The 70,501-nt window shown below is 43.1% G+C and overlaps 1 protein-coding gene across 1 annotated transcript; it reads right to left on the reverse strand.

Annotated features, from left to right (window-relative positions):
* Window positions 1–32,772: 32,772 nt before the first annotated feature.
* LOC143988834 (olfactomedin-4-like) lies at window positions 32,773–42,608 on the reverse strand. The gene is made up of 5 exons (XM_077488728.1): window positions 42,550–42,608; window positions 40,830–40,979; window positions 39,667–39,879; window positions 37,827–37,989; window positions 32,773–34,140 (listed from the first exon to the last, which is right to left on the reverse strand). The coding sequence occupies exons 1-5, from the start codon at window positions 42,604–42,606 to the stop codon at window positions 33,338–33,340; spliced, it is 1,386 nt and encodes a 461-aa protein (XP_077344854.1). The 5' UTR covers window positions 42,607–42,608; the 3' UTR covers window positions 32,773–33,337.
* Between the last annotated feature and the right edge of the window lie 27,893 nt (window positions 42,609–70,501).

Below are 70,501 nucleotides of genomic sequence, written 5' to 3' on the forward strand. Positions count from 1 at the left end.
CTGACAAAAGACACTCAGGCTGCTGCAACAATCAATAGCACAGCAGTGCCTCAAACCTATATCCTGAACTACACCTAACACCTATACCAGTCCTGAAAAGAACTTTTGTGTACCAAATAGCTAGCGATTTGGGTCACTGAAATCTCCCTGCTCCACACAGCAACCTCTCCCTATAGTGACAGAAGAAAGAATGTAAAATGGCTGCCAGTTCGGGTCTATTTATAAGTTAGGGGGAAGTGTCCATGTGCTGTAATGTCTCAATTGGCTGTCCTGTACCCCATGATGGATGTGTCATCATAGGTCAAAGTTCTTTTCACAGTAAACACGGAAGTCCGCTGGGCGAACGGCGGCAATAGTCCGCCGATCGAGCGGACCGCAAACAGCCGAAATTCGCCGCGAAATGACCACCGGGCGAACCGTTCGGCCATCACTAGTCTCCTGTAACTGTTTCCTATCCATCGATGTACTGGTATGTCACTGGATAGGAAGGGTGACATCTCAGTCGTCGCTGCAGCACTGACCGAGATTTTTTTTTCAGCTGGGGAGCCGGTGGCATACGGTTCCTTGGAAAGGAACAGATGTTGCTCCTCCCACTGTGGGACTTCAGAAACTCCTTTGTTCACCTGGCCCTTATTGGCTAGTAGGGATGGGCCGAACACCCCCCAGTTCGGTTCCCACCAGAACATGCGAACAGGCAAAACATTTGTGCGAGTATGCGAACCCTATTAAAGGCTATGGGACATGAAAAATCAAAAATGGCTTATATGCAAGTTATTGCCATAAAAAGTGTATGGGGAACCAGGTACTGTCCTAGGGGACATGTATCAATGCAAAAAAAGTTTTTAAAACGGACGTTTTTTCAGGAGCAGTGATTTTAAGAATGATTAAAGTGAAACAATAAAAATTAAATATTCTTTTAAATATCATGCCTGAGGAGTCTGGTATGGATATTATGGGGAACGCCATGGCAAAATGTAAAAAATACATATAGATACATTTCGTTACTAGAGGGAGGATAGGTTTCAGGTGTATATCATTTAGCAGAATATGCCAGCGTTTCTTGATGATACTCTGTACTTTTTTATATTGGGCATTGTAGTCCAATATAATGGCTGCATTATTGAACTTCAGGTCTGTTTTATTTTTGTCCTTAATTAACTCTTTTCGGTCCATTTCGCTCACTTCATGGATTTCGTCTTCGATATGGTTAGTCTTGTAGCCTTTTTCTGTTGCCTATTATCTTGGCTTGGTCCAGAAAGGTCTCTTTTGTGCTACAGTTTCTTCGTAATCGCATAAGTTGCCCTTTTGGTATATTCCATAGCCAGTTGAGGTGTTGGCAACTCGTCATGGGTAGATAGCTGTTTCTATCAACATTTTTAAAGTGTGTTTTCGTGCTCAAGATATTTCCATCTTGTATGATATCTAAGTCCAGGAAAGTCACTTGTTTTTGGCTTATATCCCATGTTAAGGTAATATTGCGGTCATTTACGTTTAGTTTTTCCAAAAAATTAACTAGGCCGTCTTCTTCTCCTTTCCATATGATAAAGATATCATCAATATATCTTTTGAACACTACTAGCTCAGTAGGTGTATTTGTAAAGACTAATTCTTCTTCCCATTTTGCCATAAACAGGCCAGCTACACTAGGTGCAAATTGCCCATTGCTACGCCTGTTTTTTGGTGATAATGATTCCGGTTATACCAAAAATAACTGTTCTTAAGGCCCCTTTCACACGGGCGGATAGAATGGTGCTTTTAGCTGTGGATTTTCTAGTTTTCTACCGCAGCTAAAAGCACACAATGCTTTCCTATGGCCCCATTCACACACAGCGTTTAGCCGCGATTTCGTTACATGCGGTTCGGTGCGAATAGAAAAAATAGAATTGTATGCGTTCAGGTGCGATGTAGCGCAGCTATAAGCACATAACCGCAGGTAATCGCAGTCTTTTGTGTCAATTGCGGCCAGCAGCGTGAAAGAAGAAAAAAAACACCCGGAAGCACATCCTATACAGCAGGTGTACCTGGGAAATGACACAGGAAGTTGAGAGGGATGAAAGGGGAGAAGACAGCATGGCGGCAAGAGACATCTCACACGAGGCCATCATCGCACTGGTGCATGCCCGACCAGAGTTATGGGACTCAGAATGCCCAGGATATGCAGACCGAGTGCTGAAGAGAGCAAAGTGGGAGGAAGTCTACAAATATGTCACACCGAACTGGGACGAGGTGTCTGCAACTGAACAGGATAACCGAGGTGAGTGCAAGGTTTGTTGTGTCTATGCAGCAGGGTACACATGCATCCTAGTAAAGATTTTACCCCCTAATGACCAGGCCATTTTATAGCAATACAGCACTGACAATGCTGCAAATTCCACAAAATTAGACATGCTATCTGCCAATAGAACTTAACCAAAAAGTGCATTCTATGTTTTTTATATATTGCAGGAAAGGAGGTTTACACACGTTGGAGGTCCCTGTGCGACCGTTACAAAAAAGAAGTCAACGAAGAGAAGGCTGCGGAGAGAAGCGGAGCACCCTCAACTCGTCGCAGGCCTAACCCCCATGCAGAGGCTTTGTCTTTTTTGAGGCGCACCACTGAGATGCGCACGTAAGTATATCCATTTATTTTACTTAGCGATTTGTGACCAGTAAAGGCATATTCATGTTCACTTTTTTTTTAAACGTGTAATCTTTATTGTTACCTAGAACTGTGTCAAGTGTCCCTGTGAGAGCAAGCGCAAGGCGCGAAAGTTCGTCGCCATCACCATCAGGAGACGCTGACACCAGTCAAGAAACCACAGAGACAGTGTCATCCCAAGAATATCATCCATCCACTCAAGAACCTGCGGTATGTATTTTAAAAATGTCACAATTTCTGTCCACAAAAAACGTATTACTTACATTTTGAAAAGGCAGCTGGTGTTGGCACAAATGTTGGAGAAACAACAACAGCTTATTTTTTGGGCAAGGTGTGACTTGTTCTTCTGGCTTTGGAGGTCTTCAGTGAGATCAGGTTTTTGCAGCAAAACAAGTACCTGTGTGTGATCTATTCTAAACAGGTGCTGCAATATTTGTACAAGCCATCATATGCTGTTCACTAAAGTGTGACCTCAGTATCAGATGCATAATCTATATATTATAACTATTGCAGGCAAATCCAGATAGGAGAGTCCGGTCTACTTCTACCACTCGTCGAACACGTACTCAACAAGAGACACCTTTTGAAGAATATTTCAACCGTATCATTGAAGAAATGAGAAAACAATCACAAAACCAGGCAAAAGATGATGAATTCCTCAACATCTCAGACCCAGATGTTATGTTCTTGAGAATGTTGCTTTGTGTAATCAGGGAGATTCCTGCAGATAAGCGCACTGAGGTCAGGGGTGATATACATGCCTATTTAACGTATATTGTGTCCGCTTGCAAAGAGCAACGCCCATATCCTAAATTTCAGCCATGGGCTATGGGTTTTAATTCACCTAGTGGCTCTTTCAGTAGACCAATGCCCAGTCAGCAGTGCCATGACACAACATCTGCCATTAACCCTTATGCAGGACCCCCACCACTGTATACATCTTACCCGTCTAATCCTGGTTACCAAAGGATGCATGTGCAGCCACACCCAGTGTCTTCAACCTCATCTTCCCATTCTGGATCACCCGTAGATGTTGGCAGTGAACCAAGCCATTCTTCCCTGCGTAACCCTAATTATCCAATATATGAAAACTTATAGTATTCCTATAGCAGTGATATGACGGTTGTATTTTTCTTGTTGTGTAATGTTACTTAATGTTTTACCTACACTACTTAATGTTTTACCTACACTACTTAATGTTTTACCTACACGAACTAATGTTTACAACCAACCCCAGATTCCTCCATGTACACTGAACTGTACGCACAGAAGAATCTCCCACTGTCCCAAGCTTATACATGTTGCTACTTGGCCCCACTTGCTCTCACAATACCTGAACTTTCTGATTGGGTGCTAGCATTGTTTAGGTTGAGAGACTTGGCCCAGAGGGAGATTACCCCATCTACACAGTGGAGTGTACATGGAGACATCTTTTGCACTTTCTCCATCTAGCCAAATATTTCAGAACTGTTTACCGCACTCAGTGCCCATCTTTGGCCCCTTTCACACGGGGCGGATCAGTAATGATCTGCCCCGTGATGATCCGCTCACTCAGCGGGATTGCTCCGTTGTCCCCGCTGAGCCGGCTGCGGACAGGGCGGTCTCCGCACACTGTGCAGGGACCGCCCTGTCAGCTCTCCACTCTCCTCTATGGTGATCGGACGAGCACGGACCGTCTGTCAGTGTCCATCCGATCCACTCTGCAGACGGATAGAATAGGATTTTACTCCGTCTGCAGAATCGGACTGTTGCGGAGGCGGACGATATCGGGTGCCACCGCAATTGTCCGATTCTGTAGACGGAGGGAAATCCAATTTTTCTAGCCGTCTGCAGAGCGGATTGGATGAACACGGACAGATGGTCCGTGCTCTTCCGATCCCCATAGAAGAGAACAGAGAGCTCACAGGGCACAGTGTGCCGGGACAGCCCTGTCTGCCACCGGCTCAGTGGGGACAATGGACAATGGAACAATCCCTGCCGACCGAGCGGATCATCACGGGACAGATCATTACTGATCTGCCCTGTGTGAAAGGGGCCTTACAGCACTTCAGGAATACTGTAACCTTTTTTTTTTTTTTTTTTAGGGGGGTAGTGGGGGATATTTTGTGGACTCGTTATCTGTTGCACTTGAAATTCAATACTTGAAACTAAAAGGAGATTTTATATGTATATATATATTCCAAAGGAATTAAAAAACATTTTTCTATACTTGCAAGCATTCAATGTTTTTGTAAGGTTTTTCTATTTTTTATACACCCTGTGCATTGCAGGAATACTGTAACCTTTTTTTTTTTTTAGGGGGGTAGTGGGGGATATTTTGTGGACTCGTTATCTGTTGCACTTGAAATTCAATACTTGAAAATAAAAGGAGATTTTATATATATATATATATATATATATATATATATATATATATTCCAAAGGCATTAAAAAACATTTTTCTATACTTGCAAGCATTCAATGTTTTTGTAAGGTTTTTCTATTTTTTATACACCCTGTGCATTGCAGGAATACTGTAACCTTTTTTTTTTAGGGGGGTAGTGGGGGATATTTTGTGGACTCGTTATCTGTTGCACTTGAAATTCAATACTTGAAAATAAAAGGAGATTTTATATATATATATATATATATATATATATATTCCAAAGGCATTAAAAAAACATTTTTCTATACTTGCAAGCATTCAATGTTTTTGTAAGGTTTTTCTATTTTTTATACACCCTGTGCATTGCAAAAGATAGAAATAAAAACAATTTAAATTGTTGAAAATTGTTGACTACTTTATTTAAGGCAAACGTGAAAACTGACACAAAAACTTGAAAACTGTGATGAAAAAACTTTGACATGTAAGGTCCATGCAACACCGGTTAAAAATTTACACATAGTCCAATTGCCATGGCAGCTGTCCATCTTCACTCAAAAAGTAATCAGTGAAATGTTCACGGACTTGTAGGGCCTGATTACTTGGACGAGTGCCAGTAACATGACCTATGGGTTCCTCAGAAACAGGGGTTTCGGTGGCCACGATCTCCTTACCCCTCAAAAAATTGTGGAGAACACAACATGCTAGAACCACATTGACGGCATGATCAACTTCTAGATGCATGGCTGTCATCAAAACACGCCATTTGGCAGTGCAAATGCCAAATGCGCACTCAACCATTCTTCTAGCTCTGCTGAGTCGATAGTTAAAAATTCGCCTCCTGGCAGTGAGACCATGCCTGGTATAGGGCCTTAGCAGGTGAGTAGATAAGGCAAATGCCTCATCTCCCAGCACTACAAATGGAAGATCTGGTCCAGTAGTACCAGGGAGAGGCCTTGACTGTGGCACCTGAAATTCGCCATATTGAAAACGCCGCCCCATTACGGAATTTCTGAAAATTCTAGAATCTCCAGAACTCCCATCACTCCAACATCCACAGCGATGAACTTCATATTTGCATCGCTGAGTCCCAGAAGCACAATAGAAAAGTATTTCTTATAATTGAAAAAGCGGGAACCGGATTTTGGAGGCTTGATGAGCCGGATGTGTTTCCCATCTAATGCCCCAATGCAGTTTGGGAAGTTGGTCTTCTCCCAAAATTCCTCCGCTATTTCCTCCCACAGACTGGATGTTGGCTCCGGCATGACTGATGTTCTCAGTTCTTCCCAGATAACATGACAGGTATCGTACACAATGGTGGATACGGTGGAAATTCCCATCAGAAATTGATGATGGAGGGAGGTGAAACTGGCACCAGTGGCAAGGTATCTGCAATACAAAATTGATAACAATTCAGAAAATATAAAATATAGTAAAATAAATAAAATTAATAAAAAAAAATCAATATACATATGGAGTTCTACATGGTAACAAATAAACATCAGCATCTATATAAGCTGATAACTTTTAACACATTGCAGCCCAAAGATAAAACATCCCTCGGCTCTGGTAGTAGGTGCTGGCATCCAAACAGGGAGCCTGGTGGTGGGTTGGTCTAGTACAAAATATTATTTGGTGGTACCTTGCTTGTTAATGCAAAATTCTGCCTTTGTGTTCAGAGCTCACCTACATAATGAGAAACTACTGAAATTTGATGACATTTCCTATTTGCAAAAAATAAAACTGACTGTGCAAGGCACGATAGATAGTTTTCAAGGATAAAAAATAATGGTAATGGTAGTAATGTGCGAAAAATCGCTGTTGTGATATAGATTAGGTCATAGATTCATCTATATATATATATATATATATACATACATACACACATACACACTATTGCCAATATTGCCTAAGCCTGCATGTACATGAATTTAAGCATTTGTTCAACATATGGAAAACCTACCTTAAAGTAAGTAACAGCCGTTCTTCTGGACTAATGCTTCTTCGCATATTGGTCGTGGTTCTGGTCAGGCGTCCTCTAACAAGTCCCAACAGCTCATCGAAGCACGCCACCGACATCCTTGTGTAATTCTGGAACTTGTCCCCATGAGTCCTCAGCTCACCGAACATGAGGGCAAAGTAGCCGATCGATAGGCGCTGGGACGTTAAGGGATGGACCCAGTAACGACGAGGACGTCGCCTACTCTGGATCGCTCTTCTTGTCTTCATCCTCATCATCAGCAAAATGAGCATTGCAAGCAAACTACCCATATTTGCATTCATTTTCAAAAAACTCTGGCACAAAACTGAGCACTCCTCTCCACTCCTGCAAAACTCCAACACACACTCAGCCAGAGAACAAAGAAACAGGTTTAAATATAGAGGACCGCAATGCATCATGGGTACATTCCAGGGAACAAAAACATAAAAACTGCAGTTAAACGCAACCGCATAAAAACGCATGTAAACGCATGTAAACGCTGGTAAGCGCACTGTGCAAACGCAGCTGATCGCTGTGCCTGGAGCCTTGAATTTTGTAGAAAAAAATAAACATGATAAACTGCGGCAGAACAGCCGCCCGTGTGAAAGGGGCCTAAGACAGAAATCCAGACATTTGATTAAGTATTTTCTTTGTGAGCATGAAAGTTCTGAGTGTTTCCTTAGGCCCCATTTGGTGGCTTCACATGCTTGATGGTGAAGAATGATCGTATATAATGAGGACACGTCTGCCGTTGCTAAAGTCCATGGTCCTTCATGGTTAGGTAGTTCCTCTACGATTTGTAGTATCTGTTTAGTGTCCCGTAGATATGCCTTTGTATTTTTCACTGTGGGTTGCAAAAAATTATCTATATATGCACCCGTTCTTGCAGTGAGAGAGTCTATTCTGTTAACGATAGGTCTTTGTGGGGGATTCTCTTTATTTTTATGGATTTTTGGAAGGGAATAAATCACAGGGGTATGACATGCCTCTGGGATAAGATATTGGGCTTCTTTTTTGTTTAAAATATTTTTCTTCAGGCCAAGATGTACAACTAGTTCAAGTTCTTTTCTACATTTAAAAACAAGATTGCTTAAAAGTTTAAGATAAGTAACTGTGTCATTAAGTAGACTTTCCATCCCCTCGTATTGTTTTTTAGATAAGATAATGATCCCTCCTCCCTTATCAGCGGGGCAGATTACAATATCCTTTCTTTTGCTTAGTTTCTTGATGCCGCATCTCATGAATTTGGGTTCTTCTTGCTTCTTAATTTTTAATGATTTTAGATCTTCAACTATAGTTTTCTTAAAAACATCTATATACCTATTGTTACTAATCTGGGGGTTAAAAACTGATTTATTCCTCAATGTGCTATGTATTATCCCTTGTTCGGTTGTAATAGTTCGGGCCTTGATTGGGTTACTTGCAATATATTTTCTAATGTTAAGGTTTCTGACGTATTTCTGGATACCTATATAGGTCTGGAATTTATCCAGATTCCTAACAGGAGCATATTTCAGGCCTTTGTCAAGTACCCCAATCTCTTCTGCTGTTAGTGGTATCCCGCTGAGCTTAAAGATGCCTTCTCCTTTCATTCTCTTTTTCTCTTGTTCTCTCTTTCCTGCTCTTCTGCCTCTTTTCTTCCTGGACTTCTTCTCATTTCTCTGGGTTCTTCCGTCTGTCTTGGACTCCTTCTTATTTATTTTGTATCTTCCATCCATCTTCCATTACAACCACCGGTGTCAGTGACACTGAAGATTCATTTCTTAGCACTTAAAGGCACAGTATCACTGAATGTCAGTATAGCAGCACACAGTGTTCTTGTGAAACACTTGCACATCTGCACTACTGTTGCACACTGGACCAAGAAATAAACGTCCAATATTGCACTAGAGACTTGATACACTCAGTTTGTTAAAATAATTGTATTTATTTATTTATTTATATACTTTTAATTTGTTTTGTATGTACATATTTTGTGTTTCTCCTTGATGAAATAAGTCACTTTATGAATTATTCACTTTTTGCATATGTTGCACAATTTTGAAATCACATATAGTTACACTACTTACCTCTTTATGTAATATTGCACATGCTGGATATATGCTTTATATCTATTTTTTAAATTTGCTTATTGCAAATTTTCTTATGATGAATACCCATGTCCCTTTTAACATATATATTAATGAATTCATGGTATTATTTTAGTATACTTTATCTGCACACTTGCACTTTATTTGGTTAGTGATACTGATGAATGTCTGCTAGCTATAATCACAACCTGATAATTCTAATAATTTATTATATATAGAAGAAAAAATACATAATCTTCTGTAAGGAGCGCAACACTTTAACTGCTTGCCCACCATCCGCCGTCATTATACTGCCACAGGTCGGCTCCCCTGCACAAACTGCCGTAGGAGTACATCAGTCTTTGCATAGGAGACAGTGGGCGCGTTCCTGCCCCATGCCACGGGTCCAGTGGACCCCATGTCTGCTGGCGACCCGCTATCTTGGTGTACAGAGACAGAACGAGGAAACCTATGTGTTTTGCCTGATGACATGTCAGAGATCTTCTGTTCCCGGTGATCGGGAACAATTATCTCTGTTATATCCCTGGTAGCCCACCCCCCTTACAGTTAGAACACACCCAGGGAACACACTTAACCCCTTGATCGCGCCCTATTGTTAACCCCTTCCCTGCCAGTGTTTGTGAAGGGGCTGCAGTGCTCTGCCCAACTCAAACTTTTTCAGGAAATGGGGGGGTCCTCATCCCGCAGCCAAAACACTTCACTTTATTCTATGATCTAGCTGAGGCAGATCATAGAATAAAGTGAAGTGTTATGCTGTAACACTTGCTGGGCACGCTGTATTAATTGCAAGACATGCAATTAATACAGCGTGCCCAGCAAGCACAAACTAACTATTTACACTTGCATTGAATGTGGAATGTGGAGTTCGGCTATAACAATGCCAACTTTAGTAAGTACTTCATAACACCTTGGGAACACTCCTAAATTTGTTTGAAAGTCCATATTAGAATACATTGTTGGATATTTTAATGTACATTATTAACTTCCCTTATAAAAATTTGTTGGAAATTGCTGGTAAGAGTTGGACAGATTATGGTTCCCCTTTCAATGACAGTTAAGAGCATAGACAAGTTACTTAAATTACAATGTTTCCTGTTAAGATTTTAGTGAGAAAAGCAAACACAACTGATAAATGTCGTCATCCATGTATACACTCTAGCGTATTTTGTTCGATTTTGTGTTAATTATGGGGAAGTGACTCAACAGTCAATCTTCAGGAGTGTATGACAGCTGCTTTATTTATAGTCTTTTGTCATAGGATACAGTGTGAGATTCATCTAGATATGTATCTACCTGCCTATGTAAAATACCAACCTAGGATATTTTTACTAGTTGAGTATGATAACCTAGGCCCATAAGGAAATAGATTGTATTAAAATCTGTAAGCGTCCTTACACTTTATCATGCTTCATGTGATGGCTTTATATCCCAAGTCTTCAGTAACCTGTTTTCATAACTAGCTGGTATTTATCAGTAAGTATGGGTGAATCTGTCAGGGTTTGATGTGTGGGGGGTTCAGCATGATATTTGCAAACCCAAACTTAGCAGTCACCAGCTCTCTGCTCAGGGAGCACTAAGAACTGAGCGATCAGGATTGGGCCAATGCTGCATCCTCCTAGGTAAGTATGATTCAAGAAAAAAATATATATTCCCATACTTCTCTTTTAATCTGAGTGCTTTAGGGGCTTACTCTCTAATTCTTGGTTGGGGGTGGCCGAGACCATACAGTCACCACTTTTTGCTCAACTCTCAAGTCTTTACTGGGAAATATTCTCACACATACAGTATATGCTGAGCCCCTTCTAGCAGTACCAGGCCTAATTTGTAGGGATCCTGCAAAATGTGAGGATTCTAAGTTACCTGCTTTAATCAGAAGACCTATTTTATTGCAGCCAAATTGCAACAACATACTCCTTGAAATGCATTAACATCTAGAGGATGTAGATAATGGGGGCTGCAGGACTTTAAATATACCTCCAATGGTCTCTTATTTTTGAAGAGGACTTTTGCACTCAAATATTTCTTCATCCACTGATTCAAGTGTAGAATGAAATTTGCAATGGTCCCTCCTGGTTCTCTATATGGATCTGTCATGGGACTTTGTATGTGTCTCCTATAGCCAAAATGTAATTACCTGGATTGTTCAAATTTGTATGTGTAGCCCCCTGTTCCTATAATTGGGGCTATAGTGTAAATTTAGTTTTTGTAAACAGCTCAGATTGATTGTACATAGTTTATTTGGTTCTGTTCTAAACTTGACTGAGTTGTGCATTTCTCACTGTTGCCAGTAGGTGTCACTGGTACCACAGGTCAGTATGAGAATTACAACTAGGTTTAGCTGTAATTAATATTCTTTTTCCAGAAACAGCCCAGTAGGAGGTTCCTGGCCGCTGTGCATTCAGGGAAGGGGCATTTATGGGACTTTTTGTCTTACTGTTTGTGGCTTGTTGCTAGGGTGTCCCTTGTAATCTACCTCTTCCAGGCTGTGTCCTTGTACATCATTTTCCTGTGTAGAATGTGCACGCGCGAGACCGGGAGGTGCATGCTGGGTATGCAGCAGCACCTTATACTGGAACAGAGCCCTAGTGGGCTTCGCATGCCCACAGTGAATATGGAAGCACTCAGGAATGCACAAAACAATCATAAGTCAATTAAAAAAACATGTAATTGAATGGCGATTTTATTAATCACATGCTTTACAGTATTTAATTCCTAGCAGCAGAACGGGTGACAAAAAATAATAATACTCCTCTTTAATAATGAACGAGTATCTAACTGAATGTACAGCATAAGAAATACCAGTCACTTAGATACCAAACACCCCTATTTACCCCTATTAGGGACAGAGAGCTACAGAGAGGAGGAAAATCACCAATGACAACCGCTGTTACACCTGTGATCCAAGCCTCTGAGTGACCAGCACCTGAAGCTCCTGGTAATAAGCTGGCATCAGCCATTTCCCTCAGATGCTTTACTTGTAGCAGGCCTGGACCCCTCAGAAACAATTGTTGTGAGCAGTAAAAGCTATTGTCACATGGCCAGCCAACCAGTGCCCATTCCACTGAGCTGTTCAACCCACAGTCTGATACAGTGGTCAACTGAACCTTGACTGGCTTCTGAGACTTTAGAGCAGAATTCACACTTCTTTGCCCTGAGCTGGTGGTAGGACATAATTCCTGAGAAATTCATAACTCTCACTGGCGTTGGGTCACTTGGGAATCACTATGACCAGGGCCCAAGTGATACTGACTCTTACTGGCCCAACATGCTCACAGACACAGCCAACTATTGTAATTCACTGTGATTTATTCACTTTGAACTCTGGCACCACGGACACTTCACTGTATACACACTTTTTCACACCTGCCTCTAAGGCCGGGCCTTTTGGCTAGGACCAGAGGAATTTTTGATTCCTGGCCGGAGGGCCTGGTCATTGTGTTTACACAATGGCCATCTTTTTCACTCTCTTTCTCCACTATCCCTTCCCCACTTTTTATTTATTTTATTTGTGTGGTTTGTCACGTTTTGTGTTGTCACTGGCGAGTAGGGTGTCGGTCCTCGGACCAATCCTGAAAGTCTTGTGGGAGGGTGGACATAGGCCTTCTGGCTTGGTTTGCCCTCTCTTTGGGGGTCTCCCTTCGGGGGAGCCCCTATACCCTAGTACCTGGGTGGGTCTGTTTCGGCAGACCTTCCGGAGAAAGGCGGTCGTCCCGGTTTGGCTGGATGGGCCATGATTATGGTACCTTAGTCCCCATCTGGAGCCTAACGCCCCGGGGGATCAGGGTTAGGTCCTTCCTTGGGAGGACAGCAGACACCAGTGGCACGGTTTTGTGTTTCACTCTTTATGTGTGTGCACTTTTTTTGGCACCGGGTGGAAGTTTTTTGGGGTGTGTTTTGCACGCCATAGGCTTTTTTCCATAGATAAAAAAGTCCTGTGTTACCTGCCCATAAATTGCAAAATTAGGAGATGTTGATTGTGCTACAAGCTGTTGCCTGTAATAGATAAAACTTTTAAGAGGTTGGCAGTGGATATTACTGGGTCACTAGCTATCCCTAACTGTTCAGGAAAATGTTATATTCTGACAGTAGTGAACTTTGCCATCTGCTTCCAGAGGCTATGACTCTATCTGCCCTCAGGGCGGACAAGGTCACAGTTGCTCTGCTGGGAATTTTTGTCAGAGTGGGATTCCTTGCACAGATTCTTGGTGATCAACAGTTTTTGTCTGACCGGATGCAGGTTCTCTGTCAGAAAATACACATGATGCATATTATGGCTAGTCCACCCACAAGCCAACAGTCATTTCCATTAAACTTTGAAACCAACACTTTGAATATTTGTGGAATCTCAAAGAAGGGACTGGGACAGATATTAAATGTACCTGCTATTTGATTACAGAGAGGTGTACTAGAAGTAAATAGTCTTCTCACTATTCTAACTTCTGTATTAAAAGCAAGTGGGAGGACCTTTGGACCTAATCTAAGAGACCTGGAAGTCCATGGTTTATGACTTTGGGGTCTCTTTGGGGAATTATGTCCTAGGGTTCCAGGACTTAATGGAGCCCAAGGCTGGTGTGCTGGGGAAAAACTTGTCAGGCTCAGGTCTAGCAAAAATACTGGTGCAGTGTCAGTGCTATCTACAAATTCAATGTGGGTCAGAAGAATAGATCATTTTTTAACAATTGCATAGTTTCCAGAACAGACAGAGTCTCACATCCCTGGTAATAATTTACAAAGTGAAAGAAGAGACGAATCTCATGCAAACACGATGGGATTTTAAATTGAAACAAAATGTCTGTCAATAAGACGAGCACCAAAAACACTGTGTATAGTAAAAAAATATATAATTTATTTCACAATATCAAAAAATAGAATACTTGATAAAAATACATACCGTATTTATCGACATATAACACACACCCTTTTCCCCTTAAAATCAGGGGGAAATCGTATGTGCGTGTTATACGCGATCCCCCACCATTTCTAACCTTCTCTGCCTTCTCTGTTATTTTTGGCCATTCTTGGCTATTTTCGGCCATACTCAGCCATTCTTGGTGGCTTTCGGCTTTCCAAGAGCGGCTGAAAATACCAGAGAATGGTATTTGCGGCCGAAAATAGCTGAGAACGGCTGAGTGCGGCCGAAAATAGCCAAAGGCCGACAAGAACGGCCGAGAGCTACTGACCACCGCTGAGATACACAGGACATCCACTCTGTATCTCGGCTGCTCCATTTTTAAACTGCAAAGACACTGACAAGGCTGCAAATAACATACAAGGCTGCAAATGACTGACAAGGCTGCAATGCAAGGCTGAAAATGACTGACAAGGCTGCAATGCAAGGCTGCAAATGACTGACAAGGCTGCAATGGAAGGCTGCAAATGACTGACAAGGCTGCAATGCAAGGCTGCAAATGACACTGACAAGGCTGCATTAATGGGTATTTAAATGTAAGATTTTTCCTTAAACTTCCCTCCTAAAAGTTTTTTCTTTTAAATTCCCTCCTAAACTTGGGGTGCATGTTATACGCCGGCGCATGTTATACGCCAATAAAAATGGTAATCATATTACATAATGAGTGGACCATGAAATGATACTTGACATATGAAATCAAACTGTGGAAACCAACATGTTTTGCATCCACATGCCCCCCTAACCAGTAGTACACATCTCCTGTAACTCACAGACAGTGGCTAATTCCCGATGGGGGCCAGACCCACACGGGATGAGCAGTGAGAAAATTGGATCATGCTTACTCGCCAGTTAATATTTTTACGCCAGGAATCTGAAAGCATAGCAGTAAGAACATAGAAGTCCTTGGACTGGTAAAACAGCAGCTGCAGTGTAAATAAATCCACTGCGCCACGGACATCAAGATGCATGAATGTGGGTCAGAAGGTATATGTTCTACTCCCTATGAGGCAGAACAAAGTGCAGCATGTGAGGGACAATACCAAATCACAATGCATCTGAATGACGTTACATACATGAAAGTTTAGAACTGAGGGATGGAAGACTTGGAAGGCTTTCCATGTGAACATTCTCAAAATACACCATCAAAGGATGGCATATGTAATACCAGTTTGCTGCCAATCTAAATCTACAGTTAATTTGTTATCTGACACTTGATTAGTGAGCATAGACCTCAAGATTAGATCACACCTCCCTAAAGCCCTTGTACACACGGTCGGAGAATCCGTCGGAATGTGTCCTATCGGACCGTGTTGTTGGATAATCCGACTGTGTGTGGTATGCATCGGACTGATTCTGTCTGAATATCCGTCAGACCCAATTTTCCAACTTGTTATTTCCCGACCAACTGGTTCGATCAGACATACTCCGATCATGTGTAGAGAATTTTGATTGGACCAAGTGCCACGCATGCTCAGATCAAATTCCTACATCAAAGCTATTGGCTACTAGCCTGAACGTAGTCCCATCGTAACGAAATTATGTCATCACGTTCTGAATGATCGGATTTTTCGACAACTTAGTCCGACCGTGTGTATGCAACAAGATCCGACGGACAAAATCCGACGGATTTGGTTGTCGAAATCTCCGACCGTGTGTACAGGGGCTAACACAGAGACCTTGGACCTGCCTTAGACCATACCCAGTTCAAGGGAAACCTGGGAGGCTGCATTTTGCAGTTCTCCAATCAGTCTGCCTACCACATTCCAGAGGAGGTTCAGGCAGACCTGAAAAGGGACACTGGGAAAGTGCTGCAGTAAGGGGTCATTCAGAAGTTCTCTAGGCTATAGGTAACTGAATGCCACGCCTACTGTTGATGCCTATGCCACGCCGAGGGTCAATGAGTTGTTGGATAAGCTGGCAACGGTCTGCAACTTAACAATCATGGGCATGATCAGAGGGTATTTGGAAATTTCCCTAGTACCCGAAGCTTGGAAAAATGAGCCTTCATCACCCCACCTTTCAGAGAGTCATGAATGGCCCTTTGGAAGCATTCACAGTTGCCAGTCTGGATGGCATTGCTGTGTTCAGTCCTACCAGAGAAAAACACCTTGTGAACCTGTCACAAATCTGGAAAAGTTGTCAGTTGCCCAGTAAGTGTCTAATAGGCATGATAGAAGTCCAGTACTTGGGACACCAGCTAGAAGGAGGGACCCTGAGACAGGGAAGGTAAAGGTCATCATGGCCTGGTCAACCCCTCAAACCAAGAAGCAAGTTACAGCTTCGATAGCTGGCTATTATAGGAAACTTGTGTGCAACTACAGTACCCTGGCTAAACTTTAAAAGCTGGTGACCTGGAAGTCAGAGTATAAGAAGAACTTGCAAGCCTTGAAGGGGGCACTGGCCTGTGCTACTATGTTCCAGACTTCACCTTTTGGTTTCTGGTGGAAACCATTGCCTCTATTTATGGCTTAGATGTAGTCCTGAGCCAGGTGGATCAGGCAGGAGAGGAATATGCCATCCTCTACCTGAGCAGGAAACTACTACCCCTCTACTTTGACAGACCTGCCAAGGTTTAGAAGTAATCCTACTTAATGACCAATATCTGGGGACCCCCTTATTATTAAAAGGGACTTACAGATTCCAACACATACATACCCGCACAAACACCAGGCCAGGATTGAAGGTAAGAGGTCCTTGTCCTCATCAACATGGGAAAAGGGATCATTGCCAGGGGGTCCCTCCTGGCAAGGTACCCCCATATTAAGGGCATGTGACCTGGCATGGTTCAGAAGGAGGTGTGCACCCTCTTCCCTCCACCTTTCCTGCATGCTCATACCAGATATGGGTCTGGTATGGATTTTTGGAGCAGGGTCCACACTTTTTTGTGGCTTGGGGCTGCCTTTAAATTCATGCCAGACTTGAAGGGCCTGGTATGAATTATGGGAAACCTCCTTTGCCATTTTATTATGGCTTCCATTAACATCTATAGCAGACCCTCATCTAATGTCCATTTGTATAATAACAGAACCAAGCAGACAGGAACTGTCATTTTGCTGCCAACTTAACCGCTTGCCACCTGACATCTGTCAAATGACGGAGGGATGGTGCGGCTCTCATTCTGAGTGGACGTCATATGACTACACGCGTGAACGGCCGCTCCTGCGCACCCGTGGCCCCGATTGCAGCCGCGTCTTGTTGCTAGAACACAGAGCGATCCCGGTCTCTGTAAAGAGCCGCGGTCGTGGCTCTTTAACCATGTGATCAAGGGAACTGATCATCAGTGCCTTGATTACAATAAAGTGCCAGCAGTGCCAGCAATTAGTGTCCACTGTCCACCAGTGGCAGCAATCAGTGCCCACCTGTGCCACCAATCGGTGTGCATTAGCGATTCCTGTCAGTGCTGGCTATCAGTGCTGCCTATAAGTGCTGCCCATCAATGCCCATTAGTGCCACCTATCAGTGCCCACCAGTGCCACCCATCAGTGCTCATCAGTGCCACATATCAGTGCCACCTATCAGTATCCAAATGTACGGCATATTAGTGCCTCCTCATAAGTGCCATCAGTGCCCATAGGTGCCACCTCATCAGTGCCCATCAGTGCCGCCTCTTCAGCGCACATCAGTGAAGGAGAAAAAATACTTGTTTACAAAATTTACTGACAGAAACTAACTTTTTTGGTCTTTTTTTTGTAAACTAATTAAAAAAAACATCAGTGATTACTACCAAAAAAACATTCAATTTTTTTGAAGAAAATTATAAAAAATTCACATGGTTACAATGGTTTGAATGACCACACAATTGTCATTCAAAGTGTGACAGCTCTGAAAGCTGAAATTTGGCCGGGGCAGGAAGGGGGTAAAAGTGCCCTGTAGGTAAGTGGTTGAGCACACTTTTTGTTTGTAAATGTCATTGTTCTGTCTCTCCAATCTTAGCATTGAAAGTGTGATCTCCGTAACTTACAGTTAGTTGTGTTGAAATGTCGATAACCCCAATCTTATTTGGATAAACAGACAGTGACTTGATCCAGACAACACCTTGTTGATCTTGTGAAGTTTATTCCATAAACTGTGAGGATCTTACAACAATGAACATCGGATAGGTCAAAAGATCATAATGTGATCCAGTCCACATGTGTGCAGAAATGCATTACTGGGAGAATTTTTTTTTTTGTTAGGATGGTATGGTTTATTATAGTATTTATTTTTTATTTGTTTTAATAATTAATATTAAAGTGGTTCTAAAGCCTTAATTTTTTTCACATTAATGCATTCTATGAAAAACCTTCTGTGCTGCAGCTGCCCCCCCAGACCCCCCTTTTTCCTTACCTGAGTCCGATCTGATCCAGCGATGTGCATGAGCGAAACGCCTCCCACCGCTGTCTCTCTCCTCGTTGGACAGATAGCAGCAGGAAGAATTGGCTCCAGCTGCTGTCATGCCATTCGTGCCATCTATCAGTGGTACCTATCTGTGCCCATCAGTGCCACCCATCAGTACCACCCATCAGGATCCATCTGTGCCATCTTATCAGTGCCCATCAGTACAGCCTATCATTGTCCACTGATACAGCCTATCAGTGCCCACCAGTGCCGCTTCATCAGCGCATATCAATGAAGGAGAAAAATTACCTGTTTGCAAAATTTTATAACAAATTATGAAACATTATTTTTTTAAAAAAATTTTCCATCTTTTTTTGTTTGTTTAGCAAAAAATAAAACCCCCAACTGTGATTAAATACCACCAAAAGAAAGCTCTATTTGTGTGAATAAAATGCTAAAAAATGTAATTTGGGTACAGTGTGGTATGACCACGCAATTGTCATTTAAAATGCCTCAGCAGTGAAAGCAGAAAATTGGTGTGGGCAGGAGGGGTGTTTAAGTGCTCAGCAAGTGGTTAAGATCTTAACAACTTGAACTTCTATTTAGGTGTCTAAATCTTTAAAAGTCTTGGTCCTACATGCATGATACTTTCTTTACCATAAATGCTATTCTCAGAAAAATTCAAACCAGGACTTTAAATATAACATACCATGTATATAGCAAACATTTCCTTTTATAGCAAATGTTTTAAAACCATAATTTCATTTATTTTACAACTTCATAACATTGCACATAATCAACCTCATGCCTCCTATAATACAGTACTGGCCAGGAACTAACATAAAATTGTAACGTATAGTATATGTCTTTCCTTGTATGGGTTCTCAATGAAGGAAATGTCTATGATGTGGCTGTATAATGAATGCTATATTTTTACACCTGAAATGATGTTAGGTACTATCTGATACAAAAAGTAAACTAATCAGCTAATTATCTCAGCTATTCTATTTATCTTGAAAGACATTCTAATGTTGCCAAAATATCTTGAGGTTGGTTGCAAGAATATTAGGGAAGAGAAGCATAGCACATATGCCTGTGTACCCTACTGCTGAGGAACAGCCTATAGAAGCAACACAGTTCAATGATCTACTTGCATACCAATTGTTCTATGTACTTTCTATAAAAAAACAGAAACCGTTATCATTATCATTTCTGACAAGACAAGACTTAGCCCTTGTACACACGGTCGGAAATTCAGACGGAAAATGTCTGATCGGACCGTGTTGTCGGATAATCCAACCGTGTGTGGGCTCCATCTGACTTTTTCCGTTGGAATATCCGACCAACAAAGTTTAAGAACTGGATCCGATGCGCATCAATTCCGATCGTGTGTAGCCTAGTCCGACGGACAAAGTGCCACGCATGCTCAGAATAAATTATGAGATGGAAGTGCTCGGTCAGGTAAAACTACCGTTCGTAATCGATATAGCACATTCCTCACGCTGCAATGTTAAAAAATTTCAATGCAGCGCATTCTCTTTTTCTTTATAATGCTACAAGAATTAAGTTGTTTTGCTGCTCATATTCACACACACTTCTCCAAAACGTATTTCTTTATTCTTTTTCCTGATTTCATGAATACAATATTTTAATTCGTCAGATCTCCCCAATAATTTTTGATGTTTTTTTTCTGTAAATTTTGTGGTTGGTTTTTTAATCAAGATCTCTTTTTATGACATTTTGCTCATCTTCGTAATTATTTTGCTGTGTTTTGTGTATCGATCAGTTCAATATCAGTTTTTTTTTTTTTTTAATCTCTAGGAGGTTGTTTGGTGTTGGTGCCCCTTGTTATTAATTTGACTTTGTATTTTTGAAATGTGCCTGCCTACTCACAAATAAACTGTCCCTTTTGAAGTAAAATACATAGGCAAGTATTTCTTGAACCCAAAAAAATCTTTATTTAGGTGTCATAAACAAATAAACAGGAAGGCAACGCTGGAGAAACTGGTCAATTTGGCAAAGCCTTTGGCCCCCAGGGCAGACATCAATTATTTTTTAAATGCAAAATTGGTGGCCTGAGGTGGCCTACATATCTAAAGGGAGAACAGTCTGGTCCAGAAGTCCAAGAGATCAGGAAGAGCAGATGACATCTATGTCCCCAGGCTGTGGTCATACAAGAGCCTGCATCTTCTGTCAGACCAGACTGAACCCAGGCCATCACTCTCTGGTCTTCCTTAGGCACTTCCCTCCAGGCTGTGGCTCTGCTCTTGTAGTTGTAGCAGGAGGTGGAGGAGGAGTGCGATGGTCGACCTCCCGGCTGCCACTTGCCACATCCTCCTCCCGGCTGAGGTCTTCCTGTGTATGAAAATGGGACATCGTTTTAGTTTTTTGGTCATCAATCACACAATTTTGTGCTCATGATTGTTGCAAATTGAATGTTACCAAATAGAACAGACTAGCATTCTGAGCCCAGCATTTTTCATTCTTCTCCCAATCATTTTTGGTCACTACTGTCTATTGATAAGTAAACCACTTTGTTAAATCACAACTTACTGATCAATAATAACATCTAGTTAGCATCATTAAATATACGACAAGAAATATGTTGAACAATGCTATACCTGTCTCAAACTGGGCCCCTCCACATGTTGCTGCCTGGAAGGCCCAGGTTGGACATTGGAAGCCTCAGCTGGGGGTGAAGGAAGTCTTAAAGGAAGACTGAGTGCTGGCCTGGGTTCCCTCTGATCTGCCAGAAAATGCAGCCTCTCGTAGTACAACATCCCGGGGACATAAATGTCATCTGGATCTCCTAATCTCAGGGACTTGGACTCCCTCAGATATGTACTCCTCAGGGCACCAATTTTGGCCATCACATAAGTCATGTCTGCCGTGGGGAGCATGATCTTCACCAAACCATGCAGTTTCTCCAGCGCTGCCTTCCTCTTTCTTAGGTCCTTAGAAAGGGGGTTGTTCATCTGCCACAGGCAGGGCAGCTCCCTGAGCATATCAATGATTAGCTCCAGAAAATGTGGTTCCTTGAAGGGATCCATCTTCTCTGCAAGACACAAGACAAATCCTAATCTTGTTCCAATATAGGCCTCAATCTAGAAGCAGTATAGGCTAGTGATGTACCAAGTTAAAATTGTACCTTTGTTTGAACGATCAGCGCGTCAGCTCCTCCCTCTGCTCACAGATCGTACATACGACACACGCGTGTTGCATTTTATATAAAGTGCGCATGCGTGAAGCTCCACCCGCCCCTGTCGTTCTTTCTAGTCTATTCCCCGCCCCTTCTCTTTCGGCACAGTGGGGAGAGCACACCGCAGGAGCCAGAAACATCCCGATCCCGGAGGAGAAGATTCAAGGCCTCAAATATGGCTTTTGGAGAGATAATGGAGATGGTGGACATATTGAAGAGGAACGACTATGATGGGAAGTATGGACCTTACCCAAACCCAAATGTCAGAAAGACCAAGATCATGACTAAAGTTGTGAAGAGTCTACAGAAGAATTTTGGGGTACGACGATCCAAGGATCAACTGAGGAAACGCTGGTCAGACCTGAAACTGAGGGAGCACGATCAGTACAGAAGGATCAACCAAGTTCTTCAAAAAAGTAAGTAGTTGTCGTGTGTTCATATTATTATTATTGCTTTTATACTGCTCCATGTGCTTTGATTTAATGTTGTACAGTTTAAAATGGCCACTTTCATGTTCATGGTTCAATCGTTCGTAATAAACATCGTTAGTTAGCCCACTCCAAAGACAATGTTTTGGAAAGTTGCACTTGACTACATTTGTTCACACAACAGGTAAGTATTACAGCTTTAGAAAATGTCAACTTTGAACTCTGCCAAAAAACACAATTGTACCACACTTCCAAGCAATGTTTCATATTTCTATTTCTGCCCTCAAATATCTGTGTGCTAAAAATTACTTTTTTACGTTCTCATAAGGGGAGAGAAGACTCGGGATGTTTGAGGACACCAGGGACCCCACACCTCCCAAAGAAGGGGAAATACTAACACCAGAAGTAGAGGAGGAGGAGGAAGGAGAGATTGTAGAGATTGGTGAAATTGGCACCACAACAGGTGAGTGTCTGAGACCACAGCTTCAGGTAAGCTAATCAATGTATGCCTGAATATTTATAATACACACAGTTTTTTTGGTTTATTTTTAGGTGATGTGGATGTTGTGGAAGAGGAATCACATTTTACCAGTGAAAGTGGCCAGATCCTCATTGGGGAGATAATGGGGTGCAATTGCGATTTAGATAATATCAAGAAAAACATCAATGATGTTCAGTAAAAAATGAAGAACATCATTGATGTTTTAGGGAGAATCTGAAACACCCAAAACTAGCTAGCAACCATTTAAATTTTTCCAAAACACTTTTATATTTTTATAAAAGCCAAATTTGGAAGATGCACACAGTGTGTCAACATGTGCTATCTCCCATCATAGGGGATCAATGTAATTGTTTTGTGAGTGCAACCCCTTCCTTACTACTAAAGTGGCTGAGATGAAGGGGTTGCACCCCCAAAACACGTACATTGATACCCCATGATGGGGCGCATGTTGACATTAGGCATGAGATCAGGAGGAAAATGGCCACTTTTTGATTCACAATTTGTGTGCATCTTCCAAATTTTGCTTTTACAAGGGTGACACCCCATATGATGAAGGCAATATCAACACAGTTTGTACATATTCATGTCTAATATTGTCTTCACTTTTCAAAGTTCAACTTTGTAAGTTCCTGTGTTCTGTATGTTATGCTTTGATACATGCCTGTTTACTCAAAAACGCTAAGTTAGATAAATGTTACCAAAAATAATGTTTTATAAACACCAAATATGTTGGTGTGTTGTAAAACTCTTTTCTAAATGCACACGTGAATGTGCTTTGAGTAAAAAGTAAAATTATCAACAATGTGGGGCCTCCTTTTTCAATGTTCAATGTTTAATGTTGATAAATGTAAAGTTATGCACTTGGGGGCTAAGAATATGCATGCATCATACATGCTAGGGGGAGTACAACTGAGGGGATCCATAGTAGAGAAGGATCTGGGGGTTTTGGTAGATCATAAGCTCAATAATAGCATGCAATGCCAAGCTGCTGTTTCCAAAGCGAGCAAAGTCCTTTCTTGTATTAAGAGAGGTATGGACTCCAGAGAGTGAGATATAATTTTGCCCCTGTTCAAATCATTACTAAGACCTCACCTGGAATATGCAGTTCAGTTTTGGGCACCAGTTCTCAAAAAGGATATTGGGGAACTGGAGAAAGTGCAGAGAAGGGCAACCAAACTGATAAGAGGCATGGAGGAGCTCAGCTATTAGGAGAGATTAGAGGAACTAAATTTATTCACTCTTGAGAAGAGGAGAATAAGGGGGATATGATCAACATGTTCAAATATATTAGGGGTCCATATAGTGAACTTGGTGTTGAGTTGTTCTCTGTACGGTCAACCCAGAGGACACGGGGACACTCTTTACGTCTAGAGGAAAAGAGATTTCATCTTCAAGTACGGAAAGGTTTCTTCACAGTTAGAGCTGTGAAAATGTGGAATAGACTCCCGCCAGAGGTGGTTCTGGCCAGCTCAGTAGATTGCTTTAAGAAAGGCCTGGATACTTTCCTGAATGTACATAATATAACTGGGTACTAACATAGGTAAAGTTGATCCAGGGAAAATCCGTTTGCCTCTTGGGGGATCAGGAAGGAATTTTTTCCCCTGCTGTAGAAAATTGGAGCATGCTCTACTGGGGGTTTTTTTCACCTTCCTCTGGATCAATTGTGGGCATAAAATTGGGTATTTGGATTGTACCATTATTTTTTATTTTATTTATTTGTTTTTAAGGTTGAACTGGATGGACTTGTGTCTTTTTTCAACCTGACTAACTATGTATCTATGTAATGCGCAAAAGCAGTATTTGTAGTAAAATTGTTGTTTTCTGTGACAATGGGTGTTATTTACGAAAGGCAAATCCACTTTGCACTCCAAGTGCAGTTTCAGGTGCACTTTTGCAGTGCACTTGTAGTAATAGGATTTGCCTTTAGTAAATAACACCTACAGTGCTTTTTAAATTTCCCCAATCGCGCCCTTTTCATGACCCAACATATTTCTGCCATGGTACTGAAACTGAATTGTTTTGTCATTGAAATGATTTGTCAGTAATGCACTACATACATTAATAACAAAAACAAGGTGTGTGTAGCAGACCCACAACATAATAAGATTATCTGAAGAAGAGGCTGTCACCTCATCTCACACAGAAATTGGGTTTGCACTGTTGTAGAAAAAGGCCCCAAAAAAAAAAAAAAAAAAAATCTAGGAGACACCTAAAACAAAGCCAAGCAGTAAATGAAAACAAAGATTATTGTAGTTTGAAAGAAAACTGTATTAAAAAAATGCCTCTCAGACATTGTCTGGCATATCAATGGCCCCCCTACCCACAAAGTACTCCACATATCTTGTTCTGACCTCGCGGGCGCTTTGGGGGGGCAAGCCAGGACAGCCAGCTTCAAGGGCCTTCAGGTTGGCATTTTCAGGTAAGTCTGCATCAGGCCCAACTGAGGCCACATAGTTTGCTGAGTGTTTCTTCAAAAAATTGTGCAGAATGCAGCACGAAAGCACAATATGATTGGGTTTATATTCCGCCATGTGAATTGGAGTCAAAAATAGGCTGAACTGGCTGGCCATTATCCCAAAAGTGTTCTCAACTACTCTTCTGACTCGTGGCCTTTCCTGAAGAGGATCTTTAATTTCTGGCTGGCCAATCAGATTTTTTGCCAGAGCAAACGCCTCATCCGCAACGAAAATGAAGGGGAGTCCGTCCACATTCTCCTCTGGAGGTGTCAAGCCCAAACTGCCACTCTGGAGACACCAGTAGAACTCCGTCTGCGTGAACACTCCACCATCCGACATCCGGCCATTTTTCCCTACGTCCACATACAGGAAGTCATATGTCGCTAACACCACCGCCAACATCATGATACTATTATACCCCTTGTAATTATAATAGTAGGACCCCGAGTTGGGGGATGGGATGATGCGGACGTGTTTTCCATCAATTGCACCTCCACAATTGGGAAAGTCTGCCATACCTGTTGCGTTGAAGGAAACTGTGGAGTCAAACAAGAAAAAAAAATGTCATTTTGCACATCAACATTGCAAGCAGATTAGACACAAACATTTTTGACCAAGATCAGTATAACATTTTTGGAAATGAGTATTTAAAGCCAAAAGTATAAGGTCCTCCTAATCAGATTCCTCACCCCCCCCCCATTCTATGGCCCATTGCAAAAAATTAGGGGGGGATGTTTTGGACAGGTAACTCACTCCACTTCATTGAGAGCTGAATGCATAAATAATGTGTGATACTTTGGCCAGCCCCTCCTTACTTACACTATTGGCAGCCCACTGGACAGGTAAGAAGTGTCATAATACAAAAAAAAATAATAATTAACAAATTGAAGCACATTTTTACATTCTGCTATTACCTATCAAGATAATAATAGGAGAAAAAAAAAACTTTAAACAGTAGCATTTGAAAGTATTGAGGCAGATCCTTGCACTACATGTTTTGGTGAATTCATCCATAAATCTGACCACAAAAGAGGTAGGTATAGTGTGTATTGGGTTTGGAAAAGTCAGTAGATAGAGGATTGCTATCAGCTGACCTAGCAGTTGGGGGGGGTTCCTAATGAGTTTGGACCAGCAAAAAAAAACCTCTGTCACTCTGCATGAATTTAAGCACACACATAACATTTGTACACATTTTAGGTGGTGTTTAGGGGAAAGCAATATTATTGAGCTGACAAAATACATTGCTAAGTGACTAGGCTATAGGTTTATGGGCCCAGAAGAGCATGCTGGGGAAGTTAGTGAAGGCAAATATGCATGAAGGACAAAAAAGGAACTTTAAAAGCTTCCAGTATGCCTGAAGACAAAGGGGTACATCATATCAATTACAGCAAATTGCAATCATGGTAGTTAGGGAATGAGGAAATAAATACAATACATTAGCAAACATCAAATACATAGAATGTGATGTTAAAGGAGAAAACTTACCTTAATATATTCCTTCTGCAGGACCTGTATGATGGCAGAACAGGTATCTGGGATAATGATTCCCAAAGCCTGGGGGGAGATGCCTGTCGAGAACTTCAGGTCCTGAAGACTTCTCCCTGTCGCCAAGTACCGCAACGTGGCGATGAGCCTCTGCTCCGGAGTGATGGCTTGCTGCATACAGGTATCCTGCCTGCTGATATAAGGGGACAGCAAAGCCAGCAGATGGTGAAAAATGGGGTCCGTCATCCGGAAATAATTCCTGAAATCATCAGGATTATTCTCCCGGATCTTACAAAGCAAAGGCATGTGCGAGAATTGGTCACGCTGGAGCAACCAATTCTTGCTCCATGAACTCCTCCTCGCCCTGTTCATGGACTGGGCTTGTGTCAAAGCTAAAAGCCCAACACCAAGCCCCTGCCCAGCACAAACTCTATGACGAGTACGTACATGAAACATGGCTTCAAAACAGTCGGTTGGTCAGAACGGACAAGAAAAAGCACAGAAAACCAGAAATGAGCGGACAATAAGCACTGAAAATCAAAGCGTACTATATAGCCCTCAATGACCAACAAATGAAAACTGACTACATGCACTGAGAGGCAGATATGCACCCACAAGCACAAATCTGAAAAGCGAGAATCGTCTCTTACCAAAATTCTACTAACACACGATAAACACAAGATCAGCAGAAGGAGCCCAAAGGGTGCCGCACGTGGTGCTGAACTTCCCTTTTCTAGTCCCATTGCACGTGTTTTACGTCACCGCGTTCTTGTCGACCGGAAATTCCGTCAACTTTGTCCGACCACGTGTATGCAACATCAGTTCCAGACTAAATCTGTTGGAAATTATCCGACGGATTTGGTGATCGGAATGTTCGCCCGTGTTTGGGAAAATATATTAGAGGTCCACATATTTGTATACCATTGAATACCAATCTTTGAACTTATTTATTTTGGGTCTACTTTAGTTTTATCTGATTGTCTATTTCTGGGGTTTTCCCACAGGCTTGTGGGTGCTTTCGGTTTGTCCCCTGAATGGTGGGGGGGTTGTATTCATACCGTTAAAAGGGTACGTGTGGTGTTTTAGTGTTATACTTTTTTATTGGTTTTACAAAGTTTGACAAATATTGAAAGCCACTATTAGCCCTTGTACACACGGTCGGAGATTCCGTCGGAATGTTTCCTATCGGACCTTTTTGTCGGATATTCCGACTGTGTGTGGTCTGCATCGGACTGTTTCTGTCGGAATATCCGATGGACCAAGTTTTTCAACTTGCCGGTAAACTTTTCCGACAAAATGCTCCGATCGGACATACTCCGATCATGTGTAGCCTACTCCAACGGACAACGTGCCACGCATGCTCACATTAAATTCCTAGACCAAAGCTATTGGCTACTAGCCTGAACGTAGTCCCGTCGTAACGAAATAACGTCATCACATTTAGTACAATCGGATTTTCCGACAACTTAGTCCGACCATGTGTATGCAACATCACTTCCGGACCTCTTCTGGAATTAATCCATCGGAATTACTCCAACGGATTTGGTTGTCGGAATCTCCGACCATGTGTACAAGGGCTAACAGTTGCAAAAATTGCATAATAGATTAGTAACACAACATTACATATATGTAAAGACACAGAGGTGCTCCAAGATCATTATTACAAATTATTCCACTAGATGTGTACATAGAGTATTATAAAGGAGAAGCAAAGTAACTGGTAGGATAGCACTGTTAAAGTAACATTACTCTTAGTGTTGCTGATTTGTAGCCATGGTTCTCACAGATGCCTACATTTCGTAAGTGAGTCAGATTGTAGGGCTGTGTAGTGTTCATATTCCTTAATCAAGTTGAGATGCAATTTTACATCAATCTAATTGAGACAGTAGATTGTCTCAATTTTCACATTAGCCTGCCAGCAAAAAATAATGTGTAGAACTATGATCCTTAACATAGATCGGAAGGAGGTGATCCCCAGGCGATAAAGAAGGTTTATTTATTATACCTATTAATTCAGATATGAAAGTAAATACTTTTTTCCAAGATGGGGAAATCCCAAAGTATGTGTGGCAATGAGCCTTTATGCTTACAACCTCGCCAACAATTATCATCACCCAGGTTCACGAATTTGTGCATTTGGACAGGGGTTAGGGTAAGTGTGATGTGTTTTTTTTTTCTCTCCTGCTGTTTTGGACAGGAATATTTGATGGTATTGATGAACATATGTACATTTGTATTATGTGTTTTTTCTTTTTTTTCTTTTGGACATTGTCATTGTGTATTCCATATGTTTTCTTTCAGTACAAGTTTACTACAATGATGAACTTCACTGCAAAAATGGTATTGATGGTTCTGATGAAGCGGGTAACCCTGTGAAATGCATAGACCGTTTACATCATCTCTACTATTATGTTATGCCTCCTCTTTTGTTTTTAATTTAATTACTGTACATGCCCAGTGTAAATTTTATACTTGACCCAATGTAATAATACTTTTTAGATTTTTACTTGTATTACATATTTGCTTTCTCTCTCCTGGAGACATGTATAATGTTCCACCTATTTACTTTACCTTTTTCTGCTTTGCAGGGAACCCCACTCTCATTAATATTCCCTAAAGAGTGTTAGCAACCTTGACATAGTCCACTATTGTTAAGATGTATTGTTGTTTACCTGAACTGCTTGGGGTGGCTAGTGGCCCAATGATATCCATCCCCACCCTCTTAAAAGGTTCAACAATTACAGAAAGATTGTAATAGAGCCATGTGAACGCCGGCCTTGCAACCTGCTGAGAGGTAACACAGGACTGAAGGAAGTTGTTCTTAATGATTCTCCCCAAGTTACTTGCTAAGGGAAATTTGTTTGTCACCTACAAAAAATTGTTAGCTTTTGGGTACAATGAGCTGCCTGTTGACCATGTCAGCCTATTGCCTTCTGTCGGCAAATTCTCCATGTACAGCTTCTCATAGTCCTAGTAAAAAATGTGTTTCTCTCTGTTGGAGAGCTGGAAGATAGGCAACTGAGATACTCCCGGTGGTCAGATGCCCAAGTGTTTATGTAGGTCTCAGCTATACCTGTTGACATTTTGGTAGACTCAGACTTGCACTCCCTCACAAACTGCACCATTTCTGTGGGACCTAGATCATCAGATTATATAGGGACTCATATGAATCTTTTTTTAGTTTTTTAGTCCACTGCTGGAATAGGCCTTAATCAGCCATGATTATGGCCTGAATGGCCGAAGCACATTGGTTTATTTTTCTCTTTATTCCCCTGTACTTGATAAAGTATAACAACTTTGCTAATCTGGCATTGTCTTGTGGATTGTACAGGCCTGTGTTTTGTTCTTTTGCATATATTGCGGCCCATTCTAAATTATTGGTCTGCCTCAACAGAACACACAAAATACTGCATGTTAATTTGAATATGATAACGCACCACCAGGGAACAACACAGAGTGAAGGGGGCAATAGATGGACATAAAAAGCCTCATTGTAATCCAATATATTGATAGTTTACAACATGGGGATCATTATACCTCTTATAATCTGCAATACTAGATACAGTCATATTTTAAGCTAAATGTACATTTAGAAGAGAGAACTGCATTTGCATATTTTGTTTAGCATTTAAGGATTTTGTTTAATGCACAAACAATTTCAGCCATCATTCAAAAAACCAAGACAATGTGAATAAACCATACTTATATTGATATATTATATAATCTATAATATATCAAAAAATAAGTTTGCATAGATGGACCAAACTATGGAGTAACTGAAAGACCCTGCAGTCTACAGGAATGACAGACTTCTTTAAATGCTCACTTTTATTTATTTTACGCCATAAAGCTACCGAAAATTTCAGGAAGGAATTACAATAATAAATCACATGCAAATATATGATTGATAATGTAAATTACATTATACGTTCTACTGATTTATCTATCTATTAATGACCGTTATGTGCTATAATGGCTGTTGTTTTCATCAGTTATAGTCAATGAGAGCTAAAAAGTATAGTTATAGTGCAAATATGGACAAAGCAAAAAATGACATTTGACGCAGTAGATTGATATTGTAAAACTGGAGAGTGAAAAATCTGGTGTAACTGTGCATGGTAGCCAATCAGCTTCTAACTTCAGCTTGTTCAGTTAAGATTTGAAAAACCTAGAAGCTGATTGGTTTCTTTGCAGAGCTGCCCAGATTTTGCACTCTCCAGTTTTACTAAATCAACCCCAGCGTATCCCCAGTATTAACAAAGAAGGTTTTGTGTTTCCAAATCCACCTGTAACAGTTTTATTCCCTGTTGGTCCTGCCAGTACTAGACTGTTATTTTTCCACTTCCTGCAACAATGTTGTTCTTTTTGCACTGTAAAATCTACAGGGGGGTTGTCGATTGCTATTTTTCCACTTTCTATAACAGGCCAAGCTGAAGAAGTATAACAGCAGTTACAGGGCTGAGACAAACTATATAACATTGGGGGGTTTACAGTTCTCAGCTTTTAATCATACGGCTTAAAACTTTACCGTAAAAGAAAAAGAAACTGTTGTAGTAACTTCTTAAAGTGTTAGCTGGACTTCGGCTTTCATTTGTTTTCCTTTGCCTTAAAGTAATTGTAAAGGTTCATCTTTTTTTTAAAATAACATACATGTTATACTTACCTGCACCGTGCAAGGGTTTTGCACAGATCAGCCCTGATCCTCCTTTTCTGGGGTCCCCCCGTGGTCCTCCTGGCTCCTTCTCTTCATTGGGTGCCCCCACGGAGAGCCACTTTCCATGGGGGCACCTGTGCAGATGTGCTCCTGAGTCCTGCTGCTGTGTTCATTGACACAGACAGCAGAACTCGCCACCCCCTCCCCACACTCCTGTGTCACTGGATTTGATTGACAGCGTCGGGAGCCAATGGCTCTTGCTGCTATCAATCTATCTGATGAGAACCTGAGGCAGTGGCTGGAGCTGCTGTGCTCATCCCGATCACTGGAACGATCAGGCTCAGGTAAGAAAAAGGGGGGGGGCTCTGGGGGGCAACTGCAGCACAGAAGGTTTTCCACCTTAAAGCGGGAGTCCACCGGGACTCCGCGTTTTTTTTTTTTTTTTTTTTTTTTAAAAGCCAGCAGCTACAAATACTGCAGCTGCTGACTTTTAAATAGTGACACTTACCTGTCCAGCGCGCCCGCGATGTCGGCACCCGAAGCCGATCGCTCGCTCGTGCCGCCGCCATCTTGGGTATGGGAATCAGGAAATGGAGCCTTTCGGCTTCATTTCCCGGTTCCCTACTGCGCATGCGCGAGCCGCGCGGCGCAATCCGGACGGTCCCCGCTGCCTCTGGGAGCTGTGTGTTTCCCAGCAGGCAGCGGGGCACTTGCTGAAGGGGGCGGGCGCTTGCGGAAAGGGGCGTAACGTACGCCCCTTTCCGCAGAGAGCTAGCCCGGAAGTGGGTGCAGTTACCTGGATTATCCAGGTAACTGCACCCCCCTCCCCCCTGAAAGGTGCCGATTGTGGCGCCGGAGGGGGGGGGATTCCGATGAGCGGAGGTCCATTTTAGGGTGGACCTCCGCTTTAATGCATAGAATGCATTAAGGTGAAAAAACACAAAGGTTTACAACACCTTTAAAGTATTAAACCCTCAGATTTTTTGGAAAAAACACACCAAGCACATAAAAAGAAGCATTCCCAAGTGAACTATTTGTTATAACTCCTAGCCTAACACTTGTTGGCTCCTGCTTTCTAAGTGTTGCTTTCCTAAATTTCTGGTCTTTAGAGGAAACAGTTAACAGTGCTCAGTGCAGTCTCCAGCCAGTCTGTTAGCTTGGAGAAAGGAGGAGGTAGGGACAGGGGAGCTCCTCGCCCATCCTAGGCTACAGGGTTGTGTGTTACTGTGGAAAAAAACAATGTAGGTAGATACAGCTCTAGTCCCTGTATGCAAGGGTGACTCCATAGGATACAAAATAAAGGAACCCCCCTGAAACAAGGCAGTTGTCATGGCTCCAGCTTATACTGGGACATAGGCAAGGTTCAGAATCACTTAAAGTGTAACTAAAGACATGACTCTTTTTTTTTTAGAGTAAATAAGGGCTATAACTCCCCTTTTTGCCATATTTGTCCCATTGGGGAAATTTCCCTCCACTTCCTGTGTTATAGTCAAATCAGGAGAGGACATCCCTCCAAAGTGAGGAAATCCCAGCATGTTACCAGGGTCACCAGAACTAATGTCCCTATTAGAAGATGTCCCCCTCTATTAGTGTTCTGAGGTCAAAACAACATTTGAGATTTTATTTTACTTTTAGTTATATCAGTAAACAGGACAAATAGGGAGGATGAATCTCCCTAACAGGGACACAGACAGACAATAAAATCTGACAGATGTTCCAATCAAAAAAAAAAAAAAAATAACGTTTTGCCTTTACTTACACTTTATTACCATATTAAAGTGAATTTAAAGATACATATCTATCTAAGATTACCCTGTTCACAGGTTGACAAGGCAACATCATATATGTAAGTGTTCATTTTTGTATTTCTGTATTTTAATGGAACATTGTGGTTACCCAGGTTCTTGGTAAATTTTTATTTTAATGTTAACTTGCCTTTTATCTAGAACCTGAATTTCAGTTGCTATGGTTACTCATCCCAAAGTTGCTGTGGTGGCATCCAAAGAATACAATAGACTGTGAATATTTTGAATAGCCAGGTACTTCTCACTACTAATTGCGGAGTCTCATGGTTCCCTTTGACAGGTTGTGCAATGTAACACTGGATTTAAAAACAATGAAATGTACCCCAAAACAGAAACCCAAATTAATCAATCATAATAAACTTTTATCAATATATATGTTAGGTTGCTATCACATATTGCACTATTTTTATTAAATAAAAGAAAATGGTAATATTTTAAATCGGGTAGCTCCCATTAATATTATTTTTTAAGCTAGCCATTCTATTCAATATTAGGGCACATGTTAAAGGTTTTATTTGTTTGGCAAAAAAGTGAGGTCATAGGTGAACATGAAGCCCTCACTGTACATGTAGAGCTTGTGGTCATTTGGGTTGTAGGACAGACTATGCATTGTGTCCTTCATTTTCTCAACGGGGATACTCAGATTCTCTTCCTTACCAGTTTTAGTGTCATACATGTAGAATATCTCCTCCATTTTTGTTCTGTAGATTCTTGTAGCATACAAGACCCCACAGACCATGAAAGCATTGGTGACACCTGGCTTGTAAAGTGAGGTGGACCAGGTTTGCTTTACTTCCAATGTGTTAGCAACAAGTTTACTAATAAGAATTTTCCCACCCTCTTTTTCAGTAGCATAAATGACCCAAAGACCCTCTTCATCAGCCGCAAAATCGATGTCCTGCCAAGGTGTGGATGAATAGGAGAAGCGGTTGTTGTAAGTTGCATCTCTTAGTGCCAATCGCTCCGCTACTTTAGTTTTCATGTTGTATTTGCAGAGATTATTGGAATTGTAGCAATTATAATACATTGTATCGTTGTACATAATCATTCCAGCACCTTGCCCGTAATTGGAACTAGTAAGGCTTGTATATGCTGTGTATTTGTACAGCAGGAGGTCATTATAAGAAGCATATCTGTATATATTATTCATCATGCGAATGTCAGTAGTTAGTGGGGCCACCCAAAAAGTGTTCTGTTCAGCTCCCAATAATGAATCTTTTCCCCATCCTCCTGATTTGTAATTTGCACCAAGCAAATTCTGCTGCACTACATACGGTTTACTGATATTCACAATGTGTCCATGGTCACAAGTACCTGTGAAACATAAAAAGTAATTGTAAAATATAAATGAAGTATTTTCTAATATGAACACCTGGGAGTAAAAATCTACATTAGCGCTAAACATTGCATATATAAAACAGAAATATTATCGAGTTCTACAAATAGGCAAAAAAGTAATATGGCACCCTACACTTTCCAGCCTGAAAGTTCTTTAAAATTTGCTATGTAACTTCAAGATAGCTCAGGATCTTTATTGGTGAGATATCTGAGTTCCTGAGTATGCACACTTTGTGGCCATAATAAGGGAGGCCCACACTATCTCAACTGTTTTATTAAGAATGCAAGAGAAAGAGCTGGAAAACACAAGCATGGGCATGAGCTTTCACAACTCTCGAGCAAACTATGTCACAGTTGGAAAAAAGGAGCAAACTATCACTGCTAAAGCAGCATCCAAGCCATATAAAAGGTCAGGGGATGACGTAGCCAATTAACAATTACCTATAACCAAAATCTTAGTTTTCATTGGACAGACCCTTAAAGATCTAGCAACTTGAGCTCATATTTACTGTACATGCCTAAATCTTTGAAAGTTATGCTGTACTTGCATGATCCTATCTTTCATAGGTAAACAGGTACTGAGGAAAAAAAGATATAATCTGGTGTTTTATGCATTTGATATTGTTAAGTCATTGAACTCCTGCCAAATATTCATCCTGTGTATGACCAATTAATGTATGCTGAAAGTATCTCTCATCTCTTTTAGTCATGGGAATACACCAAAACTATTTCTAAAACTATCTCCTGCTGCTGTGGTGCACGGTCAATCTTTATTAACTTATATGGGTTTACCTTTCAAGCTCCTCCTGCATCAGACCGGATTTTAGTGAACATTTGGGATTAACTCATCCCAAACCTGTGAAATGGTTATCATCAAGATTATTTGTGTCGGCACAATTTCAACTTGTTTTTCTTGATTTTCTTAGGTACCTTTTAAAGTCCTTTAGTTTTTCCATTTGGTTAGGGAGCTTTACCCCCAATGAGGATTATATTTGTAGAATGCCTTCTATTTTGTTGTTTGTTGACATGTATGCTTATCTATTCACAGCTCCGAAAGAGCAGGGAGGGGACATGGATAGATGGGTATTTATAGACCTGTAAGTATGAACAGGAGTGCCACACTGGAATAAAAGGTTCAAGTGAAATCTGTACAACTAGCCAATGCATTGTAAGGTCTTAAAAATGCGCTCTTCATCAGGGCTTGCTAAAAGAATACTAAATGATTTAAAGCGGGGCTCTACCGAAAAGGGGACATCCAATTTAAGGACTCATCCCCAAACCTCTTAAAGAATTGCCACTTTTGAGGAGGGGGGGGGGGTGGATACTCAATTTCCTCTCTCCTAGTTCCATTCTCTCTGCCTAGGCGGTTAAAAACTGAAGTTCTACTCTCTCTCCACCCCCGCAGTCTTCTGGGACATTGACCAGTTACGATGTGCAGCGCTACTCGTGCCTGCACAGTTGGCACCTGGCTGTAAATCTGCAAGCTGTCACAGCTGGGTGCCCATAGTGAAGATGCCGGCGCTGAGGAATGAAGATAGCAGGTGCAACCAACTGTGGTGAGCACACCGCTGGATCGTGGGACAGGTAAATGGATATTTTTTAAAAGTCAGCAGCTACAGTTTTTGTAGCTGCTGGCTTTTATTGTTTTTCACAGGTGACTGGATCTCTGCTTTAAAGATTTTGGTAGAGTATCAGAATGTATAGGAAACTTAATGTATGCCAGTCAAGAAGCTGGTTGTTGCAGCATTGTCTGAAGTCCATCGCTTGATATTCTACTTTTAACAAAGATAGGCCTATCTCCTCAATGCGTCCCAGAAGTGACATAATCTCTGGCTCCCTGTGTATCCCAGGCTCCAGGAAGCGTCTGCATCCACCAGCGCGGCCCATTTGAGTACCCACTGCAGAAGCGATTTGGATGTACCCTTCCCGTAAACGCTGTATGCACTTTGTGCTCTATGCCTACTGACATTTTACTTTTTTGAGCACCCTTATTCTACATGTGTATTAAACTCACTAACTTACTACATCAGATTGGCGCCTGTGCTTTTTCCTCAGTTGTTCCAGAAGCTGCTTCTTGCTTTTCACTGGGCTGCCTCTCAAGGTGTTTTTGCATGGACCCCGTGGACTTTATTACAGACTTTATTATAGTCCTGTCATGCCTCAATAATTACCTCCATTATCTCTACTACCCATGATGTACGTCAGACTTATGTGCTTATACTAGGCTTGATGCAAGTGCCAACTCATCTATGTGTGGGGGTAAGCAACCTGTAGACTGTGATCTACAAGTAGATCGCAGACAGATTAATGGCTTGCTGACTGCCATTCCAGAGCATCAAACAGTGTGCAATGCAGAGGGACTGGTTGTAAAGTTGGAGCTGTAAAAGGGAGCAAGAGCCATATAAACCAATGCCTCCTCTGTAGTGCTGGCTCCTGTGCCATGCGGAGTGACACTTGTTGGAGCAGGAGTTATACGCCCTGTCATGGTTGGTGGGTGTAGCACCTCCCAAGCATGATCCATACAAGGGAATGAGGCCACTCTGTAAGTGTTCTGCAACCTTGTGCAGTACAACAAACAAGGGGTTAAATCAGGCAGCATTGTTTTGCTTTCTCACCACCTGCTGTAACCCCTTGGACCCCGCAGCAGCATGCACTTGTTGAGCACTTTCACAGTGGTCCCATTTACTTGCATGCTTTGTGTTTGCCAGGCAGAAGCACCCACCAACAGCAACAGGGGGCTCAATTCCTGCTGCCGAAAGTGTACACTTTTGGCTGCTTGGGGTAGTAATCGGATGTGACTCAACTGCACGGTTTTACCACCTTCCAACTCTACATGTGAACGAGCCCTAAGGGTGCCGCTGCTGAATGCAACTAAGGGCTCATTCACAAGTGCAGCAGGTACTACTGCTCCTCTGAAAAGCAAAGTGAGTATGTTTGACAGGTGGTGAGGAGGCGATATGTTGCCTCCTCACCACCCGATTTAAACCAATGTTTGTTGTGAAATGTACACAATTGCAACACGATAGTATGGCAATTAGGTGTTAAATCAGGTGTGAGGAGGTGACACTGTGCCTGGCAGTGGTTGCCTGTCCATATGGGGCACAGGGGCACCACACCCCTAATCTATGTGCCTAGCCCCTAATCTACATGCAGGGTGCCAGACTAATGGATTCCAATGTATTTTTTTTTTTTTTAGAAGCAGGTGATTAGAGCCTGAGGTTCTATTTCGCTTCAAAAAAGGGTTGGCTCGGGGCGCATTGCTGTGACACTAGCAAATTTAATATTCGCTATTGTCTTCCTGATTCTTCTCCCAGCCAATCAGGAAGTGGATTCTGAGACCCATCACCGATTGGCCGAGAGGAGAAGTCATCCTATTGGCTGCTGAGGAGGAGGAGGGAGGAGACGCAGGGGAACCCACCAAAGCTCAGGAGGAAGAGACGCAGGGTGAAGCCGCTACTCAGAGGAAGCACTGCCTGTGACCTATATGGGGTAAGTGTAGCTTTGGTGACCGATTGGCCGACTGACTGGGGGGGATGGCAGTGGCCGCAACTGGTGCCTGGTGATCTTTGATTTCTCTCATATTGCTCAGGTAGATCTCTACCTCTTTTAGCTTGCCTACCTCTGCTGTAATCAATTAACCTTTAGACATTGTTATGACCTACCGTAGTGTGCTGGAGAAAGATTTGGAGGAAGATTTGGTTTAGTGTTGTTTTGCTGACACTCTTCCAGCCGTTTCTGTAGCTCTGCAATCTCCCGCCTGATCACCAGGACGTTGTTATTATCATAGACCTCCAGCTGACTAACCATGATTGAAATGTTGCTGATCTGTCAGAAAAAATAGAAAGAAAGAAAAATAAAGATGGTGGAATGTTCTTTGGATTTTCTTAACTGCATGGTTAATGCATTTGATCATGAAGTTGAAAAGAAACTATACTGATTTTGGGTCAGCTTTATTTATACTTTTTCCATTAATTATATAAAATCTTAATTTTACATATAGTCATTTAATACAGGGCACAACTATGGCATTGGGTCATAAAACATTTTGACTTTTCTAAACAGAGTTCAACTAAAGCTGTTTGCATTCAGACTGTTTCTCTCTAACTAAATATTGCACAGGGCTGCCTAAGAATAGAGGGTAGGATGAGGGATTAAGTCACAATACAATATTAAAAGAAAATATACCAGGTGGAGGTGGAGTTGATCAGAGTGTACATGTATCCCCAAACATTGCCACCATGTCCACCTACATCTGTACTGGGTGTAATTTGCTTTTGTTTTGCATATATTTCTGCATGTTAGTTATGCTGTTAATTTTATGTTTTTACACCAGTAGTTCTCAACTCCCGTCCTTGGGACCCACTAACAGGCCAGGTTTGCAAGATAGCTCAAATACTGAAATCACTGAACAGCAAATTATATCACCTGTGATGAATTATAGTCAGCATCTCCAAAAGGTAATACCTAAAATCTGGCCTGTTAATAGATCCTGAGGACAGAAGATGATAACCACTGCTTTACACTGTTGCATTTTGGTTCCTCTCCTCTTTTTAGAGCATGTAGTGATGCCATGATTTGGACAAGATTTGATGCCCACAGTTGAGGGGATAAAGAGTATGTACTATCTAATATATTTTAGTTGAGGTTGAAAACAGAAGGTGGGTGCTAGTCCTTATGTGTGTGGATTGGCACTGGGAAACACTATTCTGTTTAGAAGAAATCCAGGACTTATGCCATGTACACACGACCGGACTTTCCGTCAGAATGAACTCTGACTGACTTTTCGATGAAGTTCCACAGAAACAGACTTGCCTACACATGATCACACCCATCTTTTAGCGCGATGATGTACGACGGGACTAGAAAAGGGAAGTTCAATAGCCAATAGCTGCCCTTACGTCGTTGTTGGTTCTGCATACAGACAAGCAATTTTCTCAATAGAAACTGGTTCCGGCGGAAAGATTTGAAACATGTTCTATTTCTAAAGTCCGTCAGATTTTTTTGAACGAAAAGGTCCGATGAAGCCCACACACGATCGTATTGTCCGACCAATTCATCCCGTCTGAACTTTGCTGTCGAAAAGTCCAGTTGTGCGTATGTGGCATTAGATTACTTTAGAAGTTTCACTTTCATTTGAGACATATTTCAGGTCTTACTCTGCACTACAAGAACTGTGTTTTTTACTTGTTTTTGGCTATAGTATGCTTGATTTCATTAAATCACATTATCACTGTCACTATCATGTTTTATTTTCAGAACTAGGTCAAATTAAATTTGCTGTATGTTTGTAATGCTTGCAATCACCTTTTGACATTTGTTACACATTTGTCTATATTTTTTATTGTATATATAAATCAATGATGAATTGAAATGTATGTATTATATAGCACTTATGTATAGAGTTTATGTATATATTATGTATACATTATTCCACCTTAGGAAGGGAATTAAACTAATTGCCATTAATCATCTGTTAATTATTATAAGCATTATTTTTCTCACCTCCTGGTAGAGAGTCTCCACAATCACATTTGAGCCATTTAATGAGGTTTTCAACTGCAGTATGACGTTCTCCATCTCTTTGATCTCCAGCTTGATGAGTTCGAAGTCCAGCTCAGTGAAGGAGAGACCTCCTTTCTCCATTGCCTCCACACGTTTGGTTAGGCCCTTCAACTGCTCCATGTAGGCAATCACTGTGCTCTCATAGCTGTGGATCTTTAAAAACATTCTACATATTTACTTTATTATTTTGTGCAACTTTTACTTAATCAACAGTGATTTTGGAAAATGCTAAACTATTCATATCAACTTCTGCCCCTAAAGACGCTTAAAGTATAATGTTTCAAACATGCTTATTCAGGCATCCATGCACGGCCAGTTTGGTCAAAATCTAGTATTTTTCTGGATTAATTTACTGAGAGGATAAACTACATAAACAGAGAGAGAACATATGGAAGTCAATAGAGCTTCACCTCAAATGTTAAGGTCTGGGAAAAATTACCTTGCCAAGTGATTGTAAAGTCTCTTTTTTTTTGTTGTTGTTTTTTTTTAAAACAACAAACATGTTATACTTACCTCTTCTGTGTAGTGGTTTTGCACAGGCAGCCTGGATCCTCCTCTTCTTGGGTGCCTCTTTGCTGCTCCTGGCCCATCCTCCTGTTGAGTTCCCCCATCACAAGCACCCGTGCTGAGCTGCAGCTCCATGTGTCCATTCAGACTGACTTTGATTGACAACCGCAGGAGCCAATGGTGCCGCTGCTGCGTCTTAACCAATCAGGGGGGAAAGTCCCAGACGTCCAAGGGACCCGTGGGCATCGCTAGAGAGAGATGGGGCTCAGGTAAGTATTAGGGGGTTGTGGTGAGGCTGCTACACACAGAAGGCTTTTTATTGTAATGCATAGAATGAATTATGATAAAAAGCCTTCTGCCTTTACAACTCCTTTGAGTAAATCAATTCAATATTATCTAGGAAAACTGGGCAGCTCTGTTGCCTGGAACTGATTGCATGTTCCAAACGCTACAAGCCTTTGGTATTAAAGATTGAATATGTGCAGTATATTTATATTCAAAACTGGCGTCCACACTCTTTCAGTAATTAACATTTTTAACTAGAATAAACTTGGATCAAAAAATCCACAACAAGATGAATATTTGACATGTATTACCTTAGTGATTTCTTCATTGACAATTATGGTCAGGTTACGGTTTGCTATTTCCAAGCTCTCCATACGATCAACTGGAAAGTTGGTATTTGGGTGGATGATAGAGCAATGACAGACCCCATATGCATCCAGAGATCCAGTGGAGTTCTGAATCTGTTAAAGGGCAAAAGTATTAGGTTCTGGAAAAGACTTAAGCTAGTAAAGAAAACACTAAACAAAACTTTTACATCATCTAATATTTTAATACATTCAGAATTAATAAATTAAACCTATTCAAACGTGTCTGTCTATCCATCTATTGTTGGTAAAGTGTATCAGAAATTGATTGTGCCTGTTTTGCAGATGCCGTTTAAAGAAAATATGCATTAAATATGGGCCGAGTGCAATTTCTGACCTTTCCTTGTGAAAATGCTAGATGCCTGGCTGGCTTGCTTATTAAATGACTTTAATATTTTAGGTTACTGACTGGAATGAGTATGCAGATCCTGAGTTCTGTGTTTTCTTCAACCAGGGTTTGCTGCAACCCTGTTCTTGGTCAATTACTCTGAAGCCATTGGAACCAGAATGAGGCAGGAAACTAGCATTTTCAGTAGATAGTCCAATCAGTTCCAACTGTTAGTGTTTAGGGCAAACCTGATCAGACAGTCCATTGAGCCTAATAGACAGTTGGTTCAGTAAAAAAAACAGAAAAGGACTGCATTATTTATTTTTTTGCGAACAGGATTGGAGGTAGCCTGATGTAAACAGACAGTGGAGTCCATTTACATCTGGCCACCTACAGAGCTGACCGGGATCTGCCCAAGTCCTCTCTGCAGAAATGGAACCAGAATGTATGTAACATTCAGCCTTTTTGGCTCCGATCGCAGGGTTTCTGTGAGCAGATCCCCTGCTGATTGGAGTTTACTCTGCTCCATGTGATAGGAGCCTAGAAGTAAATTGCCTGAAAATGTGCTCAATCTTTGGAATGCTACTGGAATGTAGGTTATACATGTTCCTGTTTTGAAAAGATATTGGCTTATCAATTTTATATGCTCAGCGTTCAGATATAAAATCTGTTAATCTAAGCAAGTAAAATACTGGATTAGATTACATGCTGTGGGAGTCAATCAATGTGGGGCTGAGCAGGAATTATAACTATTGCTTAAAGTTGTAATCACAGAAATTTCTAAATATGGGAGACTTATGACTGAGTATTGCAGCAAAGTAAAACTGTCTTGCTGAGTTCTTAAAAACATCAGTTGCCTGTCATGCACATTTAACGGCTTCAATACTTTCTGAGGAACTGACGTAAGGAAACATGCAGATTACGAATCACACAACTCCTCCTCTGCATGCTTGTTCCAGGTTGATGATCTAAAAAGTACTAAATCTATTGGATCATTAGGATGACATCTAGAAAACAAATATTTTCATAAAGAAAAAGTCAGCAATGGTATCCTTCATACTCCTAACAAAAGTTAGTAAAAATAGAATTATACTTCCCGTCCCACTTCCAAAGCTGCCAGGATATACCTAGGATGATGGAACCCTGACCTTTTCCTTCAAGAACCCCTGACTGAATGGCAACATCGAGTTCACAAGTATTGTAAAATTCTGGTAATTTAGATAATATACAATTTGTAAACAAGAAGCATGTCAATTACCATTATTGTGTCAAAAATCTGATTTTCCTTCTAGCCTTACATTGTGCCCACTGTGAATGGAGATACGCAAAATAACTTACATGACTGGCAGCCTGATTTTGGTAGATTCTCAAGAATAATATAATCAGTGGGAACATGGTGAGATTCTTGTCTTCTATGTTGAGACCTCAACCAGTACATCTATATATGGTGAGGTAGAGCCACACCCCTTAACTGTCATATTGTGTAAGGATGGTATTTTGTTTCTTTGCCAAAACTATGACAGGTTAGTAAGGGTTCTTAACTAAAAGTAGCACAGACTTCAGATTGCAAAATCATTGTCCATGGTATATCAGACCACAGTTTATGTGATGGCACCAAGATAGTTGGGGTATTCAACCCAGCAGGTAAAAAGTTAAAAAGTTGTTGAGAGAACGCCTTGCTAACTAAAATAATAAATATACTTTTTGCAATTTGAGTATCTTGTGTATATATATATATATATATATATATATATTGTAGACATGTCACTGGAGAAGTGATCGAGGGGGTGTACATCTCACCTAGGTTGCTACACAATGTGAGATGGTAAATCCAGGATGGATCAGTTTCTCAGCAGCGATATGCTGCTGAGTTGTTATTTAATTTTGCCGGGCCTGGGTTTATATGGAATGGCAGGTAGGTTTGGTAGAGGGACCTGTCATTCCACATCCCCCGATCCAGTTCTGGGTTTGGGATCAGGTGAGCTTTGATCCTAATTAGCCTGGGAAGCTAAAGGCACTGCAGGGTCTGCAGGTGATTGCTCTGAGCCAGGGAATGAACAATCTGTGTGTTGAAGGAAGCTGCAAGCACAGCCACTGCTGGAGCTAAAACTCACCCTGCGATATCCAGGTGAAAGACGCTGTGTTTGGAAGTGTCAGATAGGTGAGCAGAACCTGTTAGTAAGCGCCCAGCCGGGCTAGGACTTTTATTTTTGTTGTACTCAGAAAGCACGGTGTTGCTGTATATTTTGTTTGCTGGACTGTTTGTACCACGAATAAACGCCAAGATCTGCTTTATAAATTCCAAGTCTGCTGTGAACTGTGTCCAAACACACCCTACCCCGGGAAGATCCCTTACAATTGGTGGAGGTAGCGGGCAACGCGGTTGCTAGGGGCAACGGTGTGGACAGACTTGGCTACAGCTGCTTATGTCTTGGGTGAAAGCTGCAATGACACTCCAGGAACAGTCCAGCAACATGGAGGAGATGCTGAAGCAGTTTATGCAAGTGAGTCTGGAACAACAGCAGATGATGGCTGCACAACAGCAGGCTCAGATAGAGGCCAATAGACGACATGAACAGTCCATGGCTGCACAACAACAACTTATTGAGCACCTGATAGCAAATCGAGAGGCACCTGTGGTTGCTAATCCACCCACAGTGATGGGAGCCGCTCCAGAGATTTTTTTTGGGAGAAGGACTGTGCAGAAAGCGCTGCAAAAGATGACTGCTGAGGACGATGTTGAGGCCTTTCTAACAGTATTTGAGCGCGTGGCTGAGCGAGAGAAGTTACCAGCCGCTGAGTGGGCAGAGGTAATTGCGCCCTATTTAGCAGGTGAACCCCAAAAGGCCTACTATGACCTCAGTGAGCAAGAGGTTAAGGACTATACTCGGCTAAAAGAGGAGATACTTGCCCGACTAGGAGTTACTACTGCAGTCCGTGCCCGGAGGGTACGCAACTGGACCTACAGTCTGGACAAATCAGCGAGGTCCCAGATGTATGACCTAATCCATTTGGCAAGAAAGTGGTTGGAGCCAGACACTTCTACTCCTGCACAAATCCTAGAGAAGGTCGTGATGGATCGCTACCTCCGAGCGCTTCCTACTGACCTGCAACGCTGGGTGGGACAAGGTGATCCTAAGAACGCAAACGAACTTGTCAACCTTGTGGAGAGGTTCCAGGCGACTGAGGACTACCTCCGTGATGTTCCTGCAGCATCTTCACCTTCCCGGAGCGCCAGATCTGTGCCGTCAGCTGGTAAGAGACTTCCATCTATTGGGGGAGTGTGGAGGGGTGCTGATAGAGGGAAAAGGGCTCAAATGGTGTCCCAGGGACAAAAGACTGGTGATGGTCCCGGGTGGCTAAGGGGCTCTGAAAAGGACTCCTTGCCAAAGAGACCAGGCCCTATCCAGTGTTGGAGATGCCATGAGGCGGGACACGTGTCGGCCCATTGCCCTCTTACCTCTGAACCCATGGAATGTGACGCTAGCCGGCGTCAGTCGCTATTTGCGGAACCATCTTGTGCTGCAGTTCCTGGACTAGAGACTGAACCGCAAATCTGCGATATTACAATCAATGACTTTCCTGTTAAAGCGTTAATGGACTCAGGAAGCCTTGTAACCTTGGTGCATGCTAGCCTGGTGACTGGGGACTTAGAGTCTAAAAAGCATATGAGCGTTGTGTGTATACATGGTGATACAAAAGTGTACCCTATAGTGCTGGCTAAAGTCGGGACTGAACAAGGCACAGTACAATATGAAGTGGGTGTGGTTAAAAACCTCATGCATAATGTAATATTGGGGCGCGATTTTCCTTTATTCTGGGCTCTCTGGGAAAAAAGAAAAATCCCCAAAAGGAGTGAGGATACCTCTAAGGTGGTTGCCTTGTCCACTGTGAATGATAAAAGTGTGCAGGATGAAAATGATTGTTTTCCTTTGCAGGTCCTGGCTGGGGAGGAGGAGGCTCCTCCCACTGAGCAAAATATACTAGACTTAGAGGTGTCTAGCGATAATTTTGGGACTGCACAATTACAGGACCCCACTCTCAAAAATGCGAGAGAGCAGGTTGCTGTTATGAACGGGGTACCTCAGGAACCAGATGCTGAAAAAAGATTTCCACATTTTTCGGTGACTAATGATCTTTTCTATAGAGTCAATAAGGTTAAGGATGAGATTGTGGAACAGCTTCTGGTACCTAAGCCGTACCGGCGTCAGGTGCTTGACATGGCACATAACCATGTTCTTGGGGGACACTTGGGGACTGACAAAACGCGAGAGAGGGTTCTCCAGAGGTTTTTTTGGCCGGCCATATATGATGACATTAAAAAATACTGCGAGTCGTGCCCCACATGTCAGGTTAGTGCCCCAGTGTCACATTTTCGCAGTCCTTTGGTTTCGCTCCCTATTATAGAGGTGCCTTTTGAGCGTATTGCCATGGATTTAGTGGGTCCCATTGTAAAGTCAGCTAGAGGACACCAGTATATTTTGGTAGTCCTGGATTATGCGACCCGCTATCCTGAGGCTGTACCCTTAAGAAACACTGCATCTAAAACAATTGCACGTGAGTTGTTTTATATGTTCTCTAGGACTGGGATCCCCAAAGAAATCCTAACTGACCAAGGTACGCCATTTATGTCGAAAGTAATGAAGGAATTATGTAAACTATTTAAAATCTCACACATCCGTACCTCTGTGTACCACCCCCAGACGGACGGATTGGTGGAGAGATTTAATAAAACTTTGAAACATATGTTGAAGAAAGTGGTGGCAAAAGATGGTCGTGACTGGGATCATTTATTACCCTACCTCATGTTTGCTATTAGGGAAGTGCCCCAAGCGTCCACAGGGTTCTCACCATTCGAGTTGGTCTATGGTCATCACCCTAGGGGTCTACTAGACATTGCAAAAGAGACATGGGAGAATGAGTCCACCCCATACAAGAGTGTTATTGAGCATGTAGCACAAATGCAGGACCGTATAGCCACTGTAATGCCCCTGGTAAGGGAACACCTCCAGAGGGCTCAAGAGGCCCAAAGTAGAATTTACAACCGGTCCGCAAGAATCAGGACATTCAACCCAGGCGATAGGGTCCTTATACTAGTCCCCACTGTTGAAAGTAAATTCTTGGCGAAGTGGCAAGGTCCCTATGAAATTGTTGAAAAGGTCAGTGAGGTGAACTACAAGGTGCACCAACCAGGTAGAAGGAAGCCTTTCCAAGTTTATCACATAAACTTGATCAAGCCCTGGAAAGACAGGGAATCCTTGGTGGCGACAAATACTGTTAATAATTTGTCACCACCAATCCCTCCAGTCAAAGTAGGTGATGCGCTATCAGTGTCACAAAAACAGGAGGCTCTGGAATTTTTACAGAAAAACAAAAACAAGTTCTCTGACCTCCCAGGGCGTACCCACCTCATCCATCATCACATTGAAACTGAACCTAGAAGCAGAGTAAACCTAAAGCCCTATAGGATACCGGAGGCACGTAGGAAAGCCGTATCTGACGAGGTAAAACGTATGCTTGATCTGGGGGTAATTGAGGTGTCACAGAGTGAATGGTCCAGCCCAATTGTGCTAATCCCAAAGCCCAATGGAACTTGGAGGTTCTGTAACGATTTCAGAAAGTTGAATGAGATCTCCAAGTTCGATGCTTATCCTATGCCCAGGGTAGATGAGTTGATTGAGAAGTTAGGTAACGCCAGGTACATAACCACCCTCGATCTCACAAAGGGCTATTGGCAGATCCCACTTTCTGACGAGGCTAAAAAGAAAACTGCATTCTCCACCCCTGATGGGCTATTCCAGTATGTAGTGATGCCATTCGGGTTACATGGAGCGCCTGCAACTTTCCAGAGGTTGATGGACTTGATTCTGCGACCACATCGGGATTACTCAGCTGCCTACCTCGATGATGTGGTCATTTTTAGCCCTGATTGGGAAAGTCACCTCTGTAAGGTACAGGCCGTGTTGGATGCCATAAGTGATGCAGGGTTGACCATAAATGCCGAGAAGTGTGCTCTAGCCCTAGAAGAGGCCAAATATCTGGGCTACATTGTTGGAAGAGGATTGGTTAGGCCACAGCTAAATAAAATTGAGGCAATACAGAGTTGGCCTAGACCCCTGACAAAAAAACAGGTTAGAGCTTTCCTGGGTATTACGGGTTATTACCGTAGATTTGTGCCGAACTTTGCCTCAGTTGCTGCTCCGCTAACTGACTTGACAAAGGGCGGAAAGACAGCAATGGTCACGTGGACCCCAGAGGCCGAGAAGGCTTTCCAAAGCCTTAAGTCTGCCTTGTGCCAACCACCTGTGTTAGTCACCCCTGATTTCAAACGAGAATTTCTGGTCCAGACAGATGCCTCTAACACAGGCTTAGGTGCAGTACTCTCACAAGTAGTGAATGGTGAGGAGCATCCGGTGACGTACTTGAGTAGAAAGCTAACCCCGGCCGAGAAAAATTATGCCATTGTGGAGCGAGAATGTTTGGCAGTAAAGTGGGCCCTAGAATCGTTAAAGTATTACTTGCTAGGCAGGAAATTCAAGTTGGTGACAGACCATGCCCCCCTAACATGGATGAAGTTAAACAAGGAGAGAAATGCAAGAGTGACTAGATGGTTTCTCTCCCTACAAAACTTTAATTTCACTGTGGAACACAGGCCAGGGAAATTACAGGCAAATGCTGACGCATTGTCAAGGGTAAGTTGTCTGTGGGGACAAAAGGCTCAGCCCTCCGGTCTGAAAAAGAGGGGGGGGGATATGTAGACATGTCACTGGAGAAGTGATCGAGGGGGTGTACATCTCACCTAGGTTGCTACACAATGTGAGATGGTAAATCCAGGATGGATCAGTTTCTCAGCAGCGATATGCTGCTGAGTTGTTATTTAATTTTGCCGGGCCTGGGTTTATATGGAATGGCAGGTAGGTTTGGTAGAGGGACCTGTCATTCCACATCCCCCGATCCAGTTCTGGGTTTGGGATCAGGTGAGCTTTGATCCTAATTAGCCTGGGAAGCTAAAGGCACTGCAGGGTCTGCAGGTGATTGCTCTGAGCCAGGGAATGAACAATCTGTGTGTTGAAGGAAGCTGCAAGCACAGCCACTGCTGGAGCTAAAACTCACCCTGCGATATCCAGGTGAAAGACGCTGTGTTTGGAAGTGTCAGATAGGTGAGCAGAACCTGTTAGTAAGCGCCCAGCCGGGCTAGGACTTTTATTTTTGTTGTACTCAGAAAGCACGGTGTTGCTGTATATTTTGTTTGCTGGACTGTTTGTACCACGAATAAACGCCAAGATCTGCTTTATAAATTCCAAGTCTGCTGTGAACTGTGTCCAAACACACCCTACCCCGGGAAGATCCCTTACAATATATATATATATATAAATAGTATTATATATATATATATATATATATATATACAGTATCTCACAAAAGCGAGCACACCCCTCACATTTTTGTCAATATTTTGTTATTTCATGTGACAACACTGAAGAAATTACACTTTGCTACAGTGTAAAGTAGTACAGCCTGTATAACAGTGTAAATTTGTTGTCCCCTCAAAATAACTCAACACATAGCGAAAATGTCCAAATTGGGCCCAATTTCCCTCTGTGGTGTCATGTGACTCATTAGTGTTGTACTTGTTTACTTGTAGGTCTTGTAGGTCTCAGGTGTAAATGGGGAGCAGGTGTGTTAAATTTGGTGTTATCGCTCTTACTCTCTCATACTGGTCACTGGAAGTTCAACATGGCAGGCATCTTATCTCATGGCAAAGAACTCTCTGAGGATCTGAAAAAAGAAGAGTTGTTGCTCTACATAAAGATGGCATAGGCTATAGGCTATAAGAAGACCCTGAGAACCTAAGAAAGCCCACAAACAGTTTTCTGAAGACAAGCAGATTAAGGACATAAATCACTGGAACCATGTCCTGTGGTCTGATGAAACCAAGATAAACCTATTTGGTTCAGATTGTGTCAAGCGTGTGTGGCGGTAACCAGGTGAGAAGTACAAAGACAAGTTTGTCTTGCCTACAGTCAAGCATGGTGGTGGGAGTGTCATTGTCTGGGGCTGCCAGCACTGGGGAGCTACAGTTCATTGAGGGAACCATGAATGTCAACAAGTACTGTGAAATACTTAAGCAGAGCATGATCCCCTCTTTCGGAGACTGGGCCGCGGGGCAGTATTCCAACTTAACAACCACAAACACACCTCCAAGACTACCACTGTCTTGCTAAAGAAGCTGAGGGTAAATGTGATGGACTGGCAAAGCATGTCTTCAGACCTAAAACCTATTGAGCATCTGTGAGGCATCCCCAAAAGAAGATGGAAGAGCACAAGGTCTCTAACATACACCTGCTCTGTGATGTTGTCATGGAGGAGTTGAAGAGGACTCTTGTGGCAACCTTTGAAGCTCTGGTGAACTCCATGCCCAAGAGGGTTAAGGCAGTGGTGGAAAATAATGGTGGCCACACAAAATATTGACACTTTGGGTCCAATTTGAAAATGTTCACTTAGGGGTGTACTCACTTTTGTTGCCATTAATGGCTGTGTGTTGAGTTATTTTGAGGGAACAGCAAATTTACACTGTTATACGAGCTGTACACTCACTACTTTACATTGTAGCAAAGTGTAATTTCTTCAGTGTTGTCACATGAAAAGATATAATAAAATTCAGAGATCCTATGGATGAGAAGTGGACTTGTTCACACCAGATGCAGTCCAATGCGTTTTTATTCTGCATCAAGAATTCATAGACAGTGTCTTACTTTGATTCCAATTACCAAGTTCACACCAGTACAACGCATTCTAGTGCAGTCAACAAAAGTAGAATGTTGCATTGTTTCTTTATGGAACACATCTGGAAAGTGGCAAAATGCATTATCAAAAACACTCATGCAGAAACACATCTGGAATGCAGAAATTGTGGTGATCTGGCCATCAGGCTTGCACAGAATCAGTGACAGATTTGGCCTGCCAATCAGCAATGGAATTAACTCTGCTATATAAATTTCAGAAATTGCATTATATTCAACATTGGAAAGTACAAAATTTGGCACAGTATCTGGAAAGAGTGGAACCTGAAAACTGACTTTTGTTTGAGGCTTTTGATAGACCTAGTACAAGTGCTGGTGCACTCAGTCACTGCTATGAGAGCATTGTGTTTACACCACTGGAGGGCAGGCGGAACTTTGACACAAGCCTTCAACATTTTCTATAATGGGAGGTTATTGTTTGGCCAAACACTGAACAATGCAATTAAGCGAATGACAGGAAAAGACTGTACTGTGGCCACAGACTAGTAAGAAGAAGCCGCCATCCTTCACTCAAGCCTACTGAACTTCAGAGTCCAAATCTTATAGGACAGGCTGCAGATTTAAAAGATCACAGTGGGGGTGTCTCAAAGTTACTTTTTACATGAAATCAAGTACAGATCAAGCTGCTAAGAGGGCTGGAAAATCTTTTTGAAGGTGTGTTTAACCAGTCTCTTCCAGTTGGGGCCGGGGGGGCCTGAGTAAAGTTGATGATTTTAGCCTCATTCTGGAGGGTTTGGACAACAATCGTCAAAGACCAGTGGCTCCATAAGACAAGTGGGAGTACAGGGGAGAATTCCATAGTGGACCACTGAATTCATTTAATTTATGTTCAACAGATCTCAGATTAGAAACAATTTGCAAGATTTGTATACTGCTACAAGGCCATCAGGCCAGTGATGCCGGAAACAGAATTATCTGGGGGGCCCTTCTCCCCAGTTGTTCTAGTATTTAAGGCATGAGCCTTCTGGTCTGTTTCAGTTTGAAGGAATCAAATGTGTTCATACACACCAATAGGTTCAAGATGAAGTTCATGCAGGCAGTCACAGGGACAGTTCAGCAGGAGGACCAGTTGGTATCAATCGACCAGCCGACTCATACTTCCATGTACTGATCAATGCCTAGCACCAGAGCAGTGAGATTTGCGGTAGCCAGATGTTACTTCCAGTTCAGGTGCCTGCCTTTTACAGAATTGGCACGGCCCCAGGAATCATTTTTAAGATCTTGCTGGCAGTGGTGGTATCTTGGGCCAGGTGGAACATGAGGACAATTTGCTTTCTTTAGCCTATGAGCTAGGCCGTCTATGGATCAGAAAATCTTTGTGCCTATACAAATTCAACAAGAACTGGAATTTTGGACATCGCCACTGTGATTCTTTCAGAGGCATGCCTCTCAGCCCAGGAGGATGATTCTGATGCCAGTCATTGCGGCTGGGAGTCCACAATCTGAAGAAACAAGTGCAAAGCCATTGGAGCGTGGTGAAGTGCAGACTCCCCAAGTATCTTCAGTGGAAGGAAGTCTTTTTCTAGCATTGCAAACCTTTCAGGATTATTCAAGGAGGCCTGAGTAAGGTTGACAACAAGACAGTAGTAGCCTACATTGCCTGACAAGGGGACACCAAAAGTATTTTCTTATTACATCTTGCAAAGAAACTTTTTGTTGGGCAGAGAACCACTTACAGTCAGTTAAGGTTGGTTTTCTTGCCAGGAAAGCAAATCCAAGTATTTGTTCGTTTAGGCAGAATATTTTTTCAACAAGTGCCTCATACCAATAATGGCCCTATGGAGCATTCCTGCAGTAGTTCTCAGGGAGACTTCACTGAACATGCAGCTTCTAATATTTGCAACAGGATACTAATGCAAAAACTCCATCATACAATATAGGTTCACAGTGCCATGGAATTTTTTGTTTGATCTTTGTCTCTGGTTGAAATTAAGTCTTTTATGGCAGGTCAGTAACAGCACCCCAATGCAATGAGACTTCTTTTAATAGCCTGGCAGTGGCGGCCCGTCCATAGGGGCCGCCCCCCCCCCCCCTTCAGGCAGTCACAAAAAAAAAAAAAAATTGAAAAAAAAAATATATATTTTTTTTAAATGGCCCTTTAAAAAAAAAAAATGAAAAAAAGTCCTTAAGTGCACTGTGTACGAGCGCCGGACACAGTGCAGCGCTGGACACAGTGCACTATGTGAAGCGTCACGTCAACGCAATCACAAGATTGCAGACGCGGCGCTTCATTTGCGGGGTTTGAACCCGCCTTGTGGCGCAACTACAAATGCCGATCTGCATCCGCCCAGCGCCCATAGGTTTACTATGCTATGGGCTTTGAGTGACAGACTAGTTAGTCTGTCACTTCCGGTCTTCCCCTGTCGGATCAGTGCGCCGAGCGGAGGAGCGGAGGAGCAGAGGAATGTGAACTGCACTATGAAACAACAAGGTAGATGGCGATGCATTGCTGGAAATCCACAGGAGGGGGGCAGAGCTACAGGATGGATGGAGGGGGAGGCTTCACACGGGCAGCACTGACGATCAGCACTTCTATTATCTCCACTGGTTTTGCTGTGTCTCGGTTTGGCAGTGTCAGTGGAGGCTCTTGTGAAACACACAGCCCATATGAAGCCTCCCCCCACCCACCCATCCCTCTGTCCCTGATTCATCCCAACCACCATCTCTCTGTCCCTGATCCCTGATCCATCCCACCCACCATCCCTCTGTCCCTGATTCATCCCACCCACCAGCTCTCTGTCCCTGATCCCTGATCCATCCCACCCACCCACCATCCCTCTGTCCCTGATTCATCCCACCCACCAGCTCTCTGTCCCTGATCCCTGATCCATCCCACCCACCCACCATCCTTCTGTCCCTGATCCATCCCACCTACCATCTCTCTGTCCCTGGTCCATCCCACCCACCATCTCTCTGTCCCTGATCCATCCCACCAACCATATCTCTGTCCCTGATCCCTCCCACCCACCATCTCTCTGTCCCTGATCCATCCCACCGTCCTTCTCTCCCTGATCCATCCCACCCACCATCTCTCTGTCCCTGATCCATCCCACCGTCCTTCTGTCCCTGATCCATCCCACCGTCCTTCTTCTCTCCCTGATCCATCCCACCCACCATCTCTCTGTCCCTGATCCATCCCACCATCCTTCTGTCCCTGATCCATCCCAACTACCATCTCTCTGTCCCTGGTCCATCCCACCCACCATCTCTCTGTCCCTGATCCATCCCACCAACCATATCTCTGTCCCTGATCCCTCCCACCCACCATCTCTCTGTCCCTGATCCATCCCACCGTCCTTCTCTCCCTGATCCATCCCACCCACCATCTCTCTGTCCCTGATCCATCCCACCGTCCTTCTGTCCCTGATCCATCCCACCGACCTTCTTCTCTCCCTGATCCATCCCACCCACCATCTCTCTGTCCCTGATCCATCCCACCATCCTTCTGTCCCTGATCCATCCCACCTACCATCTCTCTGTCCCTGGTCCATCCCACCCACCATCTCTCTGTCCCTGATCCATCCCACCAACCATATCTCTGTCCCTGATCCCTCCCACCCACCATCTCTCTGTCCCTGATCCATCCCACCGTCCTTCTCTCCCTGATCCATCCCACCCACCATCTCTCTGTCCCTGATCCATCCCACCGTCCTTCTGTCCCTGATCCATCCCACCGTCCTTCTTCTCTCCCTGATCCATCCCACCCACCATCTCTCTGTCCCTGATCCATCCCACCATCCTTCTGTCCCTGATCCATCCCAACTACCATCTCTCTGTCCCTGGTCCATCCCACCCACCATCTCTCTGTCCCTGATCCATCCCACCAACCATATCTCTGTCCCTGATCCCTCCCACCCACCATCTCTCTGTCCCTGATCCATCCCACCGTCCTTCTCTCCCTGATCCATCCCACCCACCATCTCTCTGTCCCTGATCCATCCCACCGTCCTTCTGTCCCTGATCCATCCCACCGACCTTCTTCTCTCCCTGATCCATCCCACCCACCATCTCTCTGTCCCTGATCCATCCCACCATCCTTCTGTCCCTGATCCATCCCACCTACCATCTCTCTGTCCCTGGTCCATCCCACCCACCATCTCTCTGTCCCTGATCCATCCCACCAACCATATCTCTGTCCCTGATCCATCCCACCCACCATCTCTCTGTCCCTGATCCATCCCACCAACCATATCTCTGTCCCTGATCCCTCCCACCCACCATCTCTCTGTCCCTGATCCATCCCACCGTCCTTCTCTCCCTGATCCATCCCACCCACCATCTCTCTGTCCCTGATCCATCCCACCGTCCTTCTGTCCCTGATCCATCCCACCTACCATCTCTCTGTCCCTGGTCCATCCCACCCACCATCTCTCTGTCCCTGATCCATCTCACCAACCATATCTCTGTCCCTGATCTATCCCACCCACCATCTCTCTGTCCCTGATCCACCCCTCTGTCCCTGATCCATCCCTCTTTCCCTGATCCCATCCCACCCACCACTGATCCAACTCCCCACCCCACCTCTATCCTTCTGTCTCTGATCATCACCATCCCTCTGATCCCACCACTAAAGGAAAACATGTAAGATATTGCATTATTGCAGTCACTAAATGTGATGACTGTATTTGTTTTATTTTATTAGGCTTTCTTGTACTTCATTGTCTGCGGTGACCTCTGCCTATTGCTGTTTCCCGAGCACCTTTTTTGTGTTTCCTGTTTTTTTTTCTCTGGTGAACGAGGAGTGTGGCTGGGCTGTCAGACATATTGATGTGTCATTAGAACCTGGTGTATAATGTAGAGCCTGGTATATGATGTACAGAGCCCTGTCTATAATGTAGAGCCTGGTATATGAAGTATAGAGCCCTGTGTATAATGTAGAGCCTTGTATATGATGTACTACAGGGGACGGAGTTGGTGGATTCTATAATGGGTGGGGCTTATGAGAAGTGGGATGGGTCAAAAGGGTGGGCGTGGTCTAGCGCCCCCCCATCTTAAAACTTCACCAGCCGCCACTGTAGCCTGGCTATGGAATAGGCTACACTAGAGGTGCAGGGATTCTCATCTGAGGTTGTTTAGACATTGGTGACCAGGAGATCATCCATGAACACTACATAAGAGAGGATACAAAAGAAGTTTGTTTTGTTTGCTCAGCAAAAGCTTTCTCTCCTGCGGTCCCTGCTCTAGCCAATATCCTTGACATTTTACAGTCAGCGCTAAAGGTTGGTCTGGCATACAACTCCATTTAAGGTATAGATCTCTAGTTTATCTTTTCACAGGCTGCAGATGGGTGCAAAAGCTTCTTCCAGATGACAATCTATATATGACCTTGAGGGAAATCCTTGTTCCCTCTGTGGGACTTGGGCTTGGATCTGAGACCACCCGTTGCTTCAATAGGTTTTGTTTCCATTGAAGTACCTCACGGTAAAACTAGTTCTCCTGATAGAAACTACTTTAGACAGAAGGATGTAGTAAGAAAACCTTTAGCTTCTGGTGTGCACTCGTGCATGCACGCATGTACGGGCGTCTGCAGATGCCTAGGTGCATTAAATCCACTGTGCACGCACAGGAACGTGCCCCTAGTGCCAAGCGGCTTGCTAAAGGAAGTGCCCTGACCCCAGACCATTGTTGACTGGTCTTCAGGTGTTCCTTGCTACCCAGTATCCTGCTTATTCTGTCAAACATCCGTTGCTAAACCTGGCTTGCCTTGACCCTGCCTCTGGACTCTGCCTTTGTGTTGATTACTGGTTCCTGATCCTGGCTTCCCATTTCACCCTGCTCCTGTCTGCTGCCTTGTACCCTGCTGCTTGCCTGTTAATAAACCCGGCTATTCTTGAGACCCTGCTTCTGCCTGCTGCCTTGTACTTTGCTGCCCATCTGTTATTGAAACCGGCTATCCTAGTGACCTGCTCCAGCTTCCTGCTCGGCTCCTTACCACCACCCAGGTGTCTGCTTCTTCGGTTTTGCGACATTTTGCTGTAAGCCTACCAGGAACTCTACATCGTCTGACGCTCCAGTGTCACTGTTCAAGCGTAGTGTATCTTCTACCCCAGCGGATCCTGTGGGTACAGCTGCCTTCCGGGGCCTGACGGTTCTCCTGCTTTCCCGAAGTCGCATCCTCTGCTATAAGTTTCTGTGTCTACAGCTTCAGGCACTCATGTTCCTCCTATTCCTCAGTTTGCTCTGTTCCACACCCAGGAAGACCAGGATTGGAGATACAAGAGAGGCCGACCTTGTCATTTCAGTCTCCCTTCAGGTATGTGACAGATATTGAAGATTGTAACACTTTCCTCCAAGGGCCCTTTGGTGTATTTTTTTTTCTGTTCTTTTTTACCAGAGATAGGGATATCACGTCTATCTCCAAAGTTCAATTTTAAAGTGGTATCCAGTTTCCAAAAAAACTGTGAAGTAGTCCCTCCAAGTTTTCACATGAGAGTCACTGAGTGCACAGCAGGAAGACTTCAGTTTTCCTACACATGGTCGAGTTACTAACCGTGTACTTGGTCAAAAGAGGAAAGTGTACAATCTTTTCATTTAGTAGCCATCAGGCCCTCAAGAGTAATCCACTCTTGGGTTACCAAGATGATTAGATTGGCATGCAGGAAGTACGCTTTTCTGCTCTGAAACAATTGCAAGCCTATTTGACTAGAGGGGTGGCAGCCTTTGGAGCAGTTATGCCAGGATTACTTGGAAGATATAGATAAGGGCCAGCTTGAAGGTCTGGTGCAGCCTTCATTCAACCTTACACACTAAATATGTGACCAGCAAGTTTGGGACAAGAGAGATCAATTCTTTCTGGCTTTAGCAGATTTTCTTTGATTATCAGTATCTCTTTGCATTTGTTCTCTCCACTTACCGTAATTTTCCTTTCCTGGCCCATCCTCACATCAGCACAGGACTCCCTCGCTATTGACCCGTTGCAGGCTAAGTTATCGAACACCTTAGTTGGGGGAGGGGTGTCTTTTATTCAGCTAGGTACAGGTGGTCATGTGTGTCTCCAGAGGAGGTGTTAACCCGTTGTGTGCTGACGTGAAGATGGGCCAGGAAAGGAAAATTACGGTAAATATTTGATAACAATTTTCCTTTGTATGATCAGCGCCATCAGCTATAGCATCACTGTATTCTGAATATATAAGCTCTGAGGGAGTGATTCCCCCATCTACATCATGTGTGTGGATGGAGGAATCAAGTCCAGCAGGTTGAGCAAAAAAATGAATCATGTATCAGCTGCTTTTTTATGTTGAGACCAGTGATATTTAAAAATTACAGCCACATGGATAAAAACAGAGTCCTTTAGGCTGGTCTTAGAAATTAGTAAAATGAGCCTATTGTCAAGCTGGCAAGTGGTTAGGGAGTTCTGTTGCGAACCGAACAGAGGGGTGTTTGGGCCCATCCCTATTAATGATAGTGAAGCCATCTCCTTTATACTGTTACTCAATATTTTGTGGTTACTTGTTCATTTCAAGGCACCCTTTGGGCTTTCCCACAAATATCTTGATCCCATTGGGGAGGTAATTTTCTGTGGTACACCTAGGGCCTATGTCTGCCCAAAAACAGTCTTTTGCCCAGCACATGATGTCCCAGCCATATTGTGTAAGCACACAATCTATTTATGTGCTATTGATATGAAATGCAATGTGAATATTATGATAAATTATAAAAAAAACAAAAACTAATACTTGTTTTTTTACTATGTGGTGATACCCCATACCCCATGGTCCTGAAGAAGCTATGCTTTGTGTGAAACATGTTAACCTTTGGATTTGGACAAGCACACCTGTACTGCATTTTTGTTTGGTTTAATCTGCATATTTGGGTTAAGGTGTCTTTGTTCCCTACCCTTTAACCCTTTTGCTGCCAAGTTTGTACGTTGTACAGACCTCACATTTTGTGCACACATTGTGAAAATCTGAAAACCCCCCTGTCAGATGGAAGCATCGTGTGGCTGTGTTGCCACCCAGTTGCTTCCACACACCCTCAGTAACGCCCTCCCCTACATGCTCCTGCCATGTATCTTGGGCTTTGCTTGCCCATCTGTGGGCCCGGTACCAACATAGCGGGTGCCGCCGGGTAGAAGGGAGGTAGCACAGCAGACACACGTCCGTTCTCCTCCCCTACTTGTTGCTGACCTGGAAAGCAACATGTTTGACATCACTGAGTCTGCCCTTCTGTGTCCCTGGCTAGCATAGCCAGGAAAGAATGCAGATTTCAATGCAATCTGTGTTGTATTACATTCAGTGGAGCACAGGGGAGAAAAAGACCCTGGATGTCTTATTAAGGAGAACCTGTCACCAAAAAAATCATCACATGGGGACTTTTCTTTTTCTATGGGATGGAAGAAAATAAAAATTAAAGCCGTTGTATGCCCTAGTAAAAAAAAAACAAAAAAAAAAAAACTGTAAGGCAAAGGCATAATGAGCTAGTGTGCACCGCATACTAGCTCATTATGAAATACTTTCCTAAAGGCCCGTACACACGGTCGGACTTTTTGACAACAAACATGCAAATTAGCTGTTTTGGAGCAACATCCGATTGTGTGTACGCTCCATCGGACAAACTTTTTCTGTTTTCATCGGACTTTTGTTGGCTGTGCGAACGGACAAACTTTCTGGCAACAAAAGTCCGATGGAGCAAAGTCCGACCGTGTGTACGCAAAAGCATCGGACTTTTGTACAAGGTACAAACACGCATGCTCAGAACCAATGCAAAAGATCAGACTACAATACAGAAGTTCACCAAAGGTGGCGCTGGAGTCATTGAACGTCCTCTTTTGAAGCGGCGTCAGTACGTTGTGACGTCATTACGTTCGTGTTTGTTATCAAAAAGTCCGACCGTGTGTATGCAATACAAACTTGTGGACCACGCCCTTTGTACAAAAGTCCACGGAAAAGTTTGTACAAAGTCTGACCGTGTGTATGAGGCTTTAGAAGGAAGCTCCCGCATCACTGCCGGTCATCGATGAGGGAGCTGACATGTTGCCTCAGCGATTCTTCCGGGTTCACAGCTCCGGAGCTGTGAGTGGACCCACCTTTACTCTTATACCCCTAACTAAAATTTTGTGAAACCAATTGCCTTCAGAAGTTATCTAATTAGTAAATATAGTGATCCTGTGTATAATTTAGGGCCGGTTCACACTGCGACGCGAGGCGCGGCGACACGGCTCGCCTCGCCTCGCTCCCGCAAGTCGCCCCCATTCAGTGCTATGGAACCGTTCTGAGAGGAGCGACTCGAGTCGCTCCGACTCAGAAAAAAGGTTCCTGTACTACTTCGGGGCGACTTCGGGGGCGACTTGCATTGACTTCTATGCAGAAGTCCTCTGCAAGTCGCCGCTGAGGTCCGTGCAGGTCGCGGCGAGGCAAGTCGGAGACGCCTCGCCGCGCATCGCTGTGTGAACCGGCCCTTAATCTCAGTATAAATACAGCTGTTCTGTGAAGCCCTCAGATGTTTGTTAGAGAACCTTAGTGAACAAATAACATCAGCCGTGCAAGGAGAGCATTATTCAGACATGCAACCAACAGGCCCATGGTAACTCTGGAGGAGTTACCATGGGCCTGTTGGTTGCATGTCTGAATAATGCTCTCCTTGCACGGCTTGTCAGTTGAGGTGGAAAGCCATGTCTTGCAGTTATATATACATATACATACATATACAAATTCGAATGTCAAAAGTATTGGGACACACATGAGCTTTAATGGCATCGCAGTCTTAGCCCTTGTACACAGGGTCGGACAGTTCAACAACCAAATCCGTCGGATTTTGTCCGAAACTGTTGCATACACACGGTCGGACAAAGTTGTCGGAAAATCCGATCTTTCAGAACGTGATGACGTAATTTCGTTTGGGACTACGTTCAGGCTAGTAGCCAATAGCTTTGATGTAGGAATTTGATCTGAGCATGCGTGGCACTTTGTCTGACCAGAATTCTCTACACATGATCAGAGTATGTCCGATCGGACCAGTTTGTCGGAAAATATTTCCAGCAAGTTGGAAAATTTGATCCGACGGATATTACGATGGAAACAGTCCGATGCATACCACACACAGTCGGATTATCCGACAAAACGGTCCGATAGGACACATTCCGAAGGATTCTCCGACCGTGTGTACAAGGGCATAGTCCATAGGGTTCAATATTGAGTTGGCCCACAATTTGCAGCTATAAGAGTTTCAACTCTTCTGGGAAGGCTGTCCACAAGGTTTAGGAGTGTGTCTATGGGATTGTTTGACCATTCTTCCGGGAAGCACATTTGTGAGGTCAGGCACTGATGTTGAACGAGAAGGCCTGGCTCACAGTCTCCACTCTAATTCATCCCAAAGATGTTCTATTGGGTTGAGGACAGGACTCTGGGCAGGCCAGTCAGGTTCTTCCACCCAAACTTGCTCATCCATGTCTTTATTGACCTTCCTTTGTGCACTGGTCCAAATCATTTGGTGGAGGGGGATTATGGTGTGGGGTTGTTTATCGGGGGTTGGGCTTGGCCCCTTTGTTCAAGTGAAGAGAACTCATAAGCCTCGTACACCATGGTACGATTGTTGGCCAACCGTCTGATTTTTGTAAAAAGGGTGTGTGCCAGGATCTTGTCTTGCATACTAACATTACACAATTGTCGTGCCACAAACACGAACGTAGTGACTTTCTCCGAGGAATTTCAGCTCTTGAGCGCCACTCAAGTCACTCAAGGCACCACTTGGGCCCCTTCTGCTAATTTTGTGTTTGGTGAGCATTGATTACGAGCATGCATATTTGTACTTTACACTTGTGTGACAAATTTATATACTGACTATCTGAAAATCAGACATGGAGCTGTTGTCTGCCAAAAATTTACTAGCCAGTCATCCAACATTTGTTGGCCAAAACAATTGTCAAAAGGAGCGTACTAACAGTAAGATTTTAGGACAACCGTCTGTCAAGAGACAATCCCCTGCCAACAATCGCACCGTGTGTACAAGGCTTTAAGGCGTCAACATACTAAGACATTTTGGACAATTTCATGCTCCCAACTTTGTGGGAACAGTTTGGGGATGGCCCCTTCCTGTTCCACATGACTGTTCACCAGTGTACAATGCAAGGTCCATAAAGACATGGATAAGCGAGTATGGGGTATAGGAAAATTTTACTTCAAGTGCAATATTTCACTTTATAATAGTAACTAAAACATATAAAATGAGATTCAGCTGTCACAAGAGTTGGCCACCCTCCTGCCCATTATGATGTTTTGTCACAGTTTTATTGGTGGTCTTGAACTTGCCAGCAATTGATGTTACTTTATGGGCTATGCCCTCAAGTTAAATGCTGGGGTCAATTTAAAGCCTGTCTGGCACTGATGGTAAGGACAGGCCTCTTAGACTATGTGAGTTTATGTTTTATGGGTGCTGCGAGTGCATGTAGTTATGCAAGTGCATGTAGGTCTGCAAATGCATGTAGTTCGGCGAGTACACGTAGTTCTGCGAGTGGTCTGCGAGTGCACATAGTTCTGCACGTAGTTCTACGAGTGCACGTAGGTCTGAACATAGGTCTGCGAGTGCACATAGTTCTGCACGTAGTTCTGCATGTAGTTCTGCGAGTGCATATAGGCCTGCGAGTGCACGTAGGTCTGCGAGTACCTGTGTATTGTCTTGTTGAGTATTAGTGTTAGGAATCTAGTTGTTAGGTAATTTGGACAGGGTATAATCCCCAATCCTCATTAAATTTATAGGTACGATGCCCGGCAGGTGTGAAGAGGCGACTCGTTGTACATCTTGTGGCAGGCATGCGTTCCTTGATCATCCGATTGAGGGTCAATACTGCTGTGCAAAATGTAAGCGTATTGTTTCCCTGGAAGCCCAGGTTCTGAATCTGAGGAAGCAACTATCAGCACTGAGAAGTCCCTCCATACTAAAGGAGAGCCAGGAACATACACGGAGGGTGCAGGCTGGGGCCAGCAGAGAGGCGGGTGGAGACAAAAAGGTGAAAGCATTAGCAAAAAGTAGATGGGTGACAGTCAGGAAGGGTAGAGGGGGAAGTACCAGGGAGGCTGATCCAGGGCTGGAGCATCCCAATAAGTACTCTCCATTGAGTGAAATTGGTGAAACCAGTCAGGGACCAGCACTGCTGCGTAAACTGTTGACACTATAAAAATTATGTATAATAATAATCATAATGGGGGATTTTAACTATCCAGACATAGACTAGGCGGAGGGAACCATTCATCTAAGGCTCGCCAGTTCCTAAATGTCTTGCAGGACCATTTTATGGGTCAGATGGTAGACGCACCAACTAGAAACAAAGCGTTACTGGATCTACTGATTACCAACAATACAGACCTGATCACAGATGGGGAAATACGGGGCAATTTAGGGAACAGCGATCACAGGTCAATTGGCTTCAGTATAAATCACACAGATAGGACACATAAGGGGAATACAAAGACACTGAATTTCAAAAGAGCCAACTTCCCTAAACTACGAGCCTTGCTAGAAGGCATTAATTTGCTTTAAAGTGTGTTGCTTTAAGGCAGTCTGTTAAAAATAAAATGAGCTGTCAACACACCAAAATGCACTATGATGCATTGCCATGCATTGCGGAACACTAAAAAGCATGTGCATTACCTTAGTGTATTGAGGTACCAATCAAAATTATTTCAACCTCAACACAGCAATACATGAGTTAGCATACTGTAAAGTTTTAAATTACCTTAAGGCCACTTTACAGTGAGGTGGTTTACAGGAATTTTAGCGCTAAAAATGTTGTTTGAAAAGCGCTGCACATGCATTTCAATGGATGCTTTCATACTGGGGCGTCGTGTTGGCGGGGCATTGAGAAAAGTTTTGCAAGCAGCATTTTTGGCGCATGTTTGGGGCACTATAGAAAGCAGTTCAAAAATGCCCATCTCAATTGAAATGAATGGAAAGCGCTTTAAAAGTGCCTGAAAACCACCCTGAAGCTGTGGAAAGGTTACATGACCGCAGTGCAGTGTAGGACGCTGGGATATCAGGAAATCCTGTTGGGAGGTGGAGAGGAGAGAGAGAAGAGAGAGTGGTAATTGATGTTGTACCAGAAAACTCAGATATGCAGGCCATAGCCGAAAATGTGGCCAGGCCATCAAGAGCCAGAGGAGCTACAATAGAACCAGAGGAGTTCATACATTCCATGAGGGAACACCCAGAACTTTGGTATCTCGGGAATACCTTTTATGCAAACCACAACAGGAAGACCGAAGCATGGTCCACTATTGCTGATCAGCATATTCCAGAATGGAGTGAACTCATGAGAAAACTAAAATCTGCCAAAAGTCAGTACCAGTCCCCTAATCCCAGTCCTAAAAGTCCCAATACCCAAATTCTAATCCCAGTCCCACTAGTGCCAATCCCCCAAACCTAGAACTAATCCCAGTCAAACTAGTCCCAATCCCCTAACCCTAATCCCAATCAAACTAGTCCCAATCCACAATCCTAACTATAATCCCAGTCAAACAAGTCCCAATCCCCAATCCTAACCATAATCCCAGTCAAACTAGTCCCAATCAAAAATAATAACCATAATCCCAGTCAAACTACTCCCAATCCCCCTTTCGAAACCATAATCCCATTCAAACTGGTCCCAATCCCCTAACCCTAATCCCAGTATTACTAGTCCCAATCCCCTAACCATAATCCCAGTCAACCTAGTCCCAATCCCCAATACTAACCCTAATCCCAGTCAAACTAGTCTCAATCCCTTAACCTTAATCCCAGTCAAAATAGCCCCAATCCCCAATCCTAACCATAATCCCAGTAAAACTAGTCCCAACCCCCACACCATAACCCTAATCCTAGTCAAACTATACCCGGTCCCCCAATTGTAAACATAATCCCAGTAGAACTAGTCCCAATCCCCCAATCCTAACCATAATCCCAGTCAAACTAGTCCCAATGCCCAATCCTAACCCTAATCCCAGTCAACCTAGTCCAAATCCCCAATCCTAACCCTAATCCCAGTCAAACTCATCTGAATCCCCTAATCCTTACCCTAATCCCAGTCAAACTAGTCCCAATCCTCCAATCGTAAACATAATCCCATTCAAACTAGTTCCAATCTCCTAACCATAACCCTAATCTCAGTCAAACTAGTTCCAAACCCCCAATCCTAACCATAATTCCAGTCAAACTAGTCCCAATCCCCCAATCCTAACCCTAATTCCAGTCAAATTTGTCTCAATCCCCAAATTCTAACCCTAATCCAAGTCCCACTAGTCCCAATCCCCTAACCCTAATCACAGTCAAACTAGTCCCAATCCCCTAACTGTAACTCTAATCCCAGTCAAACTAGTCCAATATCCAATCCTAACCATAATCCCAGTGAAACTAGTCCCAATCCTAACCATAATCCCAGTCAAACTAGTCCGAACCCACCAATCCTAACCATAATTGCAGTCAAATTAGTCCCAATCCCCCAATCTTAACTATAATCTCAATCAAACTAGTCCCAATCCTAACCATAATCCCAGTCAAACTAGTCCGAACCCACCAATCCTAACCATAATCGCAGTCAAATTAGTCCCAATCCACAATCCTAACTATAATCCCAGTAAAACAAATCCCAATCCTAACCATAATCCCAGTCAAACTAGTCCTAATTCTAACCCTAATCCCAGTCAAACTAGTCCCAATCCAAAATCCTAACCATAATCCCAGTCAAACTACTCCCAATCCCCCTTTCAAAACCATAATCCCATTCAAACTGGTCCCAATCCCCTAACCCTAATCCCAGTATTATAGTCACAATCCCCTAACCATAATCCCAATCAAACTAGTCCCAATCCCCAATACTAACCCTATTCCCAGTCAAACTAGTCCCAATCTCTTAACCTTAACCCTAGTCAAACTAGTCCCAATCCTAATGATAATCCCAGTAAAACTAGTCCCAATCCCCTAAACATAACCCTAATCCTAGTCAAACAAGACCTGATCCCCCAATTGTAACCACTTGCCGCCCGCCCTATAGGCAATTGACGGTGGCAAAGTGGTTGCATAATCCTGATCGGACGTCATATGACGTGATCAGGATTATGAGCCGCTGCGTTCCACCGGGGGCGCGCATCGCGGCGATCGTTGTTGCGGGGTGTCAGTCTGACACCCGGCAACTCCGATCTCGGTAAAGAGTCTCCGTCGGAGACTCTTTACCACGTGATCAGCCGTGTCCAATCATGGCTGATCTCAGTGTAAATAGGAAGAGCTAGTGATCGGCTTTTCCTCACTCGCTTCTGTCAGACGTGAGTAGAGGAGAGCCAATCGGCTGCTCCTCTGACAGGGGGGTCTGTGCTGATTGATTATCAGCGCAGCCCCCCGAGGATGCCCACACTGGACCACCAGGGACGCCACCAGACCACCAGGGATGCCCAGCAAAAGGTAATCCTCCCTAGACCACCAGGGATGCCAGTCAGTGCCACAATGGATGCCAATAAGTGCCCATAATTGATGCCAATCAGTGCCCACAATGGGCATCACTGATTGCATGCATTATTGTTTGGCACTGATTGGCATCCATTAGTACAGTATAACAATGCAATGCCGCCTATGAGTGCCCACCTGTGCTGCCTATCAGTGCCCACCTGTGCTGCCAATAGTGCCCACCTATGCCGCCCATCAGTGCCCATCCGTTCCACCTATCAATGCCCACCCATGCCCATCTGTGCCGCCTATCATGCCCATCTGTGTCGCCTATCATGCCCATCTGTGCCGCCCCATCCAAGCCCATCTGTGCCGCCCATCCATGCCCATCTGTGCCGCCCATCAGTGCCACCTATCAGTGCCCATTCGTGTCTCCCATCAGTGCCACCCATCAGTACCGCCTATCAGTGCCACCTATCAGTGCCACATATCAGTGTCCATCAATGCCACCTCATCAGTGCCACTTCATTGGTGCCACATCATTGGTGCCCATCAGTGCCGCCTTATCAGTGCCCATCAGTGTAGCCCCATCAGTGAAGGAGAAAACGTACTTATTTACAAAGTTTTGAAACTGAAACAAAAAAGCATATTTTTTTTTCAAAATTTTCGGTATTTTTTTATTTGTAGCGCAAAAAAATAAAAACCGTAGAGGTGATCAAATACCACCAAAAGAAAGCTCTATGTGTGGGAAACAAATGATAAAATTTTTATTCGGGTACAGTGTAGCATGACCGCGCAATTGTCATTCAAAGTGCAACAGTGCTGAAAGCTCAAAATTGGTCTGGGCAGGAAGGTGTTTAAGTGCCCGGTATTGAAGTGGGTAAACATAATCCCAGAAAAACTAGTCCCAATCCCCCAATCCTAACCATAATCCCAGTCAAACTAGTCCCAATCCCCAAATCCTAACACTAATCCCAGTCAAACTAGCCCCAATCCCCATAATAACCATAATCCCAGTCAAACTAGTCCCAATCCTAACCCTAATCCTAGTCAAACGAGTTCTAATCCAAAATCCTAACCATAATCCCAGTCAGACTAGTCCCAATCCCCTAACCCTAATCCCAGTGTTACTGGTCCCAAACCCTTAACCATAATCCCAGTCAAACTAGTCCCAATCCCCCAATACTAACCCTAATCCCAGGCAAACTAGTCCCAATCCCCTAACCATAATCCCAGTCAAACTAGTCCCAATCCCCAATCCAAACCATAATCCCAGTAAAACTAGCCCAAATCCCCTAACCATAACCCTAATCCTAGTCAAACTAGACCCGATCCCCCAATTGTAAACATAATCCCAGTAGAACTAGTCCCAATCCCCCAAATCTTAACCGTGATTCCCAGTCAAACTAGTCCCAATACAGTAAACCTAACCCTAATCCCAGTCAACCTAGTCCCAATCCTCCAATCCTAACTCTAATCCCAGTCAAACTAGTCCCAATACTCCAATCCTAACTATAATCCCATTCAATCTAGTTCCAATCTCCTAACCATAACCCTAATCCCAGTCAAACTAGTCCCAATACTCCAATCCTAACTATAATCCCAGTCAATCTAGTTCCAATCTCCTAACCAGATTGGAACTCTAGTTCCAATCTCCTAACCATAACCCTAATCCCAGTCAAACTAGTCCCAATACTCCAATCCTAACTATAATCCCAGTCAATCTAGTTCCAATCTCCTAACCATAACCCTAATCCCAGTCAAACTAGTCCCAATCCCCCAATCTGAACCATAATCCCAGTCAAACTAGTACCAATCCCCTAATCATGACCCTAATCTCAGACAAACTCGTCCCAATCCCCAATTATAACCATAATCCCAGTTAAACTAGTCCCAATTCTAACCACAATCCCAGTCAAACTACTCCCAATCCTCCATTCCTAACCATAATTCCAGTCAAACGAGTCCCAATCCCTCAATACTAACCATAATCCCAGTCAAACTAGTCCCAATCCCCCAATCCGAACCATAATCCCAGTCAAACTAGTACCAATCCCCTAATCATGACCCTAATCTCAGACCAACTAGTCCCACTCCCCCAATTCTAACCATAATCCCAGTTAAACTTGTCCAAATTCTCCAATCCTAACCGCAATCCCGATCAAACTACTCCCAATCCTAACCCTAATTCCAGTCAAACTAGTTCCAATCCCCCAATCCTAACCCTAATTCCAGTCAAACTAGTCCTAATCCCTAATACTAACCATAATCCCAGTCAAAATAGTCCCAATCCCCAAATCCTAACCCTAATCCCAGTCAAACTAGTCCCAATCTCCCAATAACCATAATCCCAGTCAAACTAGTCCCAATCCTAACCCTAATCCCAGTCAAACTAGTTCCAATCCAAAATCCTAACCATAATACCAGTGAAACTAGTCCCATTCCAAACCATAATCCCATTCAAACTGGTCCCAATCCCCTAACCCTAATCTCAGTGTTACTAGTCACAACCCCTTAACCATAATCCCAATAAAACTAGTCCCTATCCCCTAACCATAACCCTAATCCTAGTCAAACTAGACCCGATCCTCCAATTGTAAACATAATCTCAGTAGATCTAGTCCAAATCCCCCAATCCTAGCTGCAATCCCAGTCAAACTAGTCCCAATCCCCTAACCCTAGTCAACCTAGTCCCAATACCCCAATCCTAACCCTAATCCCAGTAAAACTAATCCCAAATCCCTAATCATAACCATATTCCCAGTCAAACTAGTCACACTCCTCCAATCCTAACCATAATCCCATTCAAACTAGTTCCAAGCTCCTAACCATAACCCTAATCCCAGTCAAACTAGTCCCAACCCACCAATCCTAACCCTAATCCCAGTCAAACTTGTCCTAATCCCCCAATCCTAACCATAATCCCAGTCAAATAGCCCAAATCCCCAATCCTAACTATAATACCAGTCAAACTAGCCCCAATCCCCTAACCATAACCCTAATCCTAGTCAAACAAGTCGCAATCCCCCAATCCCAACCTTCATCCCATTCAAACTAGTCCCAATCCCGCAATCTCAACCTTAATCCCAGTCAAACTAGTCCCAATCCCCTAATCCTAGTAAAAACTAGTCCTGATCCCCCAATTCTAAACATAATCCCAGTCAAACTAGTCCCAATCCCCAATCCTATCCGTAATCCCAGTCAAATTATTCCCAATCCCCTAACCCTAATCCCAGTAAAACTAGTCCCAATCCCCCAATCTTAACCATAATCCCAGTCAAACTAGTCCCAGTCCCCCAATCCTAACCCTAATCCCAATCAAACTTGTTGCCATTTGTTGACAAGAATTCCAAAAGCACATTCAACTAGCCAATGTGCCCGACAGATATGATAATTGAAGACTCTTTTTCGGGTGCCAAGATTCCACTGTGAGTAGGGCTTTATTAAATGCTCATTGATAGCGAATGCCTCTTCAGCCACGAAAAAAAAGGACATATCTGGACTTTCTGTCCCAGGTAATGGTCAGTTTTCCAGCAAGTCTAGTTGATTAGCTGCAAGATGTTGTCTGAATTTAAAATTATTGAAAACACTGTAGACTTGTGCACACTGAAATATTTTACGGAATTAAATTTTCGTACAAAAAATAAATGTATTTAGTTACTCTCGAAAGTCGAATATTCATGTTGAATCTTTTCTCTCTATGTCGAATAATCTTTGACTAATAGAGTTAGGTTAGGCACATTCAACCCTTTTTTGCTATTGTCTCTATAATGTTGAATATTTTCTCTCTATGTTGAATCTTTTCTCTCTATGTAGAATAATCTTGGACTTGGAGGTAAGGCACATTCGACCACAGGTTTGATGGACAGAGATCGCTATTGTCAGCATCATGTTGAATCCCCTACCTATATCGAACTGTTGTCGCAACCAAAACGAAAATAAAGCATTTGTTTATGTCGGGTCTTTCGGTTTCCAGATTCTGTGCGTTCGTTATTGTTTGTTAAAACAATAATGAAAATACTGGAAATATGGAAAAAATGCATTCGGACAAAAACGAATGTCTAGAAAACAGTCTGCAGAACTCCCAAATGCTCCTACGTCAATAAATAGGAATTTATAGTCTGCATCAACCACAGCCGTTAGTACCACAGAAAAATACTTCTTGTAGTTATAATAACACTATGACAGGGTTTTATTAGCCTAATATGTTTGCCATCAATTGCTCCCAGGTAGTTTGGAAAGTAGGTTTTGATCCAGAACCACTGGGTAATATCATTCCATTTCTTTTTATTTGGAATGGGCAGGAATGTTTTTTTTTTAAATTCCAGATAGCATCACATGTTTGCCTCACAATTTCACTAATTGTTGATATTACAGTTCTAAAACTCATATTGTAGTGATGTGTAGGTATTTCCTGTGGCAAGATATCTGTAATTAAAAAAGAACAATTGATTTAATTTCTTGCAGTAAGACAAATTAAAATAAGGTGGAAGACCATGTGGGACAATTTCAGACCGGAACACAAAAAACAATTAAAAATCAGAAGTGGTTCTAAAAGGAGGCGTAGCCGTGTATACTGCCATTATGAGGAGCTCCAGTTCCTGAAGTCCGTCATGGAGACGAGACTGTAATTATGTCTAAGAATATGTTTAATTATATAAAATTGTCTAAATATGTATTTTTATTTTTACTGCAAGATATACCAAACTTGTTTAGATATTTTTTTTAAAACTGTCACCGCACCATGCCACATGGAAGAAGAAGATGGAGGAAGAAACCGAAAGATAAAGAAAGGAAGAAGGAAGAAGACCAGAAGAAAGAAGATGAAAGAAGACTTTAATAAAGGAATTGTCAAAGACTGTCTCCTGTAATTTTTAACACTTTGTCACTTTTTTGGTGAAATGGTAGGGGTACTTTTGTACCCCCTTACCATTTCATACAGAGGGAGGCTGGGATCTGGGGGTCCCCTTGTTAAAGGGGGCTTCCAGATTCCTATAAACCCCCCGCCTGCAGACCCCCACAACCACCGGCCAGGGTTGTGGGGATGAGGCCCTTGTCCTCATCAACGGTGCTTTGAGGGGCTACCTCAAAGCACCCTCCCAATGTTGAGGGCATGTGGCCTGGTGCAGTTCAGGAGGGGG

Source organism: Lithobates pipiens, unplaced genomic scaffold (genome assembly GCF_037356315.1).
Source record: "Lithobates pipiens isolate NorthernLeopardFrog02 unplaced genomic scaffold, aLitPip1_a1.2 Scaffold_1, whole genome shotgun sequence".
Lineage (NCBI taxonomy): Eukaryota > Metazoa > Chordata > Amphibia > Anura > Ranidae > Lithobates > Lithobates pipiens.

Excerpts from the sequence above, each read along its gene's own strand:
- LOC143988834 (XM_077488728.1), bottom strand. The coding sequence starts at position 42,606 with ATGTTCCCACTGATTATATTATTCTTGAGAATCTACCAAAATCAGGCT. Across the intron at positions 39,880-40,829 it reads TCAATGAAGAAATCACTAAG|ATCCACAGCTATGAGAGCAC; the intron begins GTAATACATGTC and ends ATGTTTTTAAAG. Across the intron at positions 37,990-39,666 it reads TGGAGACTCTCTACCAGGAG|ATCAGCAACATTTCAATCAT; the intron begins GTGAGAAAAATA and ends TTTTTCTGACAG.